A 71144-nucleotide genomic window follows, 5' to 3' on the forward strand; every position below is an offset into this window, starting at 1 on the left:
TCCATATTCTAAAATTTTTGTACTTATTCAGAATATTTGGTATCAATATTTCTAAACAATTATTTTAATCCATAAAAACAATATATAAAAACAAGAAAATGAATATTAAAAAAGATGATCCAAAACTAGATATTCGAAAAAAGAATTGTCACAAAATTTCATCGACGGAGATCGAATTCCTAATTTGTGGAATCAACTAAAGCATGGTTAGGAGGAGTGGAGGACATTAATCCCCATGTTAGCGGAAATTTGTAGCAGAAGGAAAATAGTTAATTTTGTGGGAATGTCTTGTGGGTATTTTTGTTTGTTAGATGGGAAAATTTTAGATGTTGTTGTTGTTGATAAATGACGATGGTCCTCCAAGTGCAGTTGTGTGTAAATACGTTGTTCGATAGTATTATCTATTAGCCTATAATCATTAGAATTCAAAGCTTAAATTCAAACACACAACAAAATGATTAACTTTTTAATGATTTTTTTAGTTTACCTTTTGATTTTGGATTTGTCGAGATTAGATTAACTTTTTAATGATTTTTCTAGTTTACCTTTTAATTTTGGATTTGTCGAGATTAGATTGTTTTGTTGTTGAGATCTACATTGCGGTCTTGATACTACATAATTTGGATGATTTTTTTTTGGAGCTGAAATAGTGTCTTATTTGAGAAGGAAAATAGAGGAGAGAAGCGACTGGAAATGGAGAGGGAGGAAGAAGGTGCTCAGTCAGTTTTTTTGAAAAAAAAAAGTTTTAATTTTTTTTTTTGTTTAATTTCTCTTACCAAGCTAAAAATATAAAATTTAGACCTAAAATACCTATTATAGAAAAAAGTCCATTGAAACTATTTCGATCCATACATATATGTTCAATTTAATTTTCTACTTCATACACAGTCCCGGCTAATAGCATGTGCAACATGATCACATATGCATCATAAATCACTAACAATTATAAAATAAAGGGTAAATACCATTTTGGACCCTGTGTTTTGCAAAAGTTATCAATTGGACCCTCTGTTTTGTTAAATGACAAAATGGACCCTGTATTTTCTAAAATGGTACAAATAGGACCCTGAATTGATTTTTTATCAAAATAAAATTTAATTATAATCTGATCTAAAAGTATTATCACAAAATTGTTTTATATTTTCTGTATCTGTTCGTATTAGGAATTGTTTTCAAGTTGATTATATTAAAAAAAAAGTTGTCAAAAATTAAGCTCAGGGTCCTGTTTTTACTATTTTGGAAAATACAGGGTCCATTTTGTCATTTAACAAAACACAGAGTCCAATCAGTAATTTTTGCAAAACACAAGGTTCAAAATAGTATTTATCCTAAAATAAAATAAATAATAATTTTATATATAAAAAATGTACTCTCTCTCCCATTTAAACTTTTCAACCCTACTCTATATATTAGGCTAAATTAAAACACAAGTAAAAACTTTTAGTCAAACAAAACACTAGGATGTACGGACATACATATTATTTACAATCTATAAAGTTAAGCTAAGGAGATTAACTAACTTGAACTAATAATTAATAAGCCTTCATCACATTGGGATTGGTAAATTTCTAATTATTCTCATCCAAAAGAAAATTCTAAAAGTTGACTTTCTCTCTTCTCTCCTTAATAATATATATATTTACATAAGTCAATAATACTAAGAAATTAAAATAATAGAGTAAAAGAAACAATATATCAAATAAATTAAGTGTGTAAATCATGTGAAAAAGCTTCATGAAATCCATGGTTGATGCCCTAACCCCATCTCACCCACAAAAATTTGGTAACATAGTTTTATATATATATTAATTTTAACAAACAAATAAATAAATAATAAGTTGCAAATATATTTAGATTAAATGCAATTATAAATGCAAATTGACCCTAGTGTTTATTCATTAACATGCAATTGTTAAATCTAACTAATACTAGCTAACTATAGAGATTATTATTAGAGCTAACTATATTTTTTTCTTGACTTAAAATGATTGATCCTAATCTTCTACCAATAATCCAATGCTATCAACGGTTAAGTGTTACCTAATAAACCTATATTTTTAATTAATAAAAGTTAGCTAGCTATTTTTCTTAATTAAATTGACATCATTATATTAATCACATCCCTTAGAATAGCTACAAAAGTACAACCACCAATCAAGATATATACATATATATATATATATATATATGTATAATGTAGTAATTAATCAATTCAACACATCATTGATTTTGATTGTTATTCTCCTTTAATAATGTTCTTTTTACAATGTTACAATACTTAAGAACAAATTGGCAATTTTATTCAAGTATTTATGTACATTTATTTATATATATATATTGGTTATTGAAGATGGGTCATGGAACCAAAAAGAAAAAAATTGTCCACTATGATATAATTTAATATTTTCTTTCCTTCTTGATAATTTATTTCTTAACGAGAGAAAAATCCAATACAAAGATTAGATAACAACAATATTCATATTTAATTGAAAAAAAGAGAGAAAAGAATAAGAATAAGAATAGGTGTGATGATGATGATTATTAAGGGTTCTAAGTTTTGCCAATCACCTAACAATTAAAATGACATAATTAATTGCATAGCTTTAATAGATAAGTGCACAAAAGTTAATGATAACCCAGTTGTTATGTTGACCTTTTTTCCATATATGTCCCACTTTTTTTTTTTTTTTGTTTTGCATAGCCCTTTAATACACTATTTTCACTTCATGAAGTTACGATGTACTTTTAATATTTGACTATTAATTTAATTCCATGTTTTACTTAATAGAAATGTTAAAAAATAATAGTAGCGTTAATTAATACTTTTTTTTTTTTTTTATGTATTATTATTATTATTGGTCCAATTAAGTATTGGATTACATATAGTTTAATGTAATAATTTTTAAAGAGTATCGCTAGCTAATCATAAGATAACATGTCTAAAAGTGTTAGGTACCACTCATGCCCAATAACAATATTCTTAAACTTCATGAAAGTTTTGAATTATTACACCATTCTGATACATTTTTTTAAAAAAAAAATTTGGTATTTAGAAATAATAAATGTATTTCTTATTTTTTATAATTATGTAATATGTTTATTTAAAATCATTTGTAAATTTTTAATAAAATTAAAAAACTTTAGTGAAAAATAGAAATTAATTGTCACCACCTCTAATGCAGAAGCTAATATGGAGATCTCCAAAACGTCTTATAGCCCAAAACAGGTTTGTTGTCGATATTAGTACAAACTACAAAGCAGCATATTCAATTTACTTGTATTTAGGTTTTTTTTTATGTGGATTAGTTTTGACGAAGGTTTTTAACTGATTATTAGAAAAAAAAAAAATTACTAAAAGTAATTAAATAGTAGTTAGCAAAAAAAAAGTAATTAAATAGTAGGTTAATTAGGATTTTTGTCTCTTGAATATTGACATGTATGCTACCTGAAACTCGTTAAAAATGATCTCTGAACTATTGAGATGGTTGGATTTAAGGACTTTTGTCTAATTTCATTCAATTTTACTATTTCAGTGATTGTTTATGTACTAAAACATGCTTCTCAGACTTTGATATCTACCAAATCATACCTCTCAAACTTTAACATATACTAAATTATGCCCCTGAATTTTCATCCACGTTAGACTTTTTTTACTAAAATTAGAAAAAAAAATCTTTAAATCTAACAATTTCAATAGTTCAAGGGTATTTTTAACGAACTTAAAAATTCAGGGACATGATTTCGTACATGTCAAAGTTTTAACTTAAATACTATATTTGCATGTTATTTTGAAAATAAAAATTTCAAGTCAATAATGAACACTTTACAACAAATTATATTAGAATTAAATTTTAAATGAATCAATAAATAAAATAATTTAACGACTATTTACTAACATCATCACACAAATTTAATACTTTATTAAAGATGATAATTCTTTTTTTTTTTTTTTGAAAACTTTATTAAAGATGATTTACAATATTGAGGATGCACACAATTGAGTTTTTTCTTTTTTTTTTTTTTTTTTTTTGGACTGTGGTTGCTTATTTTTTTAAAAAAATATCCTTACATATATTTTAATAAAAATAAAGATTGTCATTGAAAAATTTATACTGAGATTTTAAGGTAGAAACCACACAAAAGTAATTGTGATATTTATTTATTATTGTTTGGATCTTGAATTAATGGTTATTTATTCATAGAGGTGAATAAATATGGTGTAGGTGACATTAAGTATAGTCATATTTGTCTCATTCATAATCTTATGATACACAAAATTAATAGCTTATACTATTCATAAAACCATTTAAAGAAATAGCATTAATCAATTGGACCAAAATTAAAAACCATATACTTCTACCAATTTTTATTTTCTTCTCTTTTTTTTTAACTCTTTTTTATTACTTTCTTTAAATAATAATATTCTTTAGACCATAAAATTTAATGAATTAAATACCAAAATCTGATATTTTTGTTTGGAACTTACACAAAGTGACATAGGTATAATTTTGTTTTTATATGAAACTTTTGTATTGTTTATTTAATGTTGTACGACACAATTTCATCAGTGGTGTATAATTGAAAATAAATAAATATAAGAAGTGCGAATTTCATAATAAGAGATAGTTTAGGGGGCAAAGTGAAAATAAAAAAATCACTGAGAAAAAGCTGGGAAAAAGAAAAGAATAAGAAAATGAATGAAGTTTGCTGGAAAAAGAAAGAAGCAGCAAATATTAACAGAAGAAAAGAAAAGAAAAGAAAAAAGTTTAGTTGAAGAATTTTTCTCGGAGGAGAGAGAAAGTGAGAAAATGCTGGAAAATCTAGGGATTGTTTACACCGATCCGTTTCTGTAGAGCTCTTCGATCCGTACAATCCCCAGACAAAGCAATTAATGTGTTAGATCCGGCTGTCTGATACAACATTCGTCGCATTGTAATTTGACATTTCAACTCTTTTTGAGGTTTATCTTCGAGTTTGGGGATCTCTCAGTGGTACTACCATGGAGTTTCATATAAAGAGTTTGAAGTCGGCTTTGACTTGGTAAGTTTGAGTTGAGCAAAGATACTCTCAGTTTCATCGGAAGTTGTGTAGTTTTTTTTAAGCTATGAATGGAGTAGTGGGAATGGTTACTTGGAAGTTGAATTCGAGTCTGAATTAGGCTTAATTTCCGTTTAATACTCTTCACTCAAAAGAATTTTAGGGTTTTTGAGATTTTGTTATTGATATGTATATTATTAAGTATGTTAATTTTGATTGGTGTTTTCTTCTGTTAGATTGGAAATGGACGTTTTGGCATCTGCGTTTCCAGTGGTACAATTGCTTCAGTGAATTATGCTAATTTATGCAACTTTTGTAAATATGATAAATATATATATTACGAGGATTTGATGTTGAGGTGACTTGGACTTACCATCTACGGTTCCTATGGGGTATTGGGTCGCTTGCATTGGAAATTAATTATTTCTGTGACAAGTTTTCGATAAGGGTGAATCGGAAAAAAAGGGTTTTTTTCGTGAGCGACAGTGATAGCGGCCTTTAATTATTTTCCTATGCAATATCCCATTACGGGTTAATCTTTGGGAGTTTGGGCTTTTTTATTTTTGGGAATAATTATCTTCACTGTGGCTAACAGTGTGGTATATACATTATGGATAATTCTTCCTTGTACAAGGGTTGCTTGATTTTGGGTTGTATTGAGAGATTGGCGTTGAGATTTTGAGAGACTGTAGCTTTCTTGGTGGCCGGTGGAGATGCCTCCTTCTCCGGCATTGAGGTCTTCTCCTGGAAGGGAATTGAGAGCTAACAATAATCACAAACGAGGACACAGTTTCGAAGGTGGATTGTTTCTCAGAGAAAAAGATGACGATCTTGCTTTGTTCAGCGAAATGCAGACCCGAGAAAGAGAGAGTTTTTTGCTGCAGTCCTCCGATGACCTTGAATTCACACTTCGTAATATCCTATTCTTCACACTTCTATTAATCGATTTGTTTTCTCCTTAAGTTTGAAGTTCTTTTTTTTTTTTGGTGGTCATCTGCCTTACGGGGGTTTTTTCTTTTCTCTTTCAACAGCTTCAAAATTGAGACACTTTTCAGATATTAAGCTCGGGATCTCCATTCCAGTACGAGGAGAGAGTACTAGTAACCTGCTCAATGCCGATGGGGATAAGAATGACTATGACTGGTAAGTTTTTTCTCCTCCCTAAATTGCTGATAATTTGGACCTCCATTTGCTGGGAACGGGCTCGTGCTGGATGTGTTGGTGTTCCAGTTACGGAGAAGATAACTTAATATGCACTGCTAGTAACTTCTGCTTTCAAATTTTTGGGCAATGCAACATGTATAGGTTGTGATATTGTACCTCAAAAGTGTTCAATTCTCTTGTAATATGGACAGACTATGATAATGTCTTGGGTAAGCAGAACGGATTAACTAGCTGGCTGCTAGAGCATATTATCCATGCTGCATGTGTATGTGCATCTTGCATCCCATGTCTCTGTAAATTTAAGTAGGTTGTTAGAGCTGGAAAATATTATCCCTTCTATTTGTCAGGTTTTTCAGTCATAATTCAATGGTAGTTGACGTATTAGAAATATATTAGTTTTGTTGAGGCTAAATTCTCTGCTTGTACTAATTTTTGCATATACTTGTTTCATAGGTTATTAACACCTCCCGACACTCCTCTTTTTCCTTCACTGGATGATGAGCCACAGCAACAAACTTCTACAAGAAGGGGAAGACCTCGAAGTCAACCTATTTCAATATCTAGATCATCGACAGTAAGTGGTTATATCCTTTTCTGATTATAATTTTGTTGGTTATGTTCTGTGAAGATTTAGAGTAGATTTCTCTTTACCTCTTCTTAAAGCATATCAGCATCTTTTGCAGATGGAGAAAAGTTATAGGAGCAGTAGGGGTAGTGCAAGTCCAAATCGTTTGAGTCCATCTCCTCGTTCTGGAAGTAGTACATTTCAATCAAGGGGAAGACCATCATCAGCACACCAATCCAGTCCATCATCAGTTCGTCAATCTAGTCCATCATCAGTTCGTCAATCTAGTCCATCTTCAGCCCGTCAATCTAGTCCATCATCAGCTCGTCAATCTAGTCCATCATCAGCTCGTCAAACCAGTCCATCTCCGAGTTTACGACATGCTACTCCATCACGAAGACCATCTACTCCCCCAAGTAAACCCTCGACTACTGTCCCAAGATCTTTAACCCCAACTCCTCGTAGAATGAGCACTGGTTCTGGTAGCGTGCCCTCATCAGGGGTGAGAGGAGTGTCCCCTGTAAAGAGTAGTCGGGGGAACTCTGCATCTCCTAAAATAAGAGCATGGCAAACCAATATTCCTGGGTTCTCCTCTGATGCACCTCCAAACCTACGTACTTCTCTTGCTGATCGACCTGCAAGTTATGTAAGGGGTTCCTCACCAGCAACAAGAAATGGAAGGGACTCTTCCTCTAATTACAGAAGGCAATCAATGTCACCAACTGCGACTAGAAGTGTCAGCTCCTCTCATAGTCATGAGCGGGATCCATTTAGCTCTCAAAGTAGAGGTTCTATTGCTTCTTCTGGTGATGATGATGTTGACTCTATACAGTCCATGCATGTGGGTAGTTTAGATCGATCAACAACAAGAAGAGTTGCGAATTTCTCGAATAATAGAGGTCCTTCCCTTGCCAAAAAGCCAACCAAAATAGCATCTCCATCGTCTGCTCCTAAAAGATCTTTTGATTCTGCTCTTCGACAAATGGTAATTCTTAAAAAGTTGACACTTTTAAGTTTATGTGTCTGTCCTTTTGATTATGTGTTTCCTTGTTATTTCTTTAGCTGGAGGATGTTTGTTATGTTGGGCTTATTTATTATAGTGATAGAAGCTATTGAATGCTATTTATGGGGTTTGTTGCAGATTGAGGGGAAATGTCAAATTTAATGTTTGATAGTTTTGATGTTGGTTAGCTTCTGTTTAAATCGACAACATTCTTTTTTACATATACATTTGCAATCTGTCAAAATCATTTGAACTCATTTATCAATTTTTATCAGTGATAAATTCATTGTTTGATGTCATTTTGAGTGAGTGATCAAGTCATTTTAGGGTTTGTTTTTGTTTACTCTACATGGACCGCTTGCCAACATTTTGTGAATCTTAATGCTTCTGTACTACTAGTATAGCATGTGCTGACTAGAAGTGCAGAATCTTTTGGATGCAATTAAACCTTTGAGAAGTGCTTTCATGATTCTTGTAGGGTTTTTTTTCCCCTTGCTCTCTCTCTCTCTCTGGGCTAGTTTTATGGTGGTTTATTTTGCTTCAAATTTCAATGTTCTTTGTGATTCTGCGCTGTTCATTTGACATGTATGTTTAAGTCACACCTTCTCATTATGAAGTTACCCAGATTCTGTTCACATCTAATGTGCTTCAATGTCTTTGCAGGATCATCGGAAAAGTCCTCAGAATATGTTTCGACCCCTTTTATCCAGTGTCCCAAGTACCACCTTTTATGTGGGAAAAACAAGTTCTGCACATCATTCTTTAATCTCTAGAAATTCATCAGTCACAACAAGTAGCAATGCAAGTTCCGATCAAGGTGCTTGTGCCGCACCTGATACTGAAGGGAATGATCACAACCAAGATGATGTGGCTATTGAATATGAGAGGGTACCATTTTCTGATGTTCCTGAGGAAGTGTTTGCCTTTGACAAGATGGATGTTGTAAATGAAGTCATTGGACATGAAATTGATGACGGGTCAATAAATAATGTCGAATTTGATAGAGGCCCTAAAACTGAGTTCGTTGTTGCTGACCCTGGAGAATTCCATCACCACAGTATTGTCACAGAAGTTGGTCCAACTTCAGAAACATCTTTTGTTAATGATGATTTTTCAGAAGTGGACAGTATTGAAAATATGGCAGTTTGTTCTAGATGTGGTTGCAGATATCATGCTTCTGAGACAGAGGAGAGGTTCAATGGACTATGTCGAGAATGTACTATGAAAGATAAACTTTTGAGGATAACTACTCTAGAGACAGCTGTAGTTGTTGATACCTTCCCAGTGTCATCTACACACATTACCGAAGAGAGGCATTATGATGATTTGACATCTATGGCTGTGCCTGAGCTGTCACAAAATACTGATGAGAGGGGGCCAAAGAGTTTTCAGGATGAGGAGAATCTCGAAGAAGGCAAAAGTTCTTACAATGAGCAAAATCATAGTTACTTGCAAGAAAATTCTCTTGCAAAGTCAAAGGAGGAAGGAGGAGAGGTTAGGTTTGCCAAGCAGCTAGAGGATGGCCCGTTAGCTGTTGGTCAGGGTTTGCCCAGTAATGACACTGGGGGTCAAAAACTGCATCATGTCACTGACTATCCAAATTTGAGATTTGAGGTTTCAGAGGGTGCAGGAATTTCAGTATTGCTGAAGAGAACAAGCAGTAACAAGGGGACCGTTGTTCGAGGCAGAAATTTTTCAGCCGCTAGCATACCGTATGATGATTTGTCATATGCTAAAGATAGTGTAAGCAGCATGAGAAGCTCCATCGGGCATGGCAGTTTCTCCACTTCATCCTCTGTTGATTTTGGTACCCGACAAACAGATAGCCGGGTGCAACGGCAGTTAAGTAGTGGAAGGAAATCAGACACGGAGCACTACAGAAATGACAAGAACACAAGACCTCAAAACCATGGCCCTTCTTTCTCTGGAGTTGGAAACCTATCTCGTCAAGCGTCATCTCTTTCAACAAACACACATGAAGATAATTCTCAAGTTTCCATGGGCAATGTGGAATACAATCTTTCAAAGGAGACATTTGTATTATCTCAAGAACATTCGGTAGCTTCAGAGCAAACTAAAGCAGATGTTACCGACATACCTTCAACACAATCATTTGTTGTCGAAGAAGATGATTATGAACACAAGGACAGCAGAATTGTTGATGCCTCTACCTCTGAACTTCATACTCCCGTAGCTGGTATTGGTTTAGAGGAAAAATTGGTAGCATCGTATACAAATTACGAGGCATGTGGTTTACCAGATGTACAGTCGCCCAAATATGCCACTGGTACGACAGATCTAGATCCACGAGATATGACTCCGGGATCTTCGTGTAAGGAGGAACATTCTAATCTTGATGGTGATGAAGTGGATAGAGATGTTGGAACTCATAATTCCATGGTTATAGTGTCCGAAATAGAAACTGAAAATGGCCAACACAGTAATCCTGGTTCATTGAGCGATAATGTCTCGCTTGCATCAAAGAGCACCTCAGAGGAGGAGCCTTCACCATTTAACCCTTCTGACAAGGATATGACAGCTTCTGCTACAGAGTCCACAAACTCTGATCAGGCACATGACATCCTAGGTATGATCTTTCTTCGATTGTAGTTTTTTTGTTATTTTCATTCTCTTACCTCTAGTAGTTCAAATGTCTAATCTTATCGAATATTCCTGTCTTAATATGTTTTTAAATAGATCACATTAATCTATTAGTATAGCTTTCTAAACACAGACTTTTAGGAAAATGAAATAATTTTGCATATTTCGAATCAGTGCTAATGTAACATGTAATCATATCAAGATAATAAAATGCTGCATATTGAAATTATGACAAATTACCAGTTCATTCTAACTTCCTCTGGGCTTTCGTTTCGACCGGTAACTGACATACTTTGTATATTTATTAGAACAAGAATCAACGATAATGGTAGAGTGTCAAAATGGAAGAAAGGGAAGAAGCCTAACTCTCGACGAGGCAACAGATACAATACTTTTCTGCAGCTCTATTGTTCATGATCTGGCCTACAAGGCTGCAACAATAGCACTGGACAAGGAAAGTTCAGATCATCCATTAGAAGGCTCGCAGCCAACAGTTACAATATTGGGAAAATCCAATCATGACAAAAACGATCTACCACATGGCAGAATTGTCGGCCATCGCCCTTCGAAATTTCAAAAGAACACCAGGAAAAGGAAGGTGGAGATAGGTGTCAAACCTCCTAGCGTGATAGAGAACGACGAGAACGCTGTTGAACCGTTAAAGCGCAGTGTCGAGCCTCCTAATAAGGTGGATACCATGAAGCCTCCAAAACTGGAATCGAAATGCAATTGCACAATAATGTAAGTTCAACTCTACCTTACCAACCCCTCTATTAGCATAATTATACGAAGGCGATGGAGCCAAGTCCTTGTATTTTGATGGTTTTATGTTTGAAGGGCTGTTTGGATGTTGTCAATTAATTGTTCCCATTTATTTGTAAGAAATACCCACGTTGTGTTGGTGACCAAATTGTAAAGCTTCTTTTTTTTTCTTTTTGTTCATTTTTACTTTTTTTAGGCTAATATTAGTTAAGGCAATGAAGGGTTCTGTTTGCTCCAGTTGCCACATTCTTGTTGGTTATTCTGATTTGGTTCAATACCTTAATAGTAGAGATAAGTGTGAATTAAAAAAAAAAAAAAAAACCTGATTCATATTCGTTATGATTGTGAAGATTATACCTTCCATTTATTCATCCATGTTGGGGTCACAACTCTTTTTGTTCTAATTTGTTTTTGGTTCAATACCTTTTCAGTAGAGAGAATTTTTTTTTTTTTTTTTTTTGTTGCTGAATTTCTGGAATCTTGGTTGAAGTATTGAACTGCAAAATCTAAGCGATTAAAGTCAACAACGTGCCAGAAAATTAGTAACACGTGGAGGAAATGGCATTTTTACATGGTATATCACAGAAAATAATAGATTATTATATTATTATTATTATAAGATTTGTTATTGATTTGTAATAATCACGATATATCATGTTATTAATCATTATATTGTAAAGATTTGTTATTAATTAATTGAGATTTTTGCTGCATTCTGAACTTAGGTCGTTAAAAATGTCTCCTGAACTATTAAGATTGTTGGTGTTAAATTTTTTTTTTCAATTTTAGTAAAAAAATCTAACATAGAAGAGACATAATTTAGTACATGTCAAAGTTTGAGGGACATGATTTGGTAGATATTAAAGTCTAGGGAGCATTGTTTAGTAAATAAACAATCATTGAAATAGTAAAATTGAATAAAATTAGACAAAAGTCTTTAAATCTAACAATCTCAATAATTTAGGGGTATTTTTAACGACCTTAAAAGTTCAGGAGGCATGATTTGATACATGTTAAAGTTCAAGAGGTAATTTTTTTAATTAACCTTATTAATTATAGGACATGAATACTCTATAATGTTTTAATATGGAAAAACCACAAATATAACTAAACATTGTGTAGTTATGTGTAATGACAATGAATAAAATTATTTGTGTAATTAAAATGAATAAAATTATGAGCGTAATTAAAATATAATAGACTTGTAATTTTATAAATAAAATAGAAAAAAAATGTTACAGTATAATGTTTTTTTTATTAATTTTTTATTGTTATTTCATTTTGTTTTATACCGAGCATTACATTTTCAATAATTTATAAAAGATTTTAATTTATAAAATTTTCTACACTTAAATTAAAATAATTAAATTGAGTTTTTCTATTATTATTATATGATTATTTATTATTATTATTATGTTGGTGAATAGTGATGGGATCTTTTATTTATTTATTTATTTGATGAAAAAATATTGAGACTTATTTTATATTTATTGGGAGGAGAGTAATCCATAACATCAAAAAATAAATATTATTTTAGATTTTTTATTTTGTTAAATAATAAATTAAATTTATATTTTTTAAAATGATACAAAATAGTATAATAAACTCATTTCTTTTATCAAAATAAAATTTAATAATAACCCGATATATAGGTATTACGACAATATTAGTTACAATTTTTGCATATGTCCATGTTAAGAATTGTTTTCAAGTTGATTATATTTTTTTTTTAAAAAAAAAAAAGATCAAAAATTAAGCTTAGGGTACTATTTTGTATCTTTAAAAAAAAAAACAAGATTCATTTTGCCGTTTAACAAAACAGATAGTCCAATCGATAACTTTACAAAACATAGGATCTAAAATAATATTAACCCCTAAAAAAATAATGAATCAAAAGTTAAAACATCAAAATTGACAATCTATCATATGTTTTCTCTTCAATTTTTCTTTTTCTTTTATATTAAAAAAAATGAGATCACGTGGTGTAGATTTCTTCTCCACCTCTTCGGAAACATACACAATCCCAACAACCACGCGTCGGTCATAGAAATAAACTTTCTCTTCCAATTTTTATTAGCTAAACCTCAAAACACTCAAATGTTAAAAACAAACAAACTCTCAACTAGTGCTTAAAATATAAATACGGGCCGAACTTTTTGACACAACACCACGAAACTGGCACGAGCTCGGAAGGTATGAGCACGACTAGGTACGAAAAAATATGAGCTTGAGCACAACATGATACAATACTATAAATTGGCATAATACGATACGGAAAATATATGATTAAACACAACACGACAATGGCAGAACTATTTGATACTATGAGGTGGCCATGACTTTCTAATTTTTTGGAGATTTTATTTTTAATACGTGTAATTTATATAAAATTGCATTAAGTTAATTAATCTTTTTGTTACTAAAAAGAAAATTTATACATGTTTGCTATAATAAGAAGGCTATGCAAAAAATTTAAAAAAATAAAGAAAAGCCAATATTGAATAAAAATTTATGTGTGTAATGTATTATGAGTGAAATTTTAAAAATGTGGTATATATGTACTTTACCCGGTGATATAAAATTGGGTAATTTGCGGCATAAATACCTAATGTTTATTTTTGAAGGCAAAAATACCTAATGTTACAATTCTCTTACACCGTTACTACCACTTCCGTTAACTCATAAATATGGACACGTGGAGGGTTCAGATGCATTATATTTATTTTTATTTTATTTTAAAACTTAAAATTCTTAGTATCAGAAACTAACAATTTTATTTTATTTTATTTTAATAACAATTTTTACATAATATTGGCACTTCAATTCAATAATCATGTTCCATATACTACACTGGTTCACTCACCTATGATAATTTAGTATTGCATCTCTCTTATTTTTTTTTTTTTTAAAAAAAAAACAAGTAATATTTAGTTTTTTGATATTAAAAATATTAAATTTTAAAATAAAATAAATAAATGTAATGCATTTGGGTCCTCCACGTGTCCATATTTATGAATTAATAACGGAAGTGGTAGTAACGGTGTAAGAGAATTGTAACATTAGGTATTTTTGCCATCAAAAATAAAACATTAAGTATTTAAGTGTATAAAATAAAAAACATTAAGTATTTATGCCGCAATTTACCCTATAAAATTTGACCAAATATAACATTTACTTATTTTTCTAAGTTAAATTTAGAATAAAATTTACCCTTATTTATTAAAGATGATGTAAGAGCATCTCCAATAGAATATTAAAAGTGTAATGCATCTTCATTAAAGTGAACTCTAATAATGGTGTATAAAGTAGTCCAACATATTAAAAATTGTGCTAAATTTGACACAAAATATATCATATACCAAATTTTACACCACAATAAATATAACAATTTTTTTTTACTCTTTCACCTCTTAGAGCACTCACAATGATTTAGAGAAGCTTTAAAAAATATAAGAAATCGTACCAAAAACACACTATAGTAGAAGCTTTAAACTCTTTTTTTGTTTTAAAGTTTCTTTAAAATTTACATTTATAAAATACTATTGATTACTCTAAATATATTATATTAATTATTTTAAGTTTCATTAATTATTTTTGTATGAGAATATATGTATATATTAATATTATATATTTGAAATGAATAAAATATGATAATTTTTTTAAAAAAAAATTGAGTTTTTGTGTATTTTAAAAAAGTTGATGTATAGTATAATATACAAGTGTGCTGGAAAATAAAAAATAGATTTTTGGTGATAAATTTTAAAAATAGTCCAGAGAAACTATTGAGAGTGCTGATACTAATGTAATTAATGTAATTATCAATTTTTAAAATTTTATTTTTTATATACTTCTGATATATAATGTTTTTGTTGATTTTTTTTACACTTTTTTATCAAAAAATATTAATTTTACCACTAATGCATTGAATCACTATAATAAAATTTGGGCCAAATATGATATTAATCCTTTCTTTTTAGCTAAATTTAGCTCAAATTATATGCTATCTATTAGAGATGGTATAAATTGTGTAGAGGTATTTATTTCTTTAATTATTTTAAATGTTAAAATAATAGTTTTATACTGTAAAAAAAAATTAATTGGCCCCTCCTCTGATTCATCCCTAGTTTTGCCATTGCGATAAGGTACCAGAAATACAAAAGATACAACATGTAAGTACGAATAGACTAGCTCAAAAATTATGGTACGCGACAAGTAAAACTAAAACACTAAATATTATAAGTATATAATTTAAATTATTAAAAAATGTAAACTAAAACTATATATTTATTTATTTATAAAGTAATGCAAATTTAATTATTTATAAGTTAATATTTAAATTCTAATAGTAATTATTTTTTATATTACTATTAAAATATTATAAAATCTATAAATTATACATATAGTTTAATAATTAATTTATTAATTATAAAAAAATATATATGAAAAGGTAAAGTACAAATTCAAGTTTGATATAAAAACAAGTTCCCTAGAAAAATGGATCAGCAGCAAAGCACGACACCCAAATATACAAAACCTTTTCTTTTACCATTTGTTTAGAAAAATCCTACAATTTTTTTAGGAATTTTTACACAAAATGACTATTTTGACCAATTTTTAACATTTATATTATCCTTTCTAATTTTTAACATTTTTACTTTTTAAAATTTTCTTTAATACTTTTTAAAGTTTTATAATTACATATTTACCTTTTGTTCTCCTTTCTCATATCTAACCTCATTTAAATCTAGATTCAACATGTCATCTCTCACTCTCTCATCAAACTTATCAAACTTTCACACTCGTCTTCGCACAATCACCATATGTAGCCTCTCTTCATCACGCAAAGCCTCTTCTCAAGCCACCATTGTCGTTCAATTGATGCTTGTAAGGTCTTCTTCTTCTTCTTCTTCTTCTTCTTCTTCTTCTTCTTCTTCTTCTTCTTCTTCTTCTTCTTCTTCTTCTTCTTCTTCTTCTTCTTCTTCTTCTTCTTCTTGCTAAAATTATAAAAATAAAGTTTAGATTTGATAGTTTTTATAAGAGTTTGTTGTTTATTTGCTTATTTATTATTGAATTTTCTATTGTTCTTACAGATTTTAGGGATTTTGTTCTTATTATTCTGTAAGTTGAGTTCTCATATATATACATATAAAAGTACACTTGCTAAGTGTTTGGTGAAATGCCTAAGAGAATTCTTCACTAGCTTAAAGGAATAGGGCATATTCAAATGTGATTTTATTTCAACTTTAAGTTAGCATTTTCGTGGTATTGTTTAGATATTACTTTTGTTGATTTATATTTTATCTTTTTTATGAATTAGAAATCGTATCTAAATATTTTAATGGATACGTTGATTTAACGTTGTTTATAAGTTGTTTTATAGTTGTTTCATCTTTTAATTTTTTTTATTGTTGTTATTTCACCAAGTCATCCATTGAAGAGGTTTTTCAGGAAAAAATGTGAGATAATGATGATGAGGTTACAACTTTAAAGATTAATGTATTAGTTTTTGTTGTCTTTATCTAGTTTCAAATACTTGTTTTATTATGTTTATATTTTTTTTTGATGTATTTAGTTAGAAGAATTGCTCAACCTTAAATGATCTATGTGTCTCATTTTTTTTTTCTGTTTCTAATTAATTATTTTTTAGCTTTAATTTAGTTATTATACGATTCTTATTCTAAGGTTATTAAGTTTTTTAAAAAAACTAGATCATTAGGTTAAGTCTTACATTTATCAATTGTATTTGAGTTTTAATTAGAATTGTTTTAGTTGCATATTTATTAAATTTTATAAATTATGTTATTTTTTAGTTGTTATATTGTTGTTTTAATGTTGTTCATCAGTACATGATATACTTGCAGTATTGTATAACTAGTAATCGTATTTTATTTGGTTCATTATTTTATTATTTTTGTCATCCTAATATTTTTAGGTGCGTGATAAGATCTCTGACGTTGTTGACAAGTTGAAGCTTCCAAAGAAAAATATTGTCAAGGTTTATAATTTGTTTTTTTGATTTGTCTTGTTTGAAATGTTCTCTGATTGTGGTTCATTCATTTGAAGAAATCATACCAGAAAGTTATTTTATAGTTTGTTTAATGTTGTTTTAACTGCTGCAGGACTTGATTTCTAGTGATGATGAACTTCAAAGTTGATCAGAATAGACTTGTTGTTCATTTCTATTCCTTTGGTAGAATGAAGTCATGAGTTGCAAACATTGAAAGTATACAAGAAAATGTTTCAAAGTCTTTTAAGAAAGTTGAAGCTACTGTACATGAATTAATAATTGAGCTATTTGGTTTTGGTTGTATGTGCTGGAGAGCAATATTTTTTAAGAAACTTTGTTTTTATAATTTTTTAAATATTTTTCTATTTAATTTCACATGTATCTTGTATAGGATATTGAAAATTATAATTTTTTTTATTTGTCTATATTTTTTAGTACAATGAGAAACAACTGTTATTATATTTTTAATTTCTACATCAAGTATTGGTATAATATTTTTTTTTTTTAAAAAAATAATAGTTGTTAGTAGCTTTTTAAAATTGTTAACAACCATTTAACAACGATATAAAAACATAAAAACAACTGTATATATAATTTAAAGAATCTACAAATTTTAATAACTGAAACTCAACGTACAAACAACGTGAAAGTAACATGCTCAAAAAGCAACAAAATCAAACAACGTATTTACAACTTTAAAATAACGGTAAAATAACGAACAATGTTATTACTAAATATAAGTAATTTTTCTTCATATTTACATTCTCTTCCTATCAATCCCCCCCACTTTATTGAAAATCAATATAATGTGTGATCTTTTATTATTTTACATGTCTTAATGTAAGAGATAAGATACATTTTTGTTTTGACATGTAAAATTCTATTTTTTTACTTGTTGAACAACTAGTGTAGTGTATAGTAATTCATAACAAATTTTAAAATAACACGAAAATAACTTGATTTTATGTAATATTTTCATGTTGCAAAAACAACACAAAAAAAAAAAACTTCACAATAATATGAAAACAACTTAATTATTCTTTTGTAGATATTGTGTAGTTTTTGTTGCTTTCGACCAAAACAATATCGATTGACGAACAAATAATTATAGCAAACACACAAAACAACTACTAATGTTGTTATTGCATCAGTATGCATAAATTTTCTACATATTTGCAATATCTTCTTGTCACATTCAGTTATATTTGTGTTATTATTGTATTGCCTGTACATTTAACTTTTAATTTTGGGAAGATGAAAAAACAACGTAAAAAAAACTTAAAAACAACGTAAACGCAATATATTTTTATATTGAAATTTTAACACACACTCACTGTTCTTTTTTATATTTCCCAGAAATTAAATGCAGTAGCAGTTTTCTTCCAGATTTTTGAAAATCATAAAAAAATAGTAAAAATGTATGTAAATCAACCAAACAACAACAAATAATTATCATAATAATTAAGAAAACACAATAAACAACATCAATTTTTTTTATTCAAAAAAAATCAGATTTGTTTTTTTTTTTTTTAAAGAAAACCCAAAATGTGTGGGTATATGAAAATCCAAGGAGATCTCCCTCAATCGTTGATATTCAATGATTTCATTAGATCTCCTCCTCGATTGTTGATCCTTTCTCGTCGGCTTCATGGAGATCTCCCTACGATGATCCGACTGCCATGGCAGAATATCGAAGAAAAGCTTATCGCCGGCGTTAATGGAGATCAACCCAAAGTTCCTAGTGGGCATTCATGGAGGAGATCACAAAAAACTTTTACATCTTTGGTGGCAATTAATTTCAGATCTCGATCACTTGATTGTTTGGGTGGAGTGTTGCCTCCGAAGAACAACTCACTTTATTTTGCTCTTTTAAGAAGGAGAAGTTTTTTGGGGAAGAAGACTCCCGTATTTTTGAAAAAAAAAAAACTTTAATATTTCTAATTTGGTTTATTTTCTCTTATAGTAATAAAAATGTAAAATTTGGAGATTTTTTCTATTATAGACCAAAAATAGATGAAATTTACATTTATGGCCCTAAAAAAGGAAATAAACAAAAGTGGAAACTAAAAAGTTGGTAATTACAAAAATACCGGCTGAGAAAACGGAAACCACCATTCTCAACCATTTTTCTTCGTGACCAGCCGCAGCTTCTTCGTGACCCAGCGATCCAACCCCAACAACCCAATCTCAACCATTTTTCTTCCAAATCCAGCAAAATCAAAATCTAAAAAAATGTAGAACTCCTAGGAAACCAGCTGAATCCCGAAAATCCAAAATCAAAAACGAAAAGGGAAAAAAAAAAACCAGGAAACCTCCATTGATGTACAAAAAAAACTCAAAAACAACAATCATTGAACAAAGAAATCGCGATCAGAGGAGAAGAACCGAGTAGAAGGAGAGCTGGAAATCAAAGAAACTCACCCATGATTGAATCAGAAGGACAATTGAAGGTAAACAAATTTTTTCATGAACGTGGAAAAAAAATTTTAGTGTAGATGAATAGAAATTTGATATTAATTGATGAAAACCGGATTAAATTGAAAAAATAATGAAATATTGATGAATCTGAGAAAAAAACAACAACGGTTTGCATGAAAATAAACATTAAGGCATATAAATAGTTGCTACAGTGTTTTATTCTGAAACTGTTGTTTACAAGTTGTTTTACAGTGGAATAATAGTTGTTTGGGATCTAGAAACTGGAAAATATGAATCTACTGTTATTAATTGGTGATCAGTTTTGAAATAGTTGTTTGATAGTTAATTTAACCTATATAAATAGTCGGTCAGATGAAAGTGTTAGATGCATAAGTTATTGTTGGAAATAGTTGTTTATTGGTTGTTTTGACAGATTAAAATAGTTGTTTGCAACTACAAAAACTGAACCAAGTAAATAATTTACATTATTTCAGGAAACGGAACCATTACAAATATTGGTGCAGAGCAATGGGCATTGGGATGACAACAGAAACTATGTTGATTATGAATCAAGTGGAGAATTAATTTCGACCAAGTGCACTTTTGAGGAACTAATGAGAATAATGATGGAAGAACTCCAATGCAACCATGAATCAACACAACTACAACTGAAATATCAACTGAAGGAAGGAGGCCAACCACTACAAATCAAGGATGACAAAAGTCTGTTGTTCTACATAAAGCTATTAACGAAGGAGGTTGATTTCACAAGGTACCCATTGTGTGTGAACAAAACCAGTAACACGGCACCACCTAACCAAACAATGGTGTGGAACAATATGATCATGGAATCGTATGAGAACAACGCAAAGACACGGGAAGACTTGCGGCAACACGGAAACAACACGGCAACAACTTCCAAGCAACAACTATCGCGCAGACGATGGGATCCGGTGAAGTTGATGCATTTTTCCTAGAAACAAGAATAACGGTGTCATCGAATCAACCATACAACAACCGGACAACAACGAGAGAAAAAACTACCGCAGTAGATGAAGATTTTGACTTCACCGACTATGCAAAGCTTGTGGGCTGCAGAAATGGTACAACAACTAGAAAACAACCAGAAGAAGAAGAGGAAGTGGACAACACGAAATGATGATCATCAATGACAAACGACATGAAACAATAGAGAAGGGGCAAATTTACAAGGACAAAGAAACATTGATAAGTACACTATGCTACTTTGCAATCAAGAAGACATTTCAATACAAAGTAGTGAAATCTTGCACAAAAGAATACAACATAGTGTGTTTGGACACAAACTGCAAATGGAGTTTAAAGGCTACAAAAAATGGAAACACGAAACATTCATAATAAGGAGCTACGAAGAAGAACACACATGTGCAGTTACAATAAGATTTGGAGATCAATGACAAGCTACATCAAAGTTGATAGCAGACTTTGTAAAACCAAAATTCTTGAACCTGAAAACAAAGTGCAGCCCCTGAGACATAAAGACGAAATGAAAGACAAATACGGAATAAAGATGAATTACATGAAAGCATGGCGTAGTAAAGAGCGAGCACAAACCCGGCTACATGGAAATGCTAAAGAGTCGTACAATCTCTTGCCTAGATACTGTACATGCTACGGAAAACAAATCCGAGTAAAAAAAAATTTAAAAATTTTACTTTGATAATATTTGTGGAAAAACGAGCTTGTTTTTGAGTTGTTATTTCGTTGAGTACATGTTGTTTGAAACAATCCTGTTTGATTAAAATTCAGGAACATTAATAGACATAGAGAAAGATGATGATGACAGTTTCAAATATGCATTTGTTGCATTAAATGCTGCTATAAAAGGTTGGCCAAGCGCAAACCAATCATCGTGGTAGACGGTACATTCCTAAAGGCCGCGTATGGAGGCACGTTGCTCACTCGCCAACACACAAGATGCGAGAATCTAAAATTTTTCCACTAGCATCTTGCATAGTTGATTCGAGAACGATAAATCGTGGGAGTGGTTCTTAAAAAAAATAAGAGAAGCATTCGGGGTTCGAGAATGTCAATGCCTAATATCGGAACGGACATGAAAGCATCATCAAAGCAACTAGGAAAGTGTTCCCCGAAATAACACATGGCTACCGCATCTTCCACCTCTTGTCGAACCTCAAAACAAAATTCAAGAAAAATGCAAAGCATTTCGTAGTGCCATTCTTTGCGGTACTCGCAAAAGCTTACACGTAAATGGAGTTTGAATTCCATATGAGGGAGCTAGACAACTTGGATAAGCGCATAAGACCGTACCGGAGAAAATTGGCCATGAAAAATGGTCAAGGTATCATTCGTAAAACAACAGTGAAAACTAATAAGGAGGATAAAATTAATGATATGTTCACCTATTTATAGCGTTGTATTTGCGTTGTTTTTGCGTTGCGTTTGAGTTTTTTTCCAAAAGTAGAACTATGACGAACCGTCCAAATTGTAGGTACTCTACCATGACATCAAACATAGCCGAGGCTTTGAACTCAGCAAATTTAGCAGCAAGGGAAACACCAGTGACAACATTAATGGAGTGCTTGAGGGCACAAATGCAAGAGTGGACATACAATAATAGAAAGGAGGCACAAAAATGCACAACAAGGCTGACACCATCATCTGAGAAAAAACTCATAGGGAACTATGTACAGTCATTGCGACTAACAGTAAGTTCAGATTATCGTTCGCATAAAGTAAAATTAAAACAGTTGTGTTTGCATAGTTTTTTGGTTGTTTTAAAGTTGGTTTAAAACTTGCAGGTGAAACCAAAGAAACCGAACCCTGTTTGAGGTGATAGATGAAGACGAACAAGAATAGTAAACTTGAAGGAGAAGACGTGCACATGCAATAGATTTCAAAAGATGAAATGCCATGTAACCATGCGATCGCCGTCATGAAGGACTTGAACATAAACACATACAACTACCGTGCACAATACTACACATCAAAAGCATGGCCGCAAACATATGAAGAAACAAGATACCCATTGGAAACGTAAGAGAATGGGAACTTCCAGATTTTTTGAAGAAATCATAGTGTTGCCTCCAAAGGAGAGAATCAAGTCCGGAAGACCGAGGAAAAGAAGAATGGCAGCTTGGGAAACAAAGAAACAAAACAAGTGTGGCAAGTGTGGACAAAAGGGACATAACAAAAAGACTCCGGAAGAATTACAGCATAGAAGTGGAAACAACTACACATCAACCAAAAAACAACTATATTAAAACATTTAGAAAACACATACTGCATATTACGATTGGTTGTTACATACATTTTTTTATTGTGATTTTTTATGTGGAGAGATATTGATAATAGGGAATTGGTATTATTATCATTAATATACAAAAGAACATCAAATATTATAGATAACTAATTAAATGAGTGGAAGAAGGTTGAAATTAATAAGAAGGAAAAATAAACTACATAAAGTGATTACAAATGCAATTTAGTTGTTTATCAGATGGTTGTAATAAGGTTGTTAATAGTATGCTGTCATGAGTAAGAGTAAATATAAAGATTAAAAATCCTAAAATATGAACAAATTAAAAACCAATTCCAATTAAGAAAAAAACATGATAGAAACAACAACTTGTCTATGATTATGAACATAATCTGGTAATAGAAAAAACAAAAGCTACATAAAAAAAAAAGTAGTATTTCCAACAACAACCAATAGATAACTAAGACAAATTCTTCTTTGGACCCTTTGGAGGAGCCTCATCTTCACTATCAATAAATTCCACTTCTTTCATGCGAGCATACTTATAGAACAACACAGCAAGCCTATCACGGTGTTTCTCAACATCAAATATGGGAGGAATCGGTTTCATATCAATAAAGTATTCGGCGAACGATGCAACGAAACAACCACAAATCCGCAAAACAACCAAAAAACAACGACGAGAAAAACTTAGAAAAGGAAAATAACATTACAAATTTTAAAAACATTTGAAAATAAAAAATAAAAACAACTTACTTAGAGGTTTGTTGAGGCAAACCATCAACCTTAACAACTTCGAAAGGGTCTAAACAAATCGGTTTGTTTTCCTTTTTGAACTCATCAAACAAAGCAAAAAAGTGGGGCAACAACACCGCAAATGGCTGACAAGCTTTGATAGCAGCACTATCTTTCATAGCAGTCGACAAGGAGTTGTACATGTACACACGCCTTTCCTCAATATTCAATCGACCAAGAATCCAATGTGATTCAGTCTCCATATGGATGATAAAGAAAACATGATCGCACAAATGCCAAGGGGAACCACATAACATTTTTCTACCTCTTATATAATCAGCAATGGCATCTTTGGGATTATCAAAAAAAGATTTTTTTTCTGTGCAATAAATTTTTCATACAAAGCATGAATGGTTTTGAAGAATAAGCAATCGGTGGTTGTGAACTTAACCTTTGGCTCCTTTGCATACTTTCCTTTTTTACGTAGATAGTAAAAAATGATGTCCAGATGCTGAACAATAAAAAATGATAAATGTTGGAAAATCAGAAAATGAATTATATTTCAACAACTTAAAAACAACCAACAAACAACATGAATAAAACTATAGACTGAAATTTTTGAAAAAAATCAAAAGAAAAAATAAATTAACTTACGTAATTAGTCAAACATTGGCCAGGATATGCAAGCTTGTGGAACCACATCTTGGTTGCAACATCTTCCACGCCAAAACGAAAAGGGGGAACAATCTTATCCTTACCCTTCAAGTAAACCTTCTCCTTATCATGCCTAACATTTTTTAAAAAAAAAGTGAAACATAAATAGTAAAGTAAAAAACAAAAAATACAAAAAAACAACAAAGGTGCTGAAAATAAACACTTACGGATCTTTCTTCGATCGGCGTCCTTCACCAAGCCACAAGTCAAAATCAATCTCGTCTTTATGTTCTACATCTTCACCAATCTTATCATCGAGAGGACACAACCCAGCCACATACTTAACAACTCCATAACCAACCATCTTTAGAACTAGAAATGGAAGAGTCATACTCCATAAACGGAGACGTCAGCGCTATGGGTTTCTTAGATTTCCTCTTGTCAACAAGAGGAGTTTCTTCAACGGGAATTGGGTCATCTTCAAGTTCAATGTTAGAATCAACATTGAGACCTGTTGCACCCATCTAATATATTTTTTCCACAAAAATGAAAGAAAATAGACAGTGTTAAACACAAAAAGTATGAAGAAACTAAAAAACAACCAAAAAAAAAAAAATATATATACCTCAAAACAAACAAGACGACGATCCGTAACCTCAACATTTTCAGAAACTGAAATCTGTTTACAAGGATCACCACCAATTCCATCTGAAGACATCTGTTCATATATGGTATTAAAAAGGAATTAGAGCATGGTTAAAAAATAACAACCTTTACACAACCAAAAAACAACACAAAAGCAACATTACCATAAGCTCAACTGCTTTTACCCCTGACCGAACAGTAGCCTCAACATCTATTTGAGTAGGGCCGTCATTGAAATCAACGAAATTCTTGATACAGAAAATAAAGGAAAAAGAAAATGGAAAAAAGTGAAGTTATTTTTTGTGAAATACTTGAACAACTAAAAAAAAACTACATAACAAAATAAAAACAACAAGTAAAATAATAAGACCAACAATAAATTCCGAACAACAAAATCTACAAACACAGCCATATAAATAACATAATAAATACAAATAAATAGTCCGAAAATAGTTGCAAATTTACGAAAAATAAAACATAACAAGAGACATAACAATAACATAGAATTACAAGAGCACTACCTAAAACGGACTTACAACAAAATAAACCACACAAAGTAACTAAAACCTAGTTACATTGTCTACTTATCTACCTTCTCCTCACTATCAGTGGCATCATCATCACTGCCATTATCATTTTTTTCTTTTGAGTCAGAATCTTCATCGGCTTGATCATCCTTCTCTTCACCTTCACTACCCTCCCCTTCGTCATCACCCATAACATTCTCTTCTTCATTTTCATCAGTTTCTTCAGATTCATTTAAATCAAAATCTGCTTCATCACCACCTCCATCATCATCATTGGAAGAGTCACTGCCTTTTTCCTATATTGAAATTACATATTAAATTAGTATAAAACAACTTAAAAAAAACCGAAAAACAACTATTGAAAAACTAAAATACCTTGGCATAGGAATCGGCAAAAACAGTAGAAAACTGTGTCTGCATTGAAGCCATCTGAGCACCAAAAGAAACAACCGTGCGTACACAAACTCTTTCAACTCAACCAAATCGAGATGAAATCTTCGTTGGGAAGTATGCAACGAATCGATCTTGACCTCCAACCCATGAAATTTCTCGAAAAGGCCTCGAAGCTTGACGAAATGTCACTCTGAGCAACAGTTGGCTCTTCGGGGACAGGAAGACTCTTGTAAGAGTTGAAGTCGGTGTCGAACTTGAAACTGCTCGGTTCAAAGCTTTGAACTCACCGGTAGTGGGCCTCATATTTGAAAGTTGCGGTGATCAAAAAACACAAAAATTAAAATTTCAATTATAAAGATTAATAATAATAAAAAACAACACAAAAACAACTACTGAAAAACCAAATTACAACAAACAGATATACCTTATCTTTGGAAACATCAAAGATAGTAGTCTTCAAAACTTTGAAAGTAGGTTGACTATTGCATGTCCACTGAGTGATCCTTGGAATACGAGAGCTTTCCTTTTGGCAGTACTTACCTTTCATGTACTTACAACACTCGTAGAACCAAACTTGTAGAACATGAGGACAACCAATCAAAGTGTAAAAAACACTCGGCCTCTTTCCCGAACTCTTTGCCTTCCTAACCCCCTCAACCCAACTATCAAGCTTACCCTTCAATGAGGAAATAGTCAATTCAAAAGAACTCCGGCCCCAAGCAAATTCATTGTACCTCCCACTATCTACAACATCTAAAATAGACTTGGGTACATTTTTATGCTTAGTGCCACTAAGCAAGAACCACTCCACGAAATACAAAACTGCCAACTTCACAGCATCCTCATCAGAATCACCCCACCTCTTGGTGGTAAAACATTCCCTAACAGATTCCTTAGTGATAGAGGACGAAGTTGGCCAATATCTTTCACAAAGACTATTAACCTCTTGCTTAAAATCTAAGACACTACAGTCACCTTCACAGTCTAACCCAGTAATCAATGCAAATTCCTCAATGCTAAACCTAAGCCTAACACCGCGTATCATAACCCACAACTCAGCATCATTAGGTTGCTGAACCTCTCAGAGCAACAACCCATGAAACACTTGGGGTTGAACTTTAAAATCGGGAAGGTCAAGGAAATGACCAAAACAGGTTTTTGAAAAGATTTCAAGCTGTACATCTGAAAGACAAGATTTAATGTTCTCTATCACCTGGAAAGTAGCAGTGGAAAAGGCTTTAGCAATGAACGATTCTTCGGTCATATATATAATCCCATTCCCGTAGCAATATAAACAAAATAAATCGGGACAAAAACAAAAAAACTAAAAAAAAAATAGAAAACAAATAATAAAAATAATATTTTTTTTTTAAAAAAAAAGACACCTTAGCAGGATTTTTCTTTGGTAGGTCAAATCCTTCAACCTTCACTGAGGTCCTAGCATGGACCTGCAACAAAAAAGAAAAACAAAAGCAACAAATCTTAGATACAATAACAATGAATATATGAAAATGTAGTAACCAAATTACAGCCAATAAAAAACCTAAAAACAACGTTTTCCTAAACCCTTACAGTATGATAAATGTAAGAGATAAACAACTTTCAAAAAAACATAAACAACTAAAATAAAACAACACTGTACAAACTCGTTGTTATGAAATTTCGAAAATGGTAGTCGAAAATAGTAGTGTGACAAACAACCGAGAAAAAACTGACAATAAACATATACAAAACTAAAGAATAAACTGAAAGATCTGGTTGCAATTGAAATTAGTAAAATGCTTTTCAATACCAATAGTGTGTAAAACAACCGAAAACAAATTCACAAAAAACATATAACCAACCAATGGGGAAAAGCAACTCAAAACTGTGACAAAATACGAATTGAACTGGGTTTTTTTTCAACAACCAAACAACAACTGAATAAAAACAACAAAACAACATCAACCACAATACATGACAGAAATACATAAAGAACACAAAAAAAACATAAAAACATCCTAATAAACACCTAAACCAGTGACCTAAAAAGCTCATGTAAAAATTAACACAATAAAATGAAACCAAGCAAATTTAAATTACCTTTGATTTAACTTTGGGCTTTTGGTCCTCACCATGCACTTCATCCTCAAAATCGGAATCTGAGGAAACCTAGAACAAAAAATGGGGAAAACTTTAAATCATCAAATGTAACACCAGAAATAAAACAACCAGAAAAAAACTAAAGAAAAATTTAAAAACAACAAAGAGAAACTTACATCGCGTGCAGACTTGGAAATTTTTGCTCTCTTAGTCTTAGGAGCATCTACTTTAACAGGAAGGGCTCTTTTCTTAGAGGCCGATGTCTCTGGAACATCAGCCACTAAATTTTTAGCAATTTTTTTTAACCCCATTTTAGGTTCGACTTGGGAAGTAACAGCTGGAGCCTTCTTCGATTTTTTAGAAACTTTCTTCGCCGGAGATGGTGATTTCGAACCACTTCTAGTGGTTGCCATTTATATAGAGAAAAAATAGAGGAGGAAGACAATGTAGGTTGAGGAAAACGTGGGTGAGGGCTTGGAGAAGGTGATCGTGGGAAGAAAAAATTGGTTAGGGCTTGATAATGGTGATCGTGGGAAGCTCTGTTTGAAGAGTGGCTGAATAAGGTAGATGAAAAATTCAAAAAAAAAAAAAGAAAGGATTTATGAGGTGGCGTGCGTGTACGTGTGTAAGGAAGAAGGGAAAAGGTAAAATTGTAATTATTAAACTTTTTGAAAAGTAAAATTGAAAAATGTAAAAGTTAAAAATGTTTAAAAAACCGGGTAAGGATAAAAATGTAAAAAAGGTGTCAATTTTGACATGAGGTGTAAAAATCTCTAAAATTTGACCCTAATAAGGCTATATATATGAAAAAATCCCTTTTTTTTATCACAAAATAATAATTAGAGAAAATTAGAAAAATATATTTATTTGTTAAAAAGAAAAAAGAAATGGCGGGAAATTTGGATAGAACAAGGGCGGGCATCGCTTATCTCCATACTCATTTCCAGTCCAGCAACGGTCTTCCATGGATTCCGATTCAGATTCCGACGGTTCTCACGTCTCCAACACTCCCCCAAGAGTTATCAAGCCTTCACCACCGGCACCGACATCGGCACCGGTCTCGGCTCCTCCTTCACGGCGTACCCTTTTCTCCACTACCAAATCCAAAATCAATGTAAAGGCCTCCTCTTCTTCTTCACACTCCAAATCCGCTCCAAAGCCCAAAAGTTCTTCTCACAAGAAGTCTAAGGCACCTGATCCGACCTCCGTTGAACCCGAGCAGACACCTCCCGAAGAACCATTTCCCACTCTCTCCCCAATTTTACCTTTCCAAATCCGTAACCGGGTTTCCGATCAGAGCCCGATATCTATCGAGACCCTTCCTGCTGGGTTTTTCTCCAAGTCTGCGTCTTTCTCAAAATTTCGACGTTCTAGTGTTAGTTTTGATCCTATTAAAGATGAACCATGTCCTCCTTTGGCGTCAAATTTGCAACAAAAGGTTCATATTGGTGGGTCTGATTGTGCAGAGACTGATTGGACACTGCCAGAGCTCGAAGATGAAGCATCTGTTGGTTATGGAAACACTGTGAAAGTTGGAAAGAGACATTCCAATTTGATTGGAAGCAATGAACCTATGCCGCAGGTGAAATTGCGAAAATGTGGCAACGAAGGGAATTTTGTGAAGTTGAATTTGAAGCGAAATAAGAAGTTTTTGAACAAGGGGAAAAGAGGAAATAGTACTTCATCAGGTGGCCGAAGATTTTACAAGAAATATAAGAAAAAGTTTAAACCAGCAGGTGGGGGTGAGACGGAGGAGGGTGTTTGTGAGGAACATGGTGTGTTTATGGAGAGCTTAACGAAAGAAAAGGAGAAGCAGGAGGGGAAAAAAGCTAAATTTGATTGTGAATCGATTGAGGAAACGATTTTGGCTGCTCGAAATGAATCTTCGGAAGAGAACTTGTTGAAGCTGTTGAGCCTAACTCATGGTTATGATTCGTTCAGGGAAGGGCAATTGGAAGCAATAAAGATGGTTCTAGATGGGAAATCATCGATGCTTGTTTTGCCAACTGGTGCTGGTAAATCACTGTGTTACCAGTTGCCTGCAATGATTTTACCTGGGATAACTTTGGTTGTTAGTCCATTAGTTGCATTGATGATTGATCAGCTAAAACAGCTGCCTCCTATGATCCAGGGAGGTCTTTTTTGTAGCAGTCAGGTGATTATTGCTTTCTTTCTCTTCATTTTTGTCTCATACATTAGCATATAGAATAGTTTGATAGTAGTATGAATGGAATTCTTTTCATTGTTTTAGACACCCGAAGAAGTTTCTAAGACAAAGATGTTGCTGCAACAAGGTCTCATTAAGGTAAGTTTTGCTTCCTTTAGAGTGTGGCTAGCAATGCTTCTATATATTGTTGTGTTTGGTTATGATTGCTGGCTTTCTCTCTTTTACTGATAGACTATGTGTGGAGTCTAATTTACATTTAGTGTATAGTGATTTTTCCATCTGAGTATAAAATCTCTGTCTTTGGTGTCATTTCAGGTTCTTTTTGTTTCACCAGAAAGATTTTTGAATGCAGAATTCCTGTCAATATTTTCTGGTACTTTACTCGTATCACTTGTCGTTGTGGATGAAGCTCACTGTATATCCGAATGGTGAGTGTGATTGCAACTGCCTCTTAAGCCTTAACTCTTATATTTTGGACATTGTTACATCAAGATTTTCTCTTTATGTGGAAGTCTATTTTGATCCTGTTTTTGAGGTGAATGTTTTTAATTTTTCTTCTGGTAATGAATTCATATTCACTTTTATGAAGTTGTGTATGATTCCAGGTCTCACAATTTCCGACCGTCATACATGAGGTTAAGAGCATCATTGCTTAAAGAGAAGCTTAATGTCAACTGCATTCTTGCAATGACAGCTACTGCAACAACCACAACTTTACATGCTGTTATGTCTGCTCTTGAGATTCCTCCAACTAGTCTCATCCAAAAGGCCCATTTAAGGGATAATTTACACTTGTCTGTATCATTGAGTAAAGATAAGTAAGTGCAGTTGCTCTTTCTATCCTAGATTCTATATCTTTAAGATGATAACAAATTCTGTACAGTACTCATCCTATTAAATTTCATGGATAAAACTAGAATGAAAGACCTGCTAGCATTGATAAAGTCTTCTCCATTCAAAGAAGTTCAGAGCATCATTGTATACTGCAAATTTCAGGTACATGCAATATTTCACTGTGTGTGCTCTTTCATATATAAATATGATATATATTTTACTGGCTATCTGTTATGCCATCTAGACTGTCTCACTGGCTCACTTGTGTCTATATCTGTTTCTTGTTTTTCAACTTCTTTTCAGATGTATAATTTGCTTCTATATATTTTGGGTGTGATTACCTGAAGAAAAAGTATATTTCTTGGTAGAAATATAATTCATTTAACCACCTAATGCAATAAAGTAGAAATTTTTGTTTACTCATCAGATTAACAAAAAAGTCCATACATATTCAGTTTTGAGAGACAACTTAGTTCATCATTCTAATGTTTGCAGTTCGAAACTGACGTACTAAGCAGATATTTACGTGATTACAACATCTCTGCAAAGGTTCGTTTTAATTTTTTTAGATCACAACTTTATTTGCCGTATCACAGAAGTATAAATCTGACAACGTTTTTTTTTTTAAATTTTACATAGAGTTACCACAGTGGTATACTTGCAAAAGATCGTAGCCGAATACAGGAATTGTTTTGTACAAACAAGATCAGAGTAGTGAGTATCATATCATGCTCATTATATTATGAATATGTTTTAGTTTTTTTAAATTAGTCTTTTCATATTCTAAGAAAAACTTTCAATTTCTTCTGTTGTTAACTCTTGCTTCTATCAAAGGTTGTGGCAACTGTAGCATTTGGCATGGGGCTCAACAAGACGGATGTTGGAGCTGTAAGAAAAACTACTTATAATAACATAGCTTTGTTGCATTATTTTTAAATTAGATGTCACTATAAAAAGACAACATTCTACTGTATTTATCCAATCAAGACACAAGCCACTGGTATAAATGCTTAGCTTCCTTTCTGTGAAGATATTTTGAATACTAACATATTGCATTTGCTTCAGGTCATTCACTACAGCTTGCCAGAAAGTTTGGAGGCATATGTTCAGGTTGAACTCTTGTTTCTATTCACTGATTATTTGAAAGACATTTGAGTTAACGTTTCCTATAAGATAGAGTTATACTTCTGTAGGAGATTGGGCGAGCAGGGCGAGATGGCCGATCATCGTATTGTCATCTATTTTTGGATGATGACACGTATTTCAAGCTTCGTAGTCTTATGTTCAGGTAGTCAGATAAGAATTATACCTTGTCATTTAGCATAATGGTTTGTTGGTTTCACAAAATTTAAATTGGTAGTATTTTGTTTGCAGTGAAGGAGTTGATCAATATGCAGTAGACAAATTCCTTTCTCAAGTTTTCACCAATGATAATAAATCACAAGGGAAGATCTTCTCACTTGTAAAAGAATCCGCTTCTTGCAAACTCGATATGAAAGAAGAGGTTTTCTCCTTTTACTTTTCATGTTCAACTCTCAAGTTTATTATATAATTAGTCATGAATGCTCTGTGATTGGTGGTGGTTCAGGTTCATGATGTATTGTCATGAAAGAGACACAAACTATATAATATGCACATAAGGGTGTTGTACTTATTTTTTGATTCTCATACACTGCAACCTTCTAAAGCATTCCATTGTTATTTTTGACCATTTTCCAGGTGATGTTCACACTTCTGACACAATTGGAATTGGGTGAAGTGCAATACCTGCGTTTACTACCGCAGATAAATGTTACTTGTACCTTAAATTTTCATAAGGTGGGTAGAAAATTCGTTATAACCTCTGTTCACCTGGGAGTTCTACTTGCTGCGGGTGCTCTCAGAAGCTATAAACATGTTACCAATGGCAGGAATTATATAAAACATTTGTCCTACTATGTGAGACTATATGATATAGCTGTCCTAGAAACCCGTTCCTTAGGGAAAATTACCTGTTCTTTTCCTCATTATATTAGTTTGATCATTGATGCTTACCAATAGTATTACTTGCACATTTGCAGACACCTCCTGATGTTCTTGCTGAAAGGGATATTGTTGTTGCTGAAATTCTGAAAAAGTGAGTATCTTTAATTGTTAAAAAAACTAAGCTAGTTGAGTACTATTTGTTGTCAATAAGATTTTGGCTAAGCAATTATGACATGGAGATTTTCAGGTCTGAAATGAAGCAAGGAAAGTATGTGTTTGACATACCAACTGTAGCGAATAGCATCGGAGTTATGACTACTGATCTATCAATTCAGTTACAGAATCTGAAGGTATGGAACTATTCGAAAGAAGACTATGTTTTATATTATTTAGCTATTGGAGATAAGAATAGAAAATAAATTTAATATGTAATGTAGGTGGTTTCTGAAGTGTATTCTCTCTCTCTCTCTCTCTCTCTCTCTCTCTCTCTCTCTCTCTCTCTCTCTCTCTCTCTCTCTCTATCTATCTATCTCTTATTGTTTATTTGCTTGGTATGAGTTAGGCCAATTTAATCTCTGTCTCATACTTCTGTCATGTTTCAGCCTTTTGGAGTTGTAACTTCTGGATAATTGGGGTCTTAACCAGCTTGCATTTTTATTTTTGTCTTCTGATCCTTTCCTGGTGCTGATCCTTGTGTTCTTGTTTTTAGTTCAAGGGAGAAGTAACATATGAGCTAAAAGACCAAGCCTTCTGCTATACAATTGTGCAAGTTCCTACGGATCTTTGTTCACTGTCAGCGGTTCTTACAAAATGGTTATCAGAGGTTGAAAGTTGTAAGGTATTATCATGATAGACAAGACTAAGAAGCTGAATTTCCTTATATATAAACTGAGATAAACAGTCGATTGCAGCTGCACATAATTCATGCTGAAAATAATGTTTGCTTTCTCAAGTTTACGAAATCTTATTGATTGGCTTGTCACATTTTTTAATTTTGTTTTGATAAAAACTAAGAATGTTCTTGCTTTTCCTGAATTCCGACCTGTGAATAAATTTCTGTTCTGGCCTTAGGTGTGGAAGTTTGATGCAATGTATGATGCGGTCGTATTTGCTGTTAATTCATGCGAAAAGTTGCAAGGTTGCTGTGGTGCAGAGCACACACTATGCTTACAAAAAAGAATACTGGATTATTTCAACGAAACTGATAATAATGATCATCCTAATAAGATGGGTCAAAGCAGGTTTGTCCAGATCTTACCTCTGACAGTTGTAGTACTACTACTAACACCAGATGATGATTCATCATGAAAGCTATTCCACAGCTCTTCATATACTTGATCCTTTTTTATTCTTTAATCTTATTATCAATTGTTATATACTGATAGTCTTATTATCATTCCCATGCAGCCCATTTTTGCGAGCAGATATAAAAGTAAGAAGCTTTTAGCCTATAATCCATACTTGAATTCTGTAATCAGCAGGTCACTAGTGATTTTAACTTAAACTTTTTTTTTTTGTTTTGTTTTGGAATAACAGGTATTTCTGCAGGGAAACTCACAAGTAAAATTTACTCCCAGATCTATTGCAAGGATAATGCATGGCATTGCAAGTCCAGCTTATCCATCTACAATGTGGTCAAAAACTCACTTCTGGTACCTTAAACAAAGCTGTATTACTCATTTTGAATACTAACCCCTGAAGTTGATCTGATATGAAAGGCAGCATACCACTCATTACTGTTGGTTTAGAAAGTAGGATTAGATTGGATAAAATCAAATTATGAAATATAAGGAACAAAGAAAATAAAAGAATGATTGAATTGATCAAAGTTGGGTTCAAAGTTATGATTTTTGTTCTTTCCGAAATACTTGAATGTGGGAGTGTGGATAGGATAAAATTATCTCAAGTTTTCCAAGGGGATTAATTCTTATCCTCTCCAATTTTATAACAAACTCACATGATTCCCATTCCCTTAAAATTATCCAATTCTATTCAATTCAATCATACTTTCCAAACATCGACTTTTCGGTACTAATAATTTCTGCATTGCAGGGGAAGGTATACACAAACAGATTTTCATGTTGTAATGGAAGCAGCAAAAGCAGAACTAATTAACTTGTCAGCAAAGACTCAACCTACCTCTTAACAATCAATCCCACAGTTTCATAAAGGTGATGATAATGTTAAAAAATCCCATCTGCTGATTTATTTCAACAAGTTAGCAAAATATTTATATGATGCCACAGTTCATTTGAAGCTTAGAAACATGAGATTTGACATATTTTGGTCAGCAGCATATAAAAACAGTACAAATTACAAGTTATGGGGGGTAAGCTCAGCTATCTGTGACTTTGATTGTGAACTACTTTCTTTGTTTTCTTATCTCTTCTGAATATTTGTATTATTAGGCAAACTCCATTATTGCAAAACTATTCTTACAAAACCAGTCAAATATTTGTATAGGAATGTCTTGTTATTTATGGATTATAGTATTGAAAATGACACTTTCTTATTTTCTCAAGCTTTTTCTTTGCAGTTTCCTGATGTAGTAGCACCCAAATGAAGACTAACCAAACCTGTTACAACACAGAGAAAATGGCTTCAAATGTACAAGAAATAATTCATAATAATAACAAAAGGAATTATTACATTATTATCTTTTTTTCCTTCTGTTAAGTGTGTAAATTTTGTTATCATTTTACATATCATATATTCAGTCCATACCAATTTATTGTCGTTTTATGGACAGATTTTTATTTAGATAGTGCCAAAGCCAATGACTTGAGCAAGTTTATTCATATTTTTATACAGACACATTGGGAATTATTATTATTTAAAGAAACAATTATACCGTTTATAGTTTATATATGAAAATATAATTTAAAATAAAAAATAGGTTTATAAAAATAATTTATATAAAGACAAAATTATATTTGTTGTATTTATTGAAAAACACATTAATGCACAAAAAATGACAAGGTATAGTTTTTATTTTTATTATTTTGGTCTTAACTTTTAAGTTTTGTAAATCAATATTATAACTTAGTAATAATATTGGTGCATTTTGAGCATATTTATGGCTTTTTTTTTTTTTTAATATATATACATTGATTAAAATATTGAAGAATAGACTATCATTAACATTTAAAATAACAAAGGTTATTAAAAAAAATCCAAAGTTAAAGTTGGCAACTTGGGAGTACACTTTTATGTTAAGTAGTGGCAAAAACTCACATGATGAATGCAAGTGTTGTGACTTGTTTCTTTATCTACTTGACCAATTGTCTCTTCTTTGAGCCTTAAGTTTGATGATCTATTTAACCACTATTCCCATATTTCTCTCACATTTTTACCCTTATCCTAATAATAAAATATTAGAAAAAATGTATATTTCAAAATAAATATATGGCATTGCTTTAGGCATTAGAACACTTACATCAATTCTCACAATTATAATTTATAAATTAGTTAAAGTTTGATTTTTTTTTTTGTAAAGCATGGCAGTAACACTAGATGCTTAAAAAAGAACAATGATGATGATATGTACTTTTTAAGTAATGATGTAATGTAGCAAGTAATCCACACGCAAAAGTGCTTCACTCTTTCCTTAAATAAAAAAAATATAAATAAAAAGAATAATCTAAAATGGTAAAAAAAAAAAATCAAATGTAAATAGTCAAGTCAAACATATTATTCAATAAAAGTTAATTAAAATTTTTATCCCTTTAATTTTGACATAGCTAAATCATGAAATTTTTTAACCGTTAAAAATTCTTTTTTAAACTATTGAGATTATTAATTTTTTGTCCAATTTCATTCAATTTTATTAATTTTATGATTGTCTATATATTAAATTATGCTCTCCAAATAACAAATCACCTATTCAAATTTTATATGTACTAAATTATGCATTCTGATTTTTCGTCTACATTAAACCTTTTTTATTAAAATTAGAAAAAAAAATCCTTAAATTCAATAATCTCAATAATTAAGGTGGCGTTTGGTAACACCTGTTTAATCAATTTTCTGTTTTTAAAAGTGAAAAAATAAAAATATTTTTAAAAAACATGTTCTATAAAACTATTTTTAATTTTCAATTTTATAAATAGAAATCAAAATTTAAAAAAAAATAAAAATCACTTTCAATATTTTTTTAAACATTTTTTTTCTTAATCAATCTTTTGAATTACAACCAGAACCCGGACCAAAATCCCCTCCTCACGGCCTTGGCGCTGAACCCAGCTTCTGACCTGAACTCGAATCCAACCCCGGATCTTGACCTGACTTAAATAAAATCAAAAAATAAAAATAAAAATGAACTTTACAAAACACACTTTTGTTTTATGTTTTTAAAATTGAAAAACAAAAGTGGTTACAGAACGTATTTTTGTTTTTTAAAAATAAAAATTTTACTTTTATTTTATGATTAAAAAATTAAGAAAACAAAAGTGTTACCAAACGACACCTAAGAAAAGCCTTCCAAATTTAAGTAACATTTAAATAAATGCATCGATCCACACTCCATGAAAAAGAAAAAGAAATTATTAGTGTATTTTTGTTTTAGTTTGGATAGAATTATTGACTATGGAATTTTGCCACTTTGTTGGTTAACTTCATTTGTTGGGTAAATAAGCCCAAATAGAATAGAATAAACCCAATTTCAATCCAAATTGTAAAATGACAAATATGGTATATTCTAGAACATGGGTTGGGCATATCCCTTTTCATCACATTATTTGATCTAAGGAGTAGTCTCTCACAAATAACTCAATTTTATTAAATTAAATTAATTAACTAAAATTCAAAATCCCAAAAGTTAAAACTAAAAACAAAATCAATTTTAATGAATAAAAATCATTAAAGAGTAGCAAAGGCAAAGAAAGACAGTTAAAAATCAGAAGAAGCCATTAATTGAAATAGGTATAATTTTCCATCCCTTTCCCGGGAAAACTTTTACAAATCAAAGCAACTCTCTTTCTCTACAAATTTCGTTGAATCAGTCAGAGACTGTCCATTGTACATTTTTTGAGCTGGGTTTTCTTCATTTTTCCAGAATTTTGATTCGATTCTAAGAAGAATTGAGAACGAAAGACGAGATTTTTGAAGTGATGGATGAGATGACGGCGACCTCTGTTACGGCGGTGGGAAATTCGGCTGTGTCTTCTTCGACAATCTTGACGAATTTCCCTCTTATTTCTGCTTTTCTTGCTTTCGTCATGGCCCAGACCATCAAGTTCTTCACTGCCTGGTACTTTCTTTTTCATCTCTCGCTTTGATTTTCAATCTTTGGAATTATAATTGGGATCTGGAGTTTCGTTTATTGAGTATTATTTCTGGTATACTTTCTTTTTATGTTTAGAATTTGGTTTGTATAATGTCGTTTTCTTCTTGTGATTCGTGTTCGAAAGTTATTTGGTCGAGTTACCAAGGTATTGTCTTTTTATTGGATCTAATTTCTTTTCTTGATGTTTGATTACTTCTTCCGCAAATCTTTTTACGTGGAAAATAAAGCAATTTAGCATTTCAATTTATGGGTCGAATTATCAAATCTTGAAAACCCAAATAGTTAACTTGTTCTTAACTCTACCAACTAGCATTTCTTTTCTTCTTTCTTTGTTTTTGGATTGTTAAGTTTCAATTTCTGGGTGCTTGTTGTGCTTGTAGTTATAGCTGTTTGAGCTGCAAACACTATTTTCTTGTTGAATGAAACATGGTTGAAATCTTTAAAATTTGGTTTCTATCTTCTTCTTCATTTGATGTGGGCAAAGGGGAAATGAGATATGAAAAGGAAAGTTCAGTGGGAATATTGGTTTTCTTTTGAGTTGAGATTGGAGAATATGTTCTTGACTTTAACAATGGGAAATTATGATACTTCATAATGGTATAAGAGTCTTATGATTTCTTAGATTTGCAGGTATAAAGAAAGACGCTGGGATCTCAAGCAACTTGTTGGGTCTGGTGGAATGCCATCATCTCATTCTGCAACTGTTACTGCTCTTGCAGCTGCCATTGGTTTCCAAGAAGGCTTTGGAGGATCGGTGTTTGCTATTGCATTGATCTTAGCGTGTGTTGTATGTCCTCTTGTCCCTACATTTTATTGTCATTCGCAAAGAACTCATACAAATGAAAATAGTTCATTATATAATTTAAAAGAGTTGAACTCTAATTTCTGGAGGAAACATTATGGTTCCATACTTCTTGTCATCTATGATCAGGGCTTATAATTCTCCTGTTTTTTATAAGATAGTTCATGTTCTGTTCTTGTAGGGAGATCTTTAATGTAAGATGCTTGTTGCAGGTCATGTATGATGCCACTGGTGTAAGACTACATGCTGGACGCCAAGCAGAGGTTCGATAATTTTTCTTCTCTCATTTTCTTTTCCAGCCTCTGTAGTCTGTGTTGTATTGCTATTTCTTTCTGTTCATCAGTCTCTCTTTTGAGGCTTTGTCTAGAATTCAGAGTTTTAGAAGCTTTGGTTTCAAGTGTTTGCAAGTTATCTGTTAGCTTTGTAAAGCTTCTCGTGGTTTGAATTGGTTTTATATAACCATTATGTATTTATTGCAGGTTTTGAATCAAATTGTTTATGAACTTCCTGCTGAGCATCCTCTAGCTGAGAGCAGACCACTTCGTGAACTTCTAGGTCACACCCCTCCGCAGGTTCGCTATATTGTTTCCTAAACTTGATTATAATTAGAAGCACACAAAGATTATGAGAAAGTATTCTTATACATTAAGTATGCAGACATTGATTAGCTCCAGACCATTAAATTTTATCTTACTATTACACACTCACTGGCTAAAATAAATTAATATTCATTAAACTAATAATGCATTTAATGGTTATAGGAGCTCTTAGTAGTGTTCTTACTTTTGATGGATTTTGTCTCAAATATATTACAACTACTTCTGGTTCATTACTTCTACGCTGTTAGTATTTTTTAGTGTCTAAAATTCCTGTGTTCTGAACAATCTTTTGGCTTCATAGTCACATGATGGATTGTAGGACTTCTTATATTTATGCCTATACTATAGTTTCATAGATAAATGATGCAATAAAGTTTTTTTTGTTCTTTTTGATAAAGATGTAATAAAACCTTTTTGCCTTGTGACTTTACAGCCTTGTTGGTTGATCATCAACATGGATTTTAATGGCATTGTATCATTTGCAGGTTGTTGCTGGTGGATTGCTTGGAATTGCCACAGGATCTATGGGTCATTTGCTTATGGTTTTGACTGGCCATGCTTGATGACAAATAATATACCATTTAGTAGCATCTTTCATGGATGGATCTTCACGAGTCTTTTGGACAATACAACTCAAAGAATCATAACAAAACATACATGGTTTGTTCAGGTTTAATTAGGAAACCCCCTTTTTGTCCATTTTATAGCACATTCTTGGGTCAGAACTGTTCTTTACTTGTACAAAAAACTAGAATTGCTCATTGGTAAATGTAATTCCATTAATTTCTGGCTTATGCTCAATCCATTTACTAACTAACTTAAATGCCTGCAATATGTGATCAAAGCAAATGGTAAGCAAAAACATCAGGGTAAAAAAATATATATTAAATTTTTATTTGATTTTCGAAAGTCAACAATACAAAAATATTGCCTATGAGTGTCGGGAAATTCAGTTGACACTAAGAACAGCAGAAAAAACCCTTTTCATTTCCTTTACAGGATTCCCAACAAGTCCTGATTTCACACGCCAGGAGATGTGATCATCAGGCCTAACAAGGATGGCTCCTTTGTCAGTCATCTTGCATAAATCCCACCATGAAGGCGAAGTAGGTGACATCCTTGTCTCGAGAACATCTATGTAATTCTCCCAAGGTGCCATAAACGCCTTACTTCCTACTTCAACTCCTTCGGTACTATCAGCAGACCAGAGCACACATACTCTTACAGGCACCTTGAATTCCTCAGCCACCTCTAATGTAGCACGAGCAAGATGGTACGATGACTCGGTAGGTGCTATAATGAGAAGAAACTCAACTTTGTCTCCGGAAATAAGATCTAGTGTTGAAATTATTTCCTACATAATTTTATGACATATCTTAAAGAGTCAAACTTTGGAATAGTCAAGTGGTTATGGAAACAGAATTGATAACAAGCAAACTAATAAGCAGCTTACCTTACTAGAGGAATTTGATAACACCCTTACATTCATATGGGGCAGCTTGCACCCTGGATCTGCAGTTGGAATATAATCTCTCCGGCGTCCAGTAGGTGCTTCAGGAGTCCCCGGCATGCCATCACTGTCGGGAACAAGTGCTCCTTCAACGTACCTAAACACCAGTGTCTAGAATGAGAAACTATTGAAAAGATGTTTGTTCAGTTGATGATTATAAGTGGTAGATAGGTGGATGATATTGTTAAAGTTATTTAGTTTCATAGAAAGTCATTAAGTATGATACCTGAAACCAAGATCCTCTGCAGGGAACTGGAGTTGAAGGCTCTTTCCTTCATCAAATATTTGTCTTAGCTTAGCAAGCCTTGAATGACCAAGTGGGTTCTTTTCATTCAAAAGATATTCTGAGAGCTGTGCACGGCCTATTGCAAATATTCCGTCCAAAATTGCCCTCTGTATTCCAGATGGCAAAACAGCACCAACTCCATTGATAACATGGTGGACTGCAATCAAGAGTAAAACAAATAGATACAGTTTTCTAAAGAGAAAGCTATAATGATTATTAACAATGCTGCATATAAAAGGCTATTGGTTGCTTTGGTTTACCTGAGTTTGCAACAGTAGGATCAAGACCAAGTGCAGCAGGAACTGCCATGGCTGCTTTGAAGTTTTGAACGCTAAGCTTCGTGTTGAGAATGGCAATCTAACATTAACAGATAACAATGTATGTAGGAAACTTTAATATTGGATTTAGGAAATCAAAAGGTATGAACAATACAAGTGAAAAAGATAAACCAATACCGGCCTACGTTCTGTTTCATAAGTATTAAGCATTGAAATCGGTGCAATACCCTTTAATACAGAAGCTATTTTCCAGGCAAGATTATGAGAATCCTGAATTCCAGTGTTCATTCCTGCAAAAAAATCATGGGCTCTGAGTGTTATTAATAAAATAGTCGATAGGGCTTCGAAAATAAATTAACTGATCTTCCATTAAGTACAACATTAGCAACTAAGCTACAATGTCAAAATCAATACTTGATCCATGCTATGTAAGTAGGATTTCATACTCAACTTTTAACCAAACAACTTACCAAATCCCCCAGCAGGAGGGAAACGATGAGCAGCATCACCAGCAAGCAATATCCTCTTGTCATGACTTAGAAACTTCTCAGCCACTTCAGCATGCATAACCCATGGCTTTATATCAACCACATCTAGGTCTCTGAGCTTTCGACCAACTAATTTAAGAATTAACTCCTCACACATCTAGAAGAATTTGATTTAAAAAAAAAATAACTATCAAAATAAAGTATGTTTCATTTCAAGCCCATAATATGACATGACCATTCCCTTTTCTCATACTTCAATCCAATAAACACCCTTGATTCAAGCAAAACTTTCATAGAGTATCATACAACTAATATTTTATTAGACAAACCATCTCTAATGTTAAGGAGTACCTTAGGACTGAAATCTTGAAAGTTCTGCTGAGGTGGATAGAATGGTATCTGCAAGAACATGAGATAATTATAACATTTGTAAATTTATAGTAAGAATGCTTTTCTAAAATATATCCATTTAGAATATGGGGTACCTGGAAAACAAATTCACCTTCATTGAGATCATGAGCAACAAGGACCCCAATGGCTTCAGTATTGAAAATGAAAAACAGCATACCAGGTCTCTCACTAAGCAAGTATTGTCCAAGGTCTTTGCTCATAAAATGGACACTAATAAGCTTTTGCAACTCTCTTTCACCTTTCATATCTATTCCCACAAGCCTACGTACAGTACTTCCAGCACCATCTGCACCAACAAGGATATTACACTTGATTTCTTCCTCCACTAACTTTCCATCCTTGACACAAGAAGCAGTTACAGTAACATAGTCATTATTAGCATCAATGGCTAAACACTCATGCCCCATCAATATTTGCCTTTCCCTAATGATCCCATGGTTAAGGCCTTCCAATCCTTCCGATCCACCAACCCGGAATTGAAGATTCTCAAGCTGCTTAAGTAGTAACCTTGACAATTTATATTGGGAGAAGTGTGCAACAGATACCGGGCTAATAACTTGCTCAAAATCTGTTGATAATGTTTATAACACAACAGACATGTTCAGTATCATTAAAATGTTCACATTTTCTGTAAGAATGCAATGATATTTAAAAGCTACAACTATAAAGACCTTAGAATAAATGTCATGTTGGCCAATATCTGAAATCTAATAACTAACACTTAATGTGTCAATATTTAAAAGTTATAGAATCAACTCAGCACCTTGAGGTTTCATATGGTCAACTGAGCCAAGAATTGAACCAGAAAGTGAAGTACAATATATGAACTTTCTCCATAATTCCACTGGTGGTTGGGATCTTTGAATCTTCTCTGCAAGGCCATCCAATTTACGAAACACCTAACAACAAGAAATTTCAAATGAACCCTGAAATTCCAAATAACCCATTTGAATTATATCTTCCACCTAAAAAAAACCAACCTCCATGGTTCGGTTGTTGATGAAGTGTGCCTGTGGATGTTTAGAAAAAGTCTTACTTTTCTCCAAAACCGCACATTTAACACCTAAAAGATAAACAAACATTAACATATGATCAAACCCAATTTCAACATTCAAATCCCAACATAAAGGAGAAATCTGATCATAGAAATCTTCCAACACAAAAGCAAGCAAAAGAGTTTAACATGATCAAGCTAAGAGTATAGAGTGTGTGTACCCAATTTGGTTAAAAGTATAGAAAGAACGAGACCCGCTGGCCCTGCTCCAACGATTAAAACTGGAAGAACCGAGTCTTCGCCATTGTTGAAAATTTTCGTGCTCGATGACAATGTCCTTCTGTAAATGTACCCAAGTGGGTAAGCTTTGATTCTGGCATTTCCCCATTGTTGGGCATTGAAACTTTTGATAAACCTTGAAAACCCCATGATCCAGAAACTGAAACAGAATCTAAAGCGTGAGCATGGCCATGGCCATGGAAGGTAGTATGGAATGGACCAACTAGAAAGTGAAGCAGAGGGTGGTTAGAAGCTGTCCGCGATGGTGTGGTCGTTGGTTAAGGTCGGTTTGATTTATGGCTCGAATCTATATGGGCTGGGCTAGGGTGAGCCCAATTCAGACCTTATATGTCCGTCCATCTACTTCTAAGGTCCATAATGCTCCTATTCACCACTTAATTTGGGGTTATTAGGAGGAAATTACACTCTATATCCTTTTTATATTGTCCTCTTTTATTTTTACCTTCTTTTTTAAAATCTATCATTTTTACCTTTTTTTTTAATATTGTACCAATTTTACCCCTGTCACTTCAAGATACTCTCCATGTGATTCTCTTATGTAAGGGTATTTTGGGTACAATACATATAAAAAGAGGTATGTTTCAAATAAATATAAAATTAAAAATAAATTTGATTAATTGATGAATAAAAAAGGCATTTTTCAACTTACCCCTAATTTTAAGGATAATTTCATAATACCAAAAAAGTTAAAAATAAAATTACAAAAACATGGTTGTATGAAATTTTAAACTTTTTTAAGGTTTATGAGTTTTCTTTTTTCTTACAAAAACATGGATATTGATATTTTCATGTTGTTGTTGTTTTTTTTTTAGTAATTGCATTGTTTTTTTACAAAAATAAGTTTTTATTTATCTTTTACTTTTTTTTTCTCTCTCTAATTCTGAATGACATCTAATAAGATTAGGATTCCAATCCAATTAATCCTAATGTCGTAATAAAAAATAAAAAAACTTCAAATTTTCTAAGAAAAAAGTAAAAGATATATGAAAAAAAAAAAAGTTTCAAATCAATTGAGAACTAAGCAAAAGAGTTTAAAATCCTAATTCAATTGAGAATGCTTGAAGAACAAATGCAATTGCCTAAGAATATCAAAATTGATGCCCATCAAGTAGTTTCAAGCAAAATGGGCTCAGTTCACGTCATTAAGTCAGCTTCACTCAAGTGTAAAGTTACTGGCGCGTCACACCTACCATCAAAATCAATAGCATCTACCTGAACCTCATGTAAATTAATAGGAGCCAAAATAAGCGATAAACAGTCATCTTTCAAGCCACGCTTAATAACCTTTTCAGGATTTTTGGACTAAACTTTAAGCACTCCATATTTATATTGAAAAGAAACTTTTTTGAAATTATTTTTGATTGCCTGTGAAGAAATTGATGTAACCCCATGCATGAGAGTCACGTGAGAAGAACCCACACCATCCATCACCACGTCAGACCTTAACCTAATGACCTCCGAATTAGCCACGACACTCACCCCGATAACACTGTCCTCCTTCCAGCCCCTGAATCAACATATGCCAATCTAGTTTTTAATGCACAATGAGTGTCAAAATCCCCACTGTCAAGTAATAAATAATTGTTATCAATGGGTCTACTCAAAGTGTGAACATTAGCACTATTTTTAGAAATAGAATCAACACCTCTCCCATTACAAGGCAAGTATAAATCTTTGGTTTCCAAAGTAGAAGAAGAATTATTGTCAATAACAACAACCACACTTGACACGGGATGCCATTTAACTGTATCACCAACCATGACACACTTTCCTTTTTTAGAATTCGACACTGGAGATTGTTTGAATCCCGACGCACCACTGCCAGCAACCCTACCCCTAGTCGAGAGACAACTGTCGGGCTAGCTCGACTTCCCCACATGCACCACATCGCCAGACGAAGCCACTCTAAAATCGCATCCACGAGACTTTTTAAAAATTGGGCCAGTTATCTTGTCGAGATACAGAACCCGAATCCAATCGCCATACCTCAATTGATCTTTGCTACCGATAGACTTCGACTTCAATAGGCAGTTCTTGATCGGGTGGCCTAAGATTCCACAAAAATAACATAAATCTAGGAGCCTCTCATACCGAATTGACTTCTGAATCAAAGGCTTATTTGGCGCCAAATAATTTTTAATCACATGTGCTAGAGGTTTCCAGATATCAACACTCACGCAAACCTTCATGAACACACCATGGCACATTCCATTCAGACCACATAACACCTCCAACACCTCACCAATCGTCTTCCCCAACTAAAAACCCCACGACTTATTCATACAACACACTGCCACCTTATGAATTTGTTGGAAATTATTTTACCAGGATCTTAGATCTACTCACAAGTATGTTTATTAACATCCTAAATAAGAACTTTCTAAAACGATAAATTAAACACATATAAAGTTTAAGAAACCTTACATTGTATGACTCCTTCCGTTCAGATATCTAGCCCTTGATTCCTTTCTGTAGCAGAGCATTATCAATATCTGAACCTGGATCTCTTTCTCGGAATCTTTGATGCTGAAACTCCTTTGCTGATGATCTTTCTTCACGATCTTCCTCACTATGATTGAGGTATCACTTGATGTGTGTGGGCACTACTCATACACTAAGGTAGTTCGAAATTCAAAGGAAGAGAAAGAAGAAGTGGTAGCTAAAGATAGGGAGAGAGAGAGGCTCAGTTTTTCTGAATCAGAAGAAGTGTTTTTCCTGAAGCCTTCACTATCTATTTATAGCATTCCACTAGGGTTAGATTTGAATTATATGACATTAAAATAATGAAAAAATCAACTTAAAATACACTCAAAGGTGGTCGGCCATACCTTTAATGGATTGGGCCTTGCTTTTTGCAATTTTGCAATTTTAACACCTTTTGTATATGATTTTCTCAAAAATGTCAATTTCCTAATTCAACCATTTAAATGTCAATTCTAACTATTTAATAACTATAAATAATTATTAAATAATATTGTCATTTATCATATTTATTAATTGAACCATACAAAGTATCATAATTAACAAATATGCCCCTATAAACTCTTTCTTTACAATTTCGCCCTTACTTAGTGAAAATTTCACAAATAGACATAGTCTAATTTGAGAATTATAATTGATTACTCAAAACCAATTACATGAGTCTTACAAGCAATATTATCTCAACTAGTGGGGGGACCATGGGTCTATATAACCGAGCTTCCAATAAGTAGATCAAGGTTTTAGCACTAAAATTCACTAACTTATTAATTCTTCGTTGAATCCACGCATAGAACTTAAAATTGCACTCTCAGTATATAGAATGCTCTATATGTTCCACCATATAGACACATCATTAGTTATCCATTGTTATAATCCTAATGTGATCAATGATCCTCTATATGAATGATCTACACAGTAAAGGGATTAAATTACCGTAACACCCTACTATGTATTTTATCCTTAAAACACTTGACCCCGTATAAATGATATTTCAGCTTATGTGAAATGAGATCTCCACCATTTATTTTCGTTTGGTCAAGCTCGAAGGTGATCATCCTTTGCTTACTATTTGCCAGATAGAAGCTATAGATTCCATGTTTATGCTAGCGCTCCCACTCGAATTTACCTTGCAGGTGTTCCCAAAAAGTACGTATCACCCTGACTTAAAAGTAGGCTTAACTAACAATTCAAGGAACACGAATAGCCTTTCAAGATTGAGCCTAATCATAACAGGATTAAGATCATTTGATCTAGGATCAACTAGGCGATATTGACTTGAATAGATTTTACGGTAAGTTTAATTAAATCTAAGTCAAAGTTCAATATCGGTCCCTTCCGATGCATACTCCATGCATCCAACCTGAGCTTTACTTTAACCAATGCTCTGGAAAGAACATAGCACTTCTCCAAATGCAAGTAAACTCTGTTGTAGATTATCATATCGCAAAAACCCTATGTCCGATAAATCTAGGAAACTTTATTCACATAGTCATGTTTACTTTCCAATGTGTTGACGGCACAATAAACAGGATCAAGTATGTGAAAAGGGTTTCAGATGAATTTATACATTATGTACATATAATCATGAAATAAATCATGTGAACCATGCAACATTAAATGTTATTTCTGATCTATATTAATAAGTAAATCTGATTATATTGAAATGAGTTTTATTTAGGGCATAAAACCCAACAAACTCCCACTTGCACTAATATAAAACAAAAAGTGCGTTTCAAATAATCTCAACACCTTGATATACAAATCAAGTGTAGTAGTAGTAAACTCCTCGTAATAGGATCTGAAAGGTTGAATTAACCACAACCTTTTCTCCACTATTACTCTTCCTTAATCACAAAATCATTGATAATGTGAAATTCCTCTCTATTTGTCTACTCTCTTGCAGGATCTTTTGGATTCTATATCTTTGGCAACTACTTTTGGTTAATCAGGAAATTAACACTAGTAGTTTAAGGCAATTTGGAATGATGCCAAAGATGTATAGAACTTTCCTTAGACTGAATAAGTACCTTTCCTGCAACCTTAACATTCAGTCCCTCTCTGGTAGACCTAGAGACTTCAGATAGGTTTTTACACTTCTCCAAAATCATTATTCCACCCCCAGAGTAACCACCATCTTATCAGAAAGATTTACTAGCACAAAGGTAAATTTCGAAATCTGATATGGTGTAGTCTAAGAGTTTTAAACATACCCTTATAGACTAACATATAGTTCCTCTTCTTAATCTTAAGATTTACTTGATTGTCTTCCAATGTTCTTCTCCTGGATTAATCTGATACCTACTCATTACTCCCACTCAACAGTAGGTGTCTGGTCTAAGGCATACAAAAGCATATCTAAGACCTCTCACTGTTGATATAAGAAATTCTTTCATGGCTTTATCTTTTCTAGAATAGTTGAGACTTTTCCTTAGATAAATAAAATCTATACCTAAGAAGTTGTGAAGCTTCTATAGATTGCCATTAGAAAGAAAATGCTTCAACATCTTACTAAAGTAAGTTGCTTGCATTAGAGTAAGTAATTACCAGGTATACCACAAGCCATAGGTTTAGATAAACTCAAACCTATAATACTAGGAACAGGAAGTTTTGTTAAGTCCATTGAATGGACTTATAAACGAAAATTTTCTTTTATGTCCTTGTAATAGAAAACTTTAGGTTACTCCATGTGAATGGATTAAACCATAGTTCTATTGGCTTTCTTCTTAGTTTCTTATCTTGACAATCCATTACTTGTTTAAACTCACAATGGATTTTAATCACTAGTGTCTCCCAAGTCATAAGAAGGTGAGTTCCTAGAAACTCTCCCACTACGACAAGGCACCGTGAATTATGTCTAAGAAAACTAAATGGTATTGATCTCTTCGGTTGTGACAAGACAACAGAGGCAGTGGGATCATCATATGTTATATAAGATGATAGAACACTTTTGGAATCAAGAATTAAATATCTCCTTTATTTGCTACTTGTTTTTCAGACTTAGTCATTTTCTTAGAAAAGTGGTATTTGTTTGAACAAACACTTTCTTATCTATTGACAATGGGATGGTCCACCCCTAATCACTTAGAATAGCTAACAAACTATGGTTAACAGTTCTAGCTTTTCTTAAGATTTTTGATTAGGTCATCCATGAATCTAGTAATGTTTTACATTAAGTATACAACCATTACATCATTCTGAAATTGTATTACCATAGAAGGAATTAGGCAACAACTAGTAACTAATCATTAACATGCAACTCGAAATTTCTGGGGAGGTAAGTTTGGATATAATTCAAAAATCAATTTTTAATGATCTTTGAACTGCATATCTACTAACTATTTCTCCACCCCTATCAGTTCGCAAGATCTTTAACCACTTACCTTAATGGTATTAACCATTGCTAGAAATTAATGAAATTTTTAAACATTTCAAATTTCTTTGCTAAAAGGTATAATCTAGAGTTATCGTTTTAAGAATACAACGAAAAACTCATATCCACCCCTGAATGTACATCCATCTGCGAATGAGATGAACTACTTTCAGTGGATATAGGCATATTAACTCTTTTCAGAGATTGATCTTGTCAAATCCACTATGAACAAGATACAAATGCCATAGATTAAAAAAAAATGTGGTAGTGTCTTTTGATGACTTAGGTATAGTTACATCAACGAGTTCATAGAATACTGCAAGTGGATCCTGGTCACAGAATACCTAACTCATATTCCATACAGTTTTAATCCATTAATATAAGATGGATATTAAACACTTGAGAAAGTGTAACTGTATTGTATTCTGGAATTAGAAATATAAGAAAATTTCTATTTGGATTCTAAAATTAAAGTCAAAGACTTAAATTCAACCAAATATAATGAGTAATTCTTTCTTGGACCACCACTACTAATTAAACTCTAAGTGAGATTTGCCCATACAAGTAGGAGATTTCTAAGATTGAGGATTTATATCAATTGGGAATAGAATTTCGGGATTATAATCATATGCGTCATTTAATTTCTTAAGAGAAAATATAATGACTTGAAATGATTTATAGACCATTCATCCAATGATATATTATTGAGCTAATTCGAAATGAATAAGCTAAGAGGAATTAGGATAATTTCGTTTAAAATAAGAATCCAATGATGTTTCGATTAGCGAAAGACAACGTAATCTTATTTATGTAATCTTCTTGTTTCATATTGTAAAAATACTAGTCTAAGGTGTCATCAATTGATGAACAGCGAGATGTCGTATATACAATATTTATCTTTCGAGATCTAACATTATTATGTATGTCTAATGGTGAAAATCCATTAGGGATTTATCTCATTAGAAAAACAAACATGTTAGACCAACAATGAAGATTCGAAATTAAACTACAACTTAATAACAGAAAATAACATGGTTCAATATAAATTCATACACAACTCAGAAATTATAATCATATAGCAAGTAGGAATGACTAGTGAAAATACTAAAACATACAATCCTAAATAATTTCCAAGGTTTTCAACAAAGGCGATACAAAGGTCCCGTAGGCGAGAGTCAAAGCATCATTTATTGAATAGAGTTGTCAGCTCATCTAAAATAGAAACCATTCTAGCAACCCTTTATTCGATCAAAATAAGAATCCAACGTTGTCCCGGTAGGCGAGAGTCAAGGTTATTCTCATTTTATGAGCTTCCACCATTGTTTCATGTTTTATGAGTTTATCTCTAAGTAGTCACCGTAGGGGAGAGTCTAAATAGAGACGAAAACTCACAAAACACTTATCAAATGAAATCTTACGGTGTTAAATGCGTTCAACGAATAACCATCCATAGGGGGACGAAGTCTAGCGTCTCGGGTTATATTGAAAACATTTAACTTTTGTAAGACCAACAATGGAGATCGAATATCTTAATAATAATCAAGCTCATTATTTAAAGTGAGTTATATTTTCTTTGATTCTCTTTATTTAATTTATTTATTTTAAATATATATTTATTTAAAATTTCCAATTTAGAATGAAAAATTCTAAATATAAATTTTAATTTAATATTTATAAATTTCACTTAGATGGATATGAAAATAACATGAATTATTTCCATCTTAGTAATAATTTCCAATAAATATTTAGAAAAATATTCAATTTAAGTTGTTACAAAATTAATATAAATTAATTTACAACTCAAATTTAATTTTCTATAAATATATATATATTGCATTTCGAAAAATTAAAGTATTTAAGAATACAATTGTTGAAAATGCATGTTAAAATAAAAAATTAATCCTGGAAAAATTATTCTAATTTAATGTTGGCCCAAAATTAATTAATAAAATTAATTTACAACAAAAAAAAATATAATTTTCCTATTTAATTAAATATATAAGAAAAATTTCAAATATTTAAGTATGATGATGAAAATCAACTTAAATATTAATTTTCTATTTAATTAAATACAATAGAAAAATACTTCAAGCAAAAATATCATCTATCTAGATTTTCCTTTGACTAATTAATTCAATTTCTAATAATATACTTTAATTCAATTTATTTTAAATTAATCAATAAATGAAAAAATCATTCATTTAAGTTGATCCAAGAATTAATTAAAATAAATAATTAATTTACAACTTAATCTATTTTTCAAGATAAAATTCAAAATTCTAGCATTTAAGAAATGTAATTTCGAAAATTGATTAATAAAAAAAAAATATATATTTTGAAAATTATTTAAATTTAGTTGAAAAAAAAATAAATTTCAACTAAAAATAATTTTCTATTTAATTAAATGTCATGAAAAAGAAATATTTAAGTATGATGATAAAAATCAACTTAGATATTCAATTTTCAAATTAATTAAATGTATTAAATTCAAGAAATAAATAATTAAGTGTAGAGAAGGCTTAATTATTAGTCTCTAGTTTAATACTAGGAAAAATATACTTAAAATAAATTGTACCAAAATTAATTATATAAATAATTAATTTCACAATGTATAATATTTTCCTATTTAATATTAGAAATAATAAGTAGTCTAGAAATAATTATCTAGAAAATATCTTATTTCACTAAGTATCTTTTCCACAAAATTTGAAAAAATATCTAATTTAAGTTGTATTAGAAAAAAAATCTAGAACTTAAATATTTTTCAAATTTAAATTTAATTAAATATCAAAAATTAAGTTGTAACCACTTAATTTGAAAATATTCCATTTTAAGTTAATATTCGAAAAGATATTAACTTAAAAATATCTAAAGAATCTTAATAACCAATGCCTAAAATTCCTCAACTTAATTTTGAAATTTGAAATTCAAAAGATATTCAGATTTAAGTTAGTTAGTTGTAGATAACTAAATATCAACTTAAATAGGAATATTTAATGAAAAATTTAAATTAAGTTCCAGAAAGAATCTAGATGGTTATAATTCTATATTTAATTAAATACAAGAAAATACATATAGTTTAGCTTAGAATAAAGAATTCTTTAAACTATAATTTTCTTAAATTAATTTCAAAATAAATAAAATTAATTATGTTGCTAATCAATTTTATTAGGTTAAACTAGTGTAATTAACCTAGTACAGTTGTTCAAATCAGGCAAATGGGCCTTCACAATTGGGGTGGTTCATGTGAGGGGGTGCTGGGTTCAGTATGTCGTACCCACTTCTATGGCTCCCAACTCTCACACAAGGCCCAAAAGAGAGGAATTTAACCTTAATAAGAACAACTGTTATTAATTGAATAAGCCCAATAACTAAATGGGCCTAAATAAATTCTATCAAGAACTATGATAATTTATTTAGCAACAACAACCTATATGCATCTATAATAAAATTAAACACATAGGCTCACACAGGCACACTTTGGATGGGTCATATCATGTTGCTAGGTCATACACAGATGAAAGAAGATTGTAAATATACCTGTTACAAATTATTAACTTGACCAAGGGAGCCATCAGATCATTAGATCTGGCAAAAAGTAACCATGGCTATTTGCAATCAAGTAATAATAGGTTTTGAAAACTTACAAACAAGCTAAAACACATACTCCTGCAACAAGATTAGCTGGATAGTTGGATGTAGGATTTATTTAATTTTAAATTAAATAATTAATTTCGAAATAAAATAATTAATTAAAAAAAATATTTTCGGAAATTTAAAAAAAATTTGAAAAATTCGAAATTAAAAAAAATTTAAATTTAAAATTAAACCTACAATTTTGAAAAATTAGGTTTCAACCAACCTAAATATCATTTCAAAAATTTGCTAACTACTTTTAAATTTTAAATGTTATTTTATAAATAAAAATTAAATAAAAAATTAGAAAAGATAAATAAATATCTTTTTCAAATTTTAAATGTAATTTAAATAAATAAGATAACAAAATTTAAAAAATTAGCAAAATATCTTATATCATTTAAAAATTACATGATTATAAATATCTTATTTTAAATTTAAAATAAGATAAGATATAATCAAATTTTAAAATAAGATAGATTTTTAAGCAAGAAGATAGATACTAATTCTATTCAAATTCAAATTACACTAATATCTTGAATTAAATTTAAAAAATATTAAATTAATTCAAAATGATAATTAGAATTGAATTAGGAATAGTAATAGTATAAATACAAAACTATACAAAAAATTGGAAGTTAATTCCATGAAAAAGCATGAAAAATCGAAGAAAAACGAAAAAATTGTGAACTGTACGGACAGATTTGCGATCGCAAGAAAATATCAGCACAGCCCGATTTTTTCAAATCTTCAAAAAAATCATAACTAATTCAAATAAAATCCAAATTAAGTTCTGTAAAAGGCTAACTTGCTTAATTTTTTCCATACTATCCAATAAAAATAATTCCAGAGATAAAATCGCAATTATTTTTCACGAAAATTTTACAAACATCAATCAATCATCAAATAACACTCAATACAACATGATACCATCCAAAGAACATACAAACAATCGTTTTAAAGTCCAAATTTCTTGTAAGTAAATCAATTACCATGACTCTGAGGCCAGTTGTTGGAAATTATTTTACCAGGATCTTAGATCTACTCACAAGTATGTTTATTAACATCATAAATAAGAACTTTCTAAAACGATAAATTAAACACATATAAAGTTTAAGAAACCTTACATTGGGTGCAGCGGAATAATATGACTCCTTCCGTTCAGATATCTAGCCCTTGATTCCTTTCTGTAGCAGAGCATTATCAATATCTGAACCTGGATCTCTTTCTCTGAATCTTTGATGCTGAAACTCCTTTGCTGATGATCTTTCTTCACGATCTTCCTCACTATGATTGAGGTATCACTTGATGTGTGTGGGCACTACTCATACACTAAGGTAGTTCGAAATTCAAAGGAAGAGAAAGAAGAAGTGGTAGCTAAAGATAGGGAGAGAGAGGCTCAGTTTTTCTGAATCAGAAGAAGTGTTTTTCCTGAAGCCTTCACTATCTATTTATAACATTCCACTAGGGTTAGATTTGAATTATATGGCATTAAAATAATGAAAAAATCAACTTAAAATACACTCAAAGGTGGCCGGCCATACCTTTAATGGATTGGGCCTTGCTTTTTGCAATTTTGCAATTTTAACACCTTTTGTATCTGATTTTCTCAAAAATGCCAATTTCCTAATTCAACCATTTAAATGCCAATTCTAACTATTTAATAACTATAAATAATTATTAAATAATATTGTCATTTATCATATTTATTAATTGAACCATACAAAGTATCATAATTAACAAATATGCCCCTATAAACTCTTTCTTTACAATTTCGCCCTTACTTAGTGAAAATTTCACAAATAGACATAGTCTAATTTGAGAATTATAATTGATTAATCAAAACCAATTACATGAGTCTTACAAGCAATATTATCTCGACTAGTGGGGGGACCATGGGTCTATATAACCGAGCTTCCAATAAGTAGATCAAGATTTTAGCACTAAAATTCACTAACTTATTAATTCTTCATTGAATCCACGCATAGAACTTAGAATTGCACTCTCAGTATATAGAATGCTCTATATGTTCCACCATATAGACACATCATTAGTTATCCATTGTTATAATCCTAATGTGATCAATGATCCTCTATATGAATGATCTACACAGTAAAGGGATTAAATTACCGTAACACCCTACTATGTATTTTATCCTTAAAACACTTGACCCCGTATAAATGATATTTCAGCTTATGTGAAATGAGATCTCCACCATTTATTTTCGTTTGGTCAAGCTCGAAGGTGATCATCCTTTGCTTACTATTTGCCAGATAGAAGCTATAGATTCCATGTTTATGCTAGCGCTCCCACTCAATTGCACTACCGTGTTCCCAAAAAGTACGTATCACCCTGACTTAAAAGTAGGCTTAACTAACAATTCAAGGAACACGAATAGCCTTTCAAGATTGAGCCTAATCATAACAGGATTAAGATCATTTGATCTAGGATCAACTAGGCGATATTGACTTGAATAGATTTTACGGTAAGTTTAATTAAATCTAAGTCAAAGTTCAATATCGGTCCCTTCCGATGCATACTCCATGCATCCAAACTGAGCTTTACTTTAACCAATGCTCTGGAAAGAACATAGCACTTCTCCAAATGCAAGTAAACTCTGTTGTAGATTATCATATCAGTAAAACCCTATGTCTGATAAATCTAGGAAACTTTATTCACATAGTCATGTTTACTTTCCAATGTGTTGACGGCACAATAAACAGGATCAAGTATGTGAAAAGGGTTTCAGATGAATTTATACATTATGTACATATAATCATGAAATAAATCATGTGAACCATGCAACATTAAATGTTATTTCTGATCTATATTAATAAGTAAATCTGATTATATTGAAATGAGTTTTATTTAGGGCATAAAACCCAACAGAATTTAGATCCAAAATGGAGCATAATCAAAGACCATCTCGGCCGGATCCAATACGTCATCATGTCCTTTAAACGTAAGTAGGCAATGCTTAAAGACCTAAGGACCACCCTCAAGCACATGCTTACGATCCATAATTTGAATCAAATTAAGGAACATGATTTGATACATGTCAAAGTTGAGAGATTAAAAATCCTAATTAATCTAATTTTTTTACAAAAAATAGTACTATGTGTAATTATTCTAATGTAAAAACAACCCAAAAATAATGTTCAAATTACAAAAATAATCTTACAAAATAATATGAAAATGACATTTATATTTTTACATATTTATTTAAAAATGTAAAGAATATATTATTCATTAAAATCATAATTTTTCTATTTTTTTTTTTTTTTGGGTAACTACGAAAAAAATCCCAATTTTGTTTTTATGTAATAAATATTGCTTGAAAGTCGTATTATAAAAGAAAAATGGCTTTTCTAATTGATTACAAGCAATAAAAATAATTTATATTATGCTTAAACTACTTCATAGTTCTATTGGTTATTAAGTCACTCTCCTTCAATATATTCTTAACTCAATAAATATTAGGTTATTGATTTTAAGTTTCTTCATATCTATTATTATTATTATTATTATTATTATCATTTATTAAACAATAAATCTACGAATAATTTTTCAAACAAGAATTCATGTTTAATAAATCTACGAATAATTTTTCAAACAAGAATTCATGAGTAGTATAAGATGTGGATATGTATTTAGAAAGAAAAGAAAATTTACACACCATATTTAAAATTAGTTAAATTTTAAATAGTATTTTAAATTAATTTTGAATGTTTTGATAGTTTAATCAAATGAGCATTTTCATTAATTACGAAGATAAATGTATGACGAATAATAATTTATTATACTTTCAAATTTCAATAATTATCACTACATTGAATATTATAAATTTTAAAATTATGATATTAAAAAAAACTAAAAACTAAAATAAAATTAACATACGTGACTGGATACGTAACATCTATCTAGTATATACAAAAGTTGAAAATTTTGAAATGGTGACTCTTATCACTTTTGTGACAGTTTTTTTTTTAAAAAAGTATTTATTTATTTTTTTCATTTTTTTAAATTTAGGCAAGCCCACGTGATCCCTCATTTCAAGAAACTATTTATGTATTTTATATATATAATATGGGTGCACTCTTAATGGATATTACCCATGAATGGGTAAAATTAAAAAATTTTGAATTTTTATGCTTAATTTTTCTATCTAATTAAAAAAAAAATCTCTCATTTTTATATCATATGGGCTGAGAGTGTTCTATTAGTAAAAAAAAAAATTAAATAAAAGTTTTTAGCAAGAAAAATAAGAAAAGAAAATGTTGAGTTTGAGTTAAATATTTTTGTATGTACATATTTTTTATATAGTGTAAAAAGAGATATTTTTATTAATTAAGTAGTTAAATTAAGCATAAAAATTTAAATTTGTGATTTCATTATTTGTTATTAGATCAAAATTTGATAGTTTGATATTTTTAAAATTAATATTTATAGTTAAATTTGTTTAATAACTATTTATGGGTAATACCCATTAAGAAATGTTCTATTATAAATTATTTCGAATTAATAAAAAAATTACAATATGTTTAAATTTTAAATAATATATGAATATATATATATATCTATTCTATATAAAGTGTGTCTATATAACTGAAATTCTTGGTTTATGAGAAATTTATGGGTGACTTTTTATTTTTATTTAATAAAATATTATTTATATATAATAAAATAATAATAAAACAAATCATATTAATATTTGAACTGATATTTAGCATATTTCAACTCTATATATAATCACAACTATAACTCTAGAAATTAAAAATATATATAAAATAAATTGAACCTTAAACCGCATACACAATTAGTTTGTTGAGAGAGATCAAGAAAAGAACGAATTATAAATGGATTTTTTTTACCAAATCGTCCCCCAATTTCAGGTTCTGATCCAATTGGGTCTTCTTTTTATTCTTAAATCATCCCCCAATTTTTAAGATTAATTTTTCATTTTCTAACATTTTGGGATTTTTGTCTCCTTATTGAATCTTTTCAAATCTGCATTGTTTCTATCAAAATTAATGAGCTCACATCGTTGTTGTGTTATACGGAGACTAAACTATGCAATTTGTTATGTTTAACCTTCACATCAAAAAACATGTTATATTCTATACTAGAAAACGGAGCCGCGCTTCGCGCAGCATGTAAATGTATTTTATAAAATACAAAAAAAAATTTAAAATACTGAAATGGGAGAACCATAAATTACTCCTTCAAAGTACCAACATATTTAAATAACATTATTCTATTGACATTATACTTTTTTTTTATACAGTATAATTTTTAATTTTAGAAATGTATAAATAGATTAATTAGTATGCGTATGTTATAATTGTTTTATTGATTGAATTCACATCATATAACATGTTGTTTGTTTTTTTTTTTAATTTTATCGAAACAAAAATCATAACGTACCCACATATTATGTAACTAAAATAATAAAAAAAAAATATTACATCTTTATAAATAAAATTATTAACTTATTAATTATATTATTTCGATAAATACATAAATTATGTTTTTATTTATGAGAAAATAAATACATAAACTATTAATAAATTAACTATGTGAGTTATTTTTAAGAAAAATTATTAGGAGCTATTAATATATAATAAATATATTAATTAAAAATACAATAATTTTTTAAAATTATTTTATTGTATGGTGTTAAGAATGTTATTTGTATAAAAACTTATGAGAATTAGGATACATTTGTGATTTTAATTATAATATTAGTAATTGTTATTGGAGATAATAATGATAAGTTTTATTGTATATATATAGTATATATTACAGTTACATGGTTATACATTAATTTATTATAGTTATATATTGATCTTAGTATATGTATATATTAAACTGATACGATTTTTAAAGTATATAATTATGTAAATTATATATATATATATATTAAAATGATAAGTATGAGAGATCAATTAATTTTGATGAAAATATTAAAGTAATTGTAATATAAATGTTTGCTCTAATTTTATCCTCATTATTTTTAAATACAAAAAAAAAACACGAATTAGAAAAAATCAAAATTAAACCTCTTCTCACCTCTCTCTCTTTTTGACATAGGTAATCTCACCTAATCATCAACATTATATAGATAGATTGATTGATACTAATAAAATTAGTTTAGAAATTACTATGTACTTCTCTCTCAAATAAAATTAGTTTAGAAATTACTATGTACTTTCATTTTAATTTATATTTTATATGAGAAAAAATAACAATAATAGTGATAATAATAGTAATAGTGAAACTAAAATGAAACTATTGGAATTCGAGTTGGAATTTGAATAAGTATATATAATTATACTATGATAATTAAAAAAATAAATTGAAAAAATTATAATATTATGAATAATAGAAAGAAAAATAATAATAAAAAAAAGTTATAGAAGAGGTCATTTTTCACTTCTTTATTCCTTAACTATATATCACCTTAATTTTCAATTATCTAAATAAATATATAGATTGATGTATAATAATAATAATAATAATAATAATAATAATAATAATAATAATAATAATAATAATAATAATAATAATAATAATAAATTTTATAATTGATACAAATAACAATTAATAATTATTATATCCATTTCAATAATTTTGGTTTAAACCTTTTGTTTATATTTATTTTATTTATTAATTAAAAATAAATAATATTAAAGTATATGAAGCAACATTAAAAAAGATATATAATAATAATTTTTTTTTTAAAAAAAAAAAAAAGATGACATATAAACATGAAAATCATATATTAATATATAGGGTGCTTCTTAATACAATAAAATTGAAAGAAAAAAAATAAGAAAAGAATGCATGTGATTCTCACATAAAACAAATAAAAAAAAAACAATAAAAGATACAAATAACAAAGATATTCTCATGTAAAAAAAATAGACCAAAAAAAATTATACAAAACATATCAACATATACATTATAAAAAAATTACAACATCAAATTACTTGTTACATTTTTTAAAAAAAAACGTATAATATTATAAAAGAGATTTCATAGAAGAGATTGTATACATATGCTTTACCTTCCAAAACACATCAATTCGTAGTGAAATTTTTGTATTTAAAAGCTTCAATATAATAACTTAGAATTGAAATGGAATATGTTCATCATATTACATAAATTTATAATTATTTGAGTTTGGTTTATCTTCACCTTTTATAGAAAAAAAAAATTCTATAACATATTATTATAATTATGAGAATTGAATATAGAATTTGAGTAGACATTTTATTATTATTAGTGTAAAGTCTTTTTTTTGGCAAGTTAAGTGACAAAATAATTTTTCATTTTTATGGTAAGATTGCTATGCATTCATTTTCGAAATCTTACCTCTTTCATTCGGTTATTAGCTGCCATTTTCCTTGTTTGGAAAGTTGCACTTTCAGCTGAACTTTCCTTTGTTGAAAACTTCTCAAAAGAGAAGGAATTCTCTTTTGGAAAGTTGTCTTTTTTAGGGAAACCTTGTTTATTGCCTTTTCCTTATTGATTTCGATTGTATCTTGATACAATCAGAATATCTAATCTGTTTTTGGCAGGAATCAACCATTGAAAGAAGATCGGACCCGATTTTAGTAAGTTTCCCGTTTCTGGGCAGATCTGCTTCGTCAGCAACCGAATCTGATGTAGCAGATCGTGTTTCTTTTGGAAAGTTTTTGTACAGCTGCTAATTCGAACTTGTGGTTGCCTCTTTGGTTTCTATGATCTATAAATAGAGCCTAGAGAGCAACCATTCGAATTACCTCTTCCATTATTCATTTTCTACATTTATCTTTTGAGAGAAGAGAGTGTTTCTTTGTTTTGTGAGAGCCTAGTTGTTCATCTAGGTTCTAGTTGTTCTATTTCTGTTCTTACTCTATCCTAGAGGGTGTGAAGAACTACTTGACTGAACAAGAGATTGGTCTTTGGGAGAAGACTTGATAAAGCCTTACTTCGGGAGGAAGTAAGCACTTGGTCTTCGGGAGAAGACTAGCTAAAGCCTTACTTCGGGAGGAAGTAAGCACTCACACTTCAAAGACGAAGGGAGTTCGGGCTTGAAGGTGTTTCAAGAAGTCAGATTCATAAAGTGGATTACAAAGGATTGCGGCAATACTTTAGAGGGAGTCTAAACTTGTTTAAGTCAATTGTCTTTGTAATTTTGATACTTTATTAATTGATTTCATTCTCTGGGCGTGGCCCCGTGGACTAGGAGTGTTCGTGAGAACACTGATACCACGTATAAATCTCTTGTGTCAAGTTATTTATTTTCCTGCAAATATTTTATATTCTGCCTGTTCAGTTTTGCTGTAGCAGAATTATTTTCTGCTGCTGCAAACGTATACAGTTTTTATATTTTCTTATAAACAACTGACATTTGCAAAAACACAGTTTTTCAATTGGTATCAGAGCGGGACACTAAACTCTTAGTGTGGTCCTATAACGTTTTTGTTAGAATGTCATTTTTTGCAGAAGGAAGTTCTATTTCTAGACCACCATTGCTTAATGACTCTAACTATCCTTACTGGAAAGTTAGAATGAGAGCCTTCATCAAATCTCAAGATGAGAAGGCGTGGAGAATGGTTCTATCAGGTTGGTCTCCTCCAGTTGAGACAGATTCTTCAGGTAATACTATTATAAAATCTGAACTGGAATGGTCTATTGAAGATGATAAACTATCTGCCTACAATAGCAAAGCCTTGCATGCTATCTTTAATGGTGTAGGTGAGGGTTACATTAAACTTATATCATCTTGTGTTTCTGCTAAGGAAGCTTGGGAGATTCTTCAAACTCAGTTTGAAGGAACTTCTGATGTGAAAAGATCTAGATTTATCATGCTTCAAACTAAATTTGATGAGCTTAGAATGTCTGATAATGAAACTTTAACTGAATTCTATGAAAAATTATCTGACATTGCTAATGAATATTTTGCTCTTGGAGAAAAACTTGATGATTCTGTTCTTGTGAGAAAAATTGTTAGAGTCCTTCCAGAAAGGTTTGATACTAAACTTTTGGCAATGGAGGAAGCTAAAGATTTTAGCACTATGAAAGTGGAAGAATTGATGGGTTCCTTACGTACCTTTGAATTAAATCAACAGATTAAACAAAAGGACAAACCCAAATCCATTGCTGATAAAGGTAAAAGTATTGCTTTGAAAGTTGCTGATAATGAAAATTCTGATAGTGAATGTGATGATGAGATTGCTTTATTAACTAAGAATTTTCAGAAATATATGAAAAAGATGGGAAATAAAAAGAATATTTCGAAAGGTTCAAAAGGTAATACTTTCATTAAACCATCTGTCTCTAACAAAAAGGGAATTCAGTGCAGGGAATGTGAAGGTTTTGGGCATATTCAATCTGAGTGTGCAAACACTTTGAAAAAGAATAAGAAAAGTTTCAATGTCACTTGGAGTGATGATGAAACCGAAAGTGATGAAGATATTACTGAAAATGTTGCCCTAACCTCTGTTATGACTAATGTGTTGTGTGATTCACAGGTGAAAGATAGATTGGTATGTCTGAATAATACCACCAAACAAGAGGAATCAGATTCTGATGAGTCTGAAATCTGTGAAGAATCTCTTGCTGAATCATACAAAGTCATGTATGAAAAATGGATTCAGGTTGCTTCTGAAAATAGAGAGTTGAATAAATTGAATAAAAAATTGTCTCATCAGATTGAAATGTGTGAGTTGAAAATAAAAGAATATGAGACAAGTGTTTGTGATAAAGATGAAAAAATCTCTCTATTGAAGAAGGAACTTGAAAACTTTAAGAAAAATGTTCAAATGCTTAATCCTGGATCTTCTATTTTTGAAAAAGCTCAGAATGCAGGTCAGAGAGGTTTTGCAGGCCTTGGTTCTAATGGAATGAAAAGTTCTGGAGTCACGAAGTTTGTAAAATCTAGTGTTCCAACGAATCACCGTGAGGCTACAAACACTGCCGTAACAGTTTCACAGCCTGTGGCAGCAAGAACAGCTTCTGATGCTGCAAAATCTCCAGGATTTTCGAAAAGGGTAAGATCTCAGGTAAAAAGATTTGTTCCCATTTGTCATTTTTTTGGTAGAAAAGGACATATCAGACCTAAATGTTTCACATTGAACAACCTGTTTAAAACAAATTATTTTGATAAATTGAAAAAATCTCAAAAGAAACATAAAGGTTTGAAACAAATATGGGTGAAAAAGAAGTGTCTAGCTGGTTTTTCTGATAAAACTGCTGCATCTCAAATGTGGTATTTTGACAGTGGTTGCTCTAGACATATGACAGGTGACAAGGATTTTTTTACTAACATTCGGCCTATGCAATGTGGAGAAGTCACTTTTGATAATGGCTTATCAGGAAAAGTTGTTGGTATGGGAACTCTAAATTTTGAAGGATTACCTAGACTGAAAAATGTGATGTTAGTTGAAGGACTGAGGGCTAATTTACTTAGCATCAGTCAAATCTGTGATCAAGGGTTTACTGTTTCTTTTGATAGTGATCATTGTTATGTTATGAATGATGACAATGAATGTATCTTGCAAGGATTTCGATCCAATGATAACTGTTACACTCTAACCCCTGTGTTTACTTGTCACTCAGCTATCAACAACACCACAGATCTGTGGCATGCCAAGCTTGGGCATATTAATTTTAAAAACCTGAAAAAACTGTCAAATGCAGGTATTGTTCGAGGTCTTCCCAAGCTTGGTAAGGAAAGTAAAGGTAAGTGTGAACCGTGTCAACTTGGGAAGCAATTAAAAATCACTCACAAGCCTGTGTCTGATATCAATACCTCAAAGGTATTGGAATTGCTTCACATGGATCTTATGGGTCCAATCCAAGTTGAAAGTTTGAATGGTAAACGATATATCTTTGTGTGTGTTGATGATTTCTCTCGTTTTACTTGGGTAGATTTCTTAAGAGAAAAATCTGACACTTTTGATGCCTTTAAAACTCTTTGTCTGAGATTAAGAGTTGAGAAAGGTTGTAATATTGGGAAAATTGTTCGAATTCGAAGTGATCATGGTAAGGAGTTTGAAAATTCTGTGTATGATGATTTTTGCAAGTCTACAGGTATAACTCATGAATTTTCAGCTCCCAAAACTCCTCAACAAAATGGAGTTGTTGAGAGGAAGAATCGAACTTTGCAGGAAATGGCAAGAGTGATGTTAAATAGCAAGAAGTTGACAAAGCGATTATGGGCTGAAGCTATTAACACAGCTTGCTACATAATAAACAGAGTGTTTATTCGTCCAGGTACCTCAAAAACATCTTATGAAATCTGGAAAGGTAAGCGCCCCAATGTAAGTCATTTTCATGTTTTTGGATGTGTGTGTTATGTCTATAGAGATCGTGAGCATATTGGTAAATTTGATGCTAAAAGTGATGTTGGTGTATTTATTGGATATTCCTTAAACAGTAGAGCTTATCGTGTTTATAACATGAGGACTCAAACTGTTTTGGAATCAGCTAATGTGGTTGTTGATGATTTTAGAGATTTTTCAGAATTTTCCACAGAAGCCAAGATAGATAGTCTCATGGATACTCCTCCAAAAGTTGTAACAGCAGATCCTGATGCAGCAGAACCCATTGCTGATGCTGCAAATGACGAATCTGTTGCTGCAACTGAAACTGGAGAACCAGAACCGTCTATCTTGACTCATCCAAACATCATCACAGACTCTATTCAGAAAGAACCAAGCACCAGAATCAAACTGAATCATCCAAAAGATCTCATTCTTGGAAATCCTGAAGAAAGCATGGTAACTCGCAGAAGGTATATTAATTTAATCAGCTTTCTTTGCTTTGTTTCTCAATATGAACCGAAAAATGTGAAGGAAGCCATGACCTTTGAGGAATGGCTCAATGCAATGCAAGAGGAACTCAACCAATTTGTTCGCAACAAGGTATGGATTTTGGTCCGAAGACCAAAAGGTATAAATGTTATTGGAACAAAGTGGTTGTTTAAAAATAAAAGTGATGAGTTCGGTACAATTGTAAGAAACAAGGCTCGTTTGGTGGCACAAGGGTACACTCAGGTAGAAGGTATTGATTTTGATGAAACTTTACTTTTGCTCCTGTTGCAAGATTAGAATCAATACGTTTACTTTTATGTATTGCTTGTATTCTCAATATTAAATTGTTTCAAATGGATGTGAAATCTGCCTTCCTAAATGGTATTTTGAATGAGGAAGTTTATGTTGAGCAACCAAAAGGATTCGAAGATCCTCAATTTCCAGACCATGTATACAAACTTGCAAAAGCTTTGTATGGTTTGAAACAAGCTCCTCGAGCTTGGTATGAAAGGTTGACTCAATTTTTACTTTCTCATGGCTATCACAGAGGTAGTGTGGATAAAACTCTTTTCATCAAACATATAAAATCTGATTTTATCATTGCTCAAATTTATGTTGATGATATAGTTTTTGGTTCTACATCTAACCATGAAGTGCAGGTATTTGTTGATCAAATGAAAAGTGAATTTGAAATGAGCATGGTTGGTGAGCTTAACTTCTTTCTGGGTCTTCAAGTGAGACAAATGGAAGGAGGTACATTTGTATCTCAAAGCAAGTATGCTAAGAACCTTGTCAAGAAATTTGGCCTTGAATCGGCTAAGCAGGTAAGTACTCCTACGAGCACCACTCTGAAATTAACAAAAGATGAGAATGGAGTAAAGGTAGACACTACACTCTATCGTAGCATGATTGGAAGTCTCTTGTATTTAACTGCTAGTCGTCCTGATATATGTTACAGTGTGGGAGTGTGTGCTAGATATCAAAGTAATCCTATGGAATCTCATGTATCGAGTTCGTAAAAAGGATTATTAGATATGTTAATAGCACTCCTGATTATGGAATTTGGTACTCGAAAGATACCAATTCAAATCTTGCTTGTTTTAGTGATGCAGATTGGGCAGGAAATGCTGATGATCGAAAGAGCACAAGTGGAGGGTGCTTCTTCCTTGGGAATAATCTAGTATCTTGGCATAGCAAGAAACAGAATTCCATCTCCTTATCCACTGCCGAAGCTGAGTACATAGCTGCTGGCAGTTGTTGCACTCAACTATTGTGGTTAAAACAAATGTTGATTGATTATGGGTTTGATTTGGGTGTTTTGACTATTTTTTGTGACAATACTAGTGCCATAAATATTTCCAAAAATCCTGTTCAACACTCTAGAACAAAGCACATTGATATAAGACACCACTTTATTAGGGAACTTGTTGAAAATAAATCATTGCAATTAGAATATGTTGATACTGAAAAACAATTAGCTGATATTTTCACAAAGGCCCTTGATGCAAGTCGCTTTGACTCCCTCAGAAAGTCTTTGGGAGTTTGCATTGTTTAATTTTATCTGTTCATCATTCGTGTACAATAGTGTTGTGTGATTCTTCTCTAGCTCTTAATCTTCTATCATTGTTTTTGACAAATCATGTTTATGCGTTTGGAATATAATTAGTTAGGATCTCAGTCTGATCATACTTTGTGATGTTGTGTTAAAAGAGTCATGTTACTCTTTATTTGTGTCTGGGATTAAATAATGTTCTTATACAGAGTTGAGCAATTTTTGTTTCATGCTTGTCAGGCCCCTTGCTGGAATAGAGCTACCCATACTGAAGTGTGAAAGCCATCTGATGAGTAAGCTGGAACATTGTAATTAGCAACTATGATGAGGATGCACTACCATAGAAAAGGGCTACCTTCAGTATGGTGTGAAAGCATCCAGTTGCGGGATCAATTTGAAAAAGGCGAAAATGAAAAATCTTGCCAAGGACAATGATCCTATTTTCACTGCACACACTTATGTCTGACAAGTGTGTTCAACTCTGTAAGTCTCCTCTATTAAAATTAAATTAAAAATCCTGGTTCACAATTTTCAGTAACATGCATATCTTTTTCCTCAACATCAATTAAATTAATTAGTTATTTTCCTTAAAAGCATAACATGTATTCTATTTTGTCAATTATCAATGATATTAGATTTCTCTGCTTGATTCGAATCACATATACTCTTTGTACACATTATATTTTATTTTCAGTTTTAATTTTTTTTTAAAAAAAATAAAATAAAATAAAAAAAAGGAGGGAGGCGTGTGACTTGCTTCATGGTTTAAGGAAAATCTTGTGCATAAATGGTAAGTATCAACATTCATTCTTTCTTTGATTTATTGTGATATTTTTCCAAGTAAAGATTAATCTTTATATGGTAATGTGTCTTTATTCTTGAAATATTGCTTTATTTTTGGAAAAATTTGTTGGCATTTCTAGTTTCCTTTTATTTTATTTTTTTTTTTAAAAAAAAAAAGGGAAAAGGGAAAGGAGTTGAGAAGTGGGCGGTTTCCTCTTTTGGTTCATGGGCTGGCGGTTACCATTTGAATTTTCAAAATTGGTTTCCTTTTTCTTGTTTTGATTCCAAGGTTATATAAACCAAATTTTGTCACTTATTTCTCCACCTACTCGAACCTTGTTTCTTGTTTCTTTGTCAGACACTATTCATCTTCTCTTTCAGTTTCAAAATGGTGAGAACCAAGAATCTAGGGCACACTAAAAAATTAGAAGAAACCGTTCCAACTCCTTCTAGTGCACCCCCTGCTGCTTCAGTTCCTCCTCCTGCTGTTGCAAAGCCTGGAGATTCATCGCTTCCCCAGCGTAAATCTCAAGCCGTGAAGCCAAAACGTCCACCCAAGCAAATTGCTCGCAAATCGGTAAGGCCCTATCGCACCTGGACTTCCTCATCTGAATCCTCAAAGGAATCTCCTCCTCCATTGGCTGTTCCTCCTCCTGCTGCATCAATGGCTGGCACCACTCCAACAGGCCCTTCCACTCGAACTCGAGCCCAGCAAGCCTCGGCTGAGAAAGAACTTCAAGCCTCTCAATCTCGAGAGAAGACTGTTCCTCCAGCCAAGAAGAAACTCAAGACTAATCCTCCCTCGGCTTCCTCGAGTTCCAGTTCAGAAGAAGAGGATCCAATGGAAGTCTCTTCAGACAAATCAGTATCTCTGCATACTGAGAAGGACAGTGAGGACACAGAACTCGAGCCAGAGCCTCCTCGTTCAAAACGCTTCGCAAAGAAAGGCCTCCGCCGTCGCCAAAGGCAAGCAGCCCATGGAAGATCCTCCATCTGGTAATAACCCTTCCTCTATCTCTGGTTGTCCAACTTTTTACTATCGAGACAATGAGCGTGACTGGAATCTCTATGCAACTCGTAAGTTTGAAAGTGAGAGGAATTATGATTTGCATGCCCATCGTGTTTATGGTATTGTAAAGTTCATTCAATTTCATCAATGGGAAAACACTCTTACTGGTTTCATTGGATTCATTGCTAACATTATTAAAGAGTTTTATGCTAATCTTACTGATGATTTCCTTGATGAGAACTCTAGACTGTATAGGAGAGTTTATGTTAGGGGTCACTGGTTCTCTTTTTCTGAAAAGGACATTGCTCAGGCTCTGCAATTGCCTGAGAATGTATCTAATGCTGTGATGTCCATGGATCGTGACTTGATGCACTCTGAACTCACTGGTGCTCGTTCAGAATTGAAACCAGGGGAGAGTCTTCGAATTACTCACCTCACTTTTGCTCATGCTTCCCTTATGCGGTTTGCACTAAGCAATTGGGTTCCAAATTCGAACAAGACCGTGGTGTCTCAAGAAGTGGCTACACTCCTATACCGCATCACCTCTGGAACTTCCATTGATCTAGCCTCTCATATTCTCAACCAGATTGTCTCCTTTCGAAGAGGTAAAAAGCCAACCTTCAAACTTGTATTTCCAAATCTAATCTATAAGGTTTTATCCTCTCAGAAGAATGTGGCCCAAGCACATGAAACACTTGAGCCTCCCATCACTGGCCCTACATTTCAACCTTCTGAATATTTTGATGGTGTGTTCCAAAAACGGCCAAAGGCTGGTGCTGCTGCTGCTTCTGCTGGTGCAAGTTCAGGCTCTGCTGCTGCAGAACTCCTGGAAGTCAAGTCTGAACTTCAGAATGTGTATACACGTCTTGAAGCAATGGCTGATGTCCAGCATGACATGTCCAGGCAACTGTCCACTTTGATTAAACTTTACAAAGCTTAAAGTGTTTTAGTTTGTTTCTTTTTCCTTTGCTTTTTGTTCTTTGTTCTTTGTTTACTTTGGCACTCCGATAAACAAAAAGGGGGAGAGATATTTATTTTTTGGTTTGTTGCCCAACTCTGGACCCTTTTTTCAGGGGGAGTTGTGGTTTGTTAGTACTTGTGAACTTAATGTTTAAAGTTAGCATGTTCTTTGTTTTTATTGTGATATTCGATTGTGTTACTCAGGGGGAGTAGTATCTTTTGCTCTTGCTAACTTTGCATTGCAGGTACTTTATGGTAAAAATTATTTTGTTCATCTAAAGTGCCAAAGGGGGAGATTGTAAAGTCTTTTTTTTGGCAAGTTAGGTGACAAAATAATTTTTCCTTTTTATGGTAAGATTGCTATGCATTCATTTTCGAAATCTTACCTCTTTTATTCGGTTATTAGCTGCCATTTTCCTTGTTTGGAAAGTTGCACTTTCAGCTGAACTTTCCTTTGTTGAAAACTTCTCAAAAGAGAAGGAATTCTCTTTTGGAAAGTTGTCTTTTTTAGGGAAACCTTGTTTATTGCCTTTTCCTTATTGATTTCGATTGTATCTTGATACAATCAGAATATCTAATCTGTTTTTGGCAGGAATCAAGCATTGAAAGAAGATCGGACCCGATTTTAGTAAGTTTCCCGTTTCTGGGCAGATCTGCTTCGTCAGCAACCGAATCTGATGTAGCAGATCGTGTTTCTTTTGGAAAGTTTTTGTACAGCTGCTAATTCGAACTTGTGGTTGCCTCTTTGGTTTCTATGATCTATAAATAGAGCCTAGAGAGCAACCATTCGAATTACCTCTTCCATTATTCATTTTCTACATTTATCTTTTGAGAGAAGAGAGTGTTTCTTTGTTTTGTGAGAGCCTAGTTGTTCATCTAGGTTCTAGTTGTTCTATTTCTGTTCTTACTATATCCTAGAGGGTGTGAAGAACTACTTGACTGAACAAGAGATTGGTCTTCGGGAGAAGACTTGATAAAGCCTTACTTCGGGAGGAAGTAAGCACTTGGTCTTCGGGAGAAGACTTGCTAAAGCCTTACTTCGGGAGGAAGTAAGCACTCACACTTCAAAGACGAAGGGAGTTCGGGCTTGAAGGTGTTTCAAGAAGTCAGATTCATAAAGTGGATTACAAAGGATTGCGGCAATACTTTAGAGGGAGTCTAAACTTGTTTAAGTCAATTGTCTTTGTAATTTTGATACTTTATTAATTGATTTCATTCTCTGGGCGTGGCCCCGTGGACTAGGAGTGTTCGTGAGAACACTGATACCACGTATAAATCTCTTGTGTCAAGTTATTTATTTTTCTGCAAATATTTTATATTCTCACTTTTGTTCAGTTTTCTTTATGCACAGAATTATTTTCTGCTGCTGCAAACGCATACAGTTTTTATATTTTCTTATAAACAACTGACATTTGCAAAAACACAGTTTTTCAATTAGAATTTAATATGGCATATGAATGGTTATTTTTATTTATTTTAGATATATGAAAAGTAAAATTTAGTTTATATAATATTATTATTATTATTATTATTATTATTATTATTAGAATTATTAGAATTGAATATGGAATTTTAATAGACATAATTTAAAATAGATTAAATATTTCTCCATTAATAATAAATTAATATGTATGTAAGTTACTCTATTAATAATAGCATATAATAAATTTTTAGTTGAAAAATAATTAAAAAATTAAATAATTGATAAAAATTTAGAAAATAAAGAATATGGAAGAAACTTCAAATAGAGTGCCACCTAATCTCCTTAAAACATTCCTTTAT

At 31.6% G+C, this 71144-nt stretch overlaps 7 protein-coding genes across 12 annotated transcripts; 4 read left to right on the forward strand and 3 right to left on the reverse strand.

Moving 5' to 3' along the window:
- Nucleotides 1-4593: 4593 nt before the first annotated feature.
- Nucleotides 4594-11533, forward strand: LOC115715151 (uncharacterized). The gene is made up of 7 exons (XM_030643971.2): nucleotides 4594-5040; nucleotides 5274-5949; nucleotides 6069-6180; nucleotides 6655-6775; nucleotides 6885-7751; nucleotides 8433-10356; nucleotides 10679-11533. The coding sequence occupies exons 2-7, from the start codon at nucleotides 5751-5753 to the stop codon at nucleotides 11113-11115; spliced, it is 3660 nt and encodes a 1219-aa protein (XP_030499831.1). The 5' UTR covers nucleotides 4594-5040; nucleotides 5274-5750; the 3' UTR covers nucleotides 11116-11533.
- A 7570-nt stretch (nucleotides 11534-19103) lies between these two features.
- LOC133036773 (uncharacterized) lies at nucleotides 19104-20534 on the forward strand. The gene is made up of 2 exons (XM_061113506.1): nucleotides 19104-19589; nucleotides 20052-20534. Exons 1-2 carry the CDS (start codon nucleotides 19563-19565, stop codon nucleotides 20532-20534), a joined length of 510 nt encoding a protein of 169 aa, XP_060969489.1. The 5' UTR covers nucleotides 19104-19562.
- A 3389-nt stretch (nucleotides 20535-23923) lies between these two features.
- On the reverse strand, nucleotides 23924-24596 carry LOC133036641 (uncharacterized). The gene is made up of 2 exons (XM_061113230.1): nucleotides 24433-24596; nucleotides 23924-24338 (listed from the first exon to the last, which is right to left on the reverse strand). Exons 1-2 carry the CDS (start codon nucleotides 24594-24596, stop codon nucleotides 24197-24199), a joined length of 306 nt encoding a protein of 101 aa, XP_060969213.1. The 3' UTR covers nucleotides 23924-24196.
- Nucleotides 24597-24612: 16 nt separating this feature from the next.
- LOC133036642 (uncharacterized) lies at nucleotides 24613-25817 on the reverse strand. Its single transcript, XM_061113231.1, has 3 exons — nucleotides 25753-25817; nucleotides 24831-25673; nucleotides 24613-24729 (listed from the first exon to the last, which is right to left on the reverse strand). The coding sequence occupies exons 1-2, from the start codon at nucleotides 25804-25806 to the stop codon at nucleotides 25431-25433; spliced, it is 297 nt and encodes a 98-aa protein (XP_060969214.1). The 5' UTR covers nucleotides 25807-25817; the 3' UTR covers nucleotides 24613-24729; nucleotides 24831-25430.
- Nucleotides 25818-28702: 2885 nt separating this feature from the next.
- LOC115711969 (ATP-dependent DNA helicase Q-like 5) lies at nucleotides 28703-35560 on the forward strand. Of its 4 annotated transcripts, none has more exons than XR_009687217.1 (20): nucleotides 28703-30007; nucleotides 30104-30157; nucleotides 30335-30447; nucleotides 30625-30837; nucleotides 30937-31015; nucleotides 31349-31402; nucleotides 31493-31567; nucleotides 31688-31741; nucleotides 31919-31963; nucleotides 32047-32141; nucleotides 32228-32357; nucleotides 32573-32791; nucleotides 32914-32969; nucleotides 33066-33168; nucleotides 33528-33656; nucleotides 33890-34059; nucleotides 34226-34250; nucleotides 34355-34470; nucleotides 34871-35147; nucleotides 35355-35560. XR_009687217.1 is itself a non-coding variant. In XM_061113232.1 (20 exons), exons 1-19 carry the CDS (start codon nucleotides 28817-28819, stop codon nucleotides 34962-34964), a joined length of 3015 nt encoding a protein of 1004 aa, XP_060969215.1. In that variant the 5' UTR covers nucleotides 28703-28816; the 3' UTR covers nucleotides 34965-34989; nucleotides 35355-35560. The 4 variants fall into 4 exon arrangements, 2 of the variants coding, with proteins under 2 accessions (XP_060969215.1, XP_030496029.1); XR_004010763.2 differs by having other exon boundaries at nucleotides 32573-32671; XM_061113232.1 differs by having other exon boundaries at nucleotides 34871-34989.
- A 2027-nt stretch (nucleotides 35561-37587) lies between these two features.
- On the forward strand, nucleotides 37588-40297 carry LOC115714252 (uncharacterized). 2 transcript variants are annotated; one of them, XM_030642882.2, is made up of 6 exons: nucleotides 37588-37738; nucleotides 37872-38066; nucleotides 38733-38889; nucleotides 39117-39167; nucleotides 39384-39476; nucleotides 39989-40297. In XM_030642882.2, exons 2-6 carry the CDS (start codon nucleotides 37927-37929, stop codon nucleotides 40064-40066), a joined length of 519 nt encoding a protein of 172 aa, XP_030498742.1. In that variant the 5' UTR covers nucleotides 37588-37738; nucleotides 37872-37926; the 3' UTR covers nucleotides 40067-40297. The 2 variants fall into 2 exon arrangements, with proteins under 2 accessions (XP_030498742.1, XP_030498741.1); XM_030642881.2 differs by having other exon boundaries at nucleotides 37669-38066.
- Nucleotides 40298-40367: 70 nt separating this feature from the next.
- LOC115714251 (uncharacterized) lies at nucleotides 40368-44041 on the reverse strand. 2 transcript variants are annotated; one of them, XM_030642878.2, is made up of 11 exons: nucleotides 43692-44036; nucleotides 43457-43539; nucleotides 43240-43375; nucleotides 42551-43044; nucleotides 42417-42464; nucleotides 42048-42222; nucleotides 41755-41867; nucleotides 41560-41656; nucleotides 41240-41456; nucleotides 40957-41110; nucleotides 40368-40857 (listed from the first exon to the last, which is right to left on the reverse strand). In XM_030642878.2, the coding sequence occupies exons 1-11, from the start codon at nucleotides 43897-43899 to the stop codon at nucleotides 40453-40455; spliced, it is 2130 nt and encodes a 709-aa protein (XP_030498738.2). In that variant the 5' UTR covers nucleotides 43900-44036; the 3' UTR covers nucleotides 40368-40452. The 2 variants fall into 2 exon arrangements, with proteins under 2 accessions (XP_030498738.2, XP_030498739.2); XM_030642879.2 differs by having other exon boundaries at nucleotides 40748-40878; nucleotides 43692-44041.
- Between the last annotated feature and the right edge of the window lie 27103 nt (nucleotides 44042-71144).

Source organism: Cannabis sativa, chromosome 4 (assembly GCF_029168945.1).
Source record: "Cannabis sativa cultivar Pink pepper isolate KNU-18-1 chromosome 4, ASM2916894v1, whole genome shotgun sequence".
Lineage (NCBI taxonomy): Eukaryota > Viridiplantae > Streptophyta > Magnoliopsida > Rosales > Cannabaceae > Cannabis > Cannabis sativa.

What these genes read in the sequence shown, in the direction of transcription:
- LOC115714252 (XM_030642882.2), top strand. Translation starts at nt 37,927, where the DNA reads ATGGATGAGATGACGGCGACCTCTGTTACGGCGGTGGGAAATTCGGCT. An exon ending in ATCAAGTTCTTCACTGCCTG is followed by an intron (nt 38,067 to 38,732) that starts GTACTTTCTTTT and finishes TTAGATTTGCAG; the next exon opens with GTATAAAGAAAGACGCTGGG. An exon ending in ATGCTGGACGCCAAGCAGAG is followed by an intron (nt 39,168 to 39,383) that starts GTTCGATAATTT and finishes TATTTATTGCAG; the next exon opens with GTTTTGAATCAAATTGTTTA.
- LOC133036642 (XM_061113231.1), bottom strand. Translation starts at nt 25,806, where the DNA reads ATGGCTTCAATGCAGACACAGTTTTCTACTGTTTTTGCCGATTCCTAT. An exon ending in TTGCCGATTCCTATGCCAAG is followed by an intron (nt 25,674 to 25,752) that starts GTATTTTAGTTT and finishes ATTTCAATATAG; the next exon opens with GAAAAAGGCAGTGACTCTTC.
- LOC133036773 (XM_061113506.1), top strand. Translation starts at nt 19,563, where the DNA reads ATGATTGAATCAGAAGGACAATTGAAG. An exon ending in AATCAGAAGGACAATTGAAG is followed by an intron (nt 19,590 to 20,051) that starts GTAAACAAATTT and finishes ACATTATTTCAG; the next exon opens with GAAACGGAACCATTACAAAT.
- LOC115711969 (XM_061113232.1), top strand. Translation starts at nt 28,817, where the DNA reads ATGGATTCCGATTCAGATTCCGACGGTTCTCACGTCTCCAACACTCCC. An exon ending in CTTCGTAGTCTTATGTTCAG is followed by an intron (nt 32,142 to 32,227) that starts GTAGTCAGATAA and finishes TTTTGTTTGCAG; the next exon opens with TGAAGGAGTTGATCAATATG. An exon ending in AACTCGATATGAAAGAAGAG is followed by an intron (nt 32,358 to 32,572) that starts GTTTTCTCCTTT and finishes ACCATTTTCCAG; the next exon opens with GTGATGTTCACACTTCTGAC.
- LOC133036641 (XM_061113230.1), bottom strand. Translation starts at nt 24,596, where the DNA reads ATGACTCTTCCATTTCTAGTTCTAAAGATGGTTGGTTATGGAGTTGTT. An exon ending in CGCCGATCGAAGAAAGATCC is followed by an intron (nt 24,339 to 24,432) that starts GTAAGTGTTTAT and finishes AAAAAATGTTAG; the next exon opens with GCATGATAAGGAGAAGGTTT.
- LOC115715151 (XM_030643971.2), top strand. Translation starts at nt 5,751, where the DNA reads ATGCCTCCTTCTCCGGCATTGAGGTCTTCTCCTGGAAGGGAATTGAGA. An exon ending in TGACCTTGAATTCACACTTC is followed by an intron (nt 5,950 to 6,068) that starts GTAATATCCTAT and finishes CTCTTTCAACAG; the next exon opens with CTTCAAAATTGAGACACTTT. An exon ending in GATAAGAATGACTATGACTG is followed by an intron (nt 6,181 to 6,654) that starts GTAAGTTTTTTC and finishes CTTGTTTCATAG; the next exon opens with GTTATTAACACCTCCCGACA.
- LOC115714251 (XM_030642878.2), bottom strand. Translation starts at nt 43,899, where the DNA reads ATGGGGTTTTCAAGGTTTATCAAAAGTTTCAATGCCCAACAATGGGGA. An exon ending in TATACTTTTAACCAAATTGG is followed by an intron (nt 43,540 to 43,691) that starts GTACACACACTC and finishes TTTATCTTTTAG; the next exon opens with GTGTTAAATGTGCGGTTTTG. An exon ending in CCCTCCTGCTGGGGGATTTG is followed by an intron (nt 41,868 to 42,047) that starts GTAAGTTGTTTG and finishes ATTTTTTTGCAG; the next exon opens with GAATGAACACTGGAATTCAG.